At 32.7% G+C, this 72,089-nt stretch overlaps 3 protein-coding genes across 3 annotated transcripts; 1 reads left to right on the top strand and 2 right to left on the bottom strand.

Annotated features, from left to right (window-relative positions):
* Positions 1–12,008: 12,008 nt before the first annotated feature.
* On the top strand, positions 12,009–14,056 carry LOC127905446 (uncharacterized). Its single transcript, XM_052453749.1, has 2 exons — positions 12,009–12,066; positions 12,549–14,056. The coding sequence occupies exons 1-2, from the start codon at positions 12,009–12,011 to the stop codon at positions 14,054–14,056; spliced, it is 1,566 nt and encodes a 521-aa protein (XP_052309709.1).
* A 14,283-nt stretch (positions 14,057–28,339) lies between these two features.
* On the bottom strand, positions 28,340–32,226 carry LOC18100473 (putative glucose-6-phosphate 1-epimerase). Its single transcript, XM_006381715.3, has 8 exons — positions 31,972–32,226; positions 31,271–31,345; positions 30,514–30,570; positions 30,283–30,437; positions 30,002–30,142; positions 29,486–29,588; positions 29,303–29,402; positions 28,340–28,774 (listed from the first exon to the last, which is right to left on the bottom strand). The coding sequence occupies exons 1-8, from the start codon at positions 32,071–32,073 to the stop codon at positions 28,560–28,562; spliced, it is 948 nt and encodes a 315-aa protein (XP_006381777.1). The 5' UTR covers positions 32,074–32,226; the 3' UTR covers positions 28,340–28,559.
* Positions 32,227–41,966: 9,740 nt separating this feature from the next.
* Positions 41,967–54,852, bottom strand: LOC18100472 (villin-4). Its single transcript, XM_024603936.2, has 24 exons — positions 54,517–54,852; positions 52,104–52,225; positions 51,772–51,871; positions 50,942–51,010; positions 50,615–50,851; positions 50,343–50,520; positions 50,121–50,253; positions 49,390–49,552; positions 49,145–49,292; positions 48,898–48,998; positions 48,145–48,300; positions 47,085–47,153; positions 46,918–46,986; positions 46,669–46,806; positions 45,864–45,992; positions 45,411–45,558; positions 45,277–45,287; positions 44,895–45,035; positions 44,517–44,642; positions 44,366–44,431; positions 43,062–43,389; positions 42,763–42,965; positions 42,512–42,677; positions 41,967–42,396 (listed from the first exon to the last, which is right to left on the bottom strand). The coding sequence occupies exons 2-23, from the start codon at positions 52,157–52,159 to the stop codon at positions 42,564–42,566; spliced, it is 2,883 nt and encodes a 960-aa protein (XP_024459704.1). The 5' UTR covers positions 52,160–52,225; positions 54,517–54,852; the 3' UTR covers positions 41,967–42,396; positions 42,512–42,563.
* Between the last annotated feature and the right edge of the window lie 17,237 nt (positions 54,853–72,089).

Genomic DNA, 72,089 nt, shown 5'->3' with positions numbered 1-72,089 from the left:
TGTTGAACCATCAAATAATATTTTTCATGGTTTTGACATTTCAATGAAAAAGATATTATCATCAGATAGGATGATTTGTTAAACTAATGTCATACAAGAAATCTCGATATGGCAAGTGAATAACATAGATGAATATAGGGATTGTGTTGTTAAATAAATTAGCATAATTAACAATGATGAGATATAACTTAAAGATAATATTTTTTTTCCATTTATTTAATGTAAATTACATGTCTAGAGTTAATTGATATTTATAAATTATTTACAAGTACCTCATAGCCTCGAGCAGGATGTTAGATGTGTATAGGACATCTTTTGATAATTTTGTTCAAAACTTGTATTAAATACCCATTTTGCATTGTAATGGGTCATGTGATTAAGTGTTAATTATCATGAGGTTTATGCATTCAAAATTTAAGTTAATCATGTATACTTATGTTACTATATTAGTTCTTTTATCGTGTCTTAGATAATTACTATGTATTTGTATTTCTTAAATCTTATGAAGATTTGAGGGTTTATATTGGAAATTGTATGCATATTGTGAACCATAATGAAATGTGATGGATGTGATGTGTGAAGATGTGATTGGATGATTCCATGATGGTTGGATAATGAATGAAATAAGAATTGGTTGAATAATGAAGTATAACAGGCCTTAGTCGATAACGTGGGATCTCTTAGTACAAATAAAACTCTGCTGAAATTTTGGTAGATTTTTTTTAAAAAAATCCCTCTAAAAGTTGTAACATTCATGAGAAACTAAAAAAATGATTACATGCATTTACAGAGGGTGTTACACCGACATTTTTAAAATGGCATTGATCTTAGACTAATAAATCTCAATTCCTCAATATCAAACTATCAATCCTAGGTTTGCCCGAAAAGACACCAAATACGCATTTTAACAGGTTCATCTTTAATTGGAATCAGTGTAACCATTCAAATACCAAATAAAGATTTTGCAAATGATTTTCTTTTTCCTTTGACTTCACCATATGATCTTCAACGTAGCATTCAATGTGTTAGTGAAACATCAAAAATCTTTTGTGTTGCTTTTTTATAAGTGGCACATGTATTCTTCAAGCTAAAAGGCATCACCTTATAGTAATATATTCTTTTCGGAGTCTGGAAGGTTGTCTTCTCCTCATCTGCGGGTGCCATTGAATATGATTATTGTTAGATGAACCATCTATGAAGGTTAATCTCTTGTGACCTATGGTAGTGTCAACCATGATCTTGGTGATTGGAAGTGGGAAGTCATCTTCGGGACAAGTATTGTTAAGGTTTCGAACATCCACACAAACACAGATATGACCATTCTTGTTTTTTATCGGCATGTATTTGAAATCCATATAGGATACTTGACCTCATGGATGAAACTCGTTTGGATATGTTTGTTAATTTTGGCCTCAATTTGTGAGATAAGTTTAGGACGAAAGTGACTCTAAGCTTATTTTACATGTCTAACTCCATTTTTTTCTGTTAATTGATGGACAACAACCCTTGGGAAAAACCTGACATTTCATCATAGGACCAGGCGAAGATATCTTGATACTCCATTAAAAGTCTCAAGTAATCCTCTTTTTATTCACGTGATAAGTTTGCATTGATAAATTTTGGACGGGGGTTTTCAATGATACCTAAGTTAATCTCTTTAAGTTCATCCACCATAGACTTATTTTCTTATTCAAAGGCGGGCGAAAACTCCTCAACATCTTTTTTGATGAGAAACTCATTATTATTCTCCTCTTTAATAATTATGATTTGAAGTGAGATACATCATTTCCTCTTTTTTCTTCTTCAGAGAGGTTTGTGATTAGCATCGTGTGTTTTTTCCCTTTTAATAGTGCCTAGAACATACCACCCATTCACATTGTCTCTTCAGGTGTAAAGGTATTTTTAAATATAAAGATCGTTTAAACACTCAACCAATATTGGTTGGTGATCGAGTACATGTTTTAGATCCTTCAAGATTTGTAACCACCGACTCAGTTTGATGAACAAACCCTTTCAATAAAGGTTTTAAGACCTTGGTCAATGTAAGATTAATAGTTGGTAATGTCAAGTTTTTAAACCCCTTGGTGATCTTCTTCAACCATAGTAAATGAAGATTGATCCTCTTCTCTTGATGACAATGGGATATATCTTAGTACCATGGCTTTACATGATACTTATTATCAACAAAATTTTCTACTAGCTTTTCTTTTTCTTTGTTCTTTATTAGATAAGTCATTCCTTTATTTGCAGATGACTTATGCCCTTTCAATCTCTTAGAGTCACCTTTTTCCTCATATTGGTGGTCAAGTGGGATTGTAGTTCTTCCATCACAATTGACTTAAAATAGAACATTGCATCGGCAAAGTGGGCTTCAGTTATGGTAAAGGGGTCGGTCAGTATTTGCCACTATCTTTCTTACTTATCTATTTTGACGATACATAAAGCATTGGTGGAGCATTGAGGAAACAATATCATTTTCATGTATCCATGGTCATCCAAGTAGCATGTTATAAGTAGTTTTGACATCTATAACATGAAAAAGTGCATTGGATTCCATATATTCCATATATGTAGCAAGTCTTATCTTTCCCTCAGTGTTTTTACCTCTTTGATAAAAGCCTTGAATTATTAGATGACTTAGAAAGAGTTCATCCATATAAATCCCAAGCTCTTTCATGGTTTTAAAAGGTAGTATATTGACAGCTAAATCATCATCCACTATAATATAATTTGCTATCTTTTCATTAATGTATCATTTGACAAAAAAAAATAAAAAGGATAATTATGGAGTTTTGATCCATTTATGGTGTATACATTATGAGATAAGTTTAGAGAGTCATTATGGCTTTCTTTCATGGCTTCTTCAAATGAGTTTTCTCTTCATCAACTTGATAGCAAGCGGCGAATACATTTTCCATTCCTCTTAAATCCCTTAGCATGTACTCGTGTAACAAGCTTTCTTAAGCTTTGAGCTGGAAAAGCCTAATTTCTAATTGGTATGGACCTTCATTGCATCTTTCAATGCATTGGTTTATCAATTTCCTTCTTTACCATCAAGATTTTTATTATAGTTGGCTTTATCATATATACTACTATTTTTTAGTGACTAAAGTTCATCATTTATTGTCGTAATTATCAGATAAATTAAGCTTTAAGTTGCCAACTTAGTGAAGCTTAACTCAAGGACACGGTTAAGCTTATAGGCAAAAGGACATCAAGTTCTATAGATTCAAAGGATCTAAAACTTATTCTAGGGAGAGATTGATATGGACCTAAATTCACCATGTCGTGTGCTCAAGTAGCCAATTCTTCAAAAGACTTTGGTTTGATGCCTTAGAAAATGTAGCATAGTCTCTGATACATCCCTTGAATACACATATCTAGCGTAGAAGTTTTGATGAGTCGATCTCAATAATTGAGGCTAAGATTTCTCCACCAATAAATGCAGTTGATGACAAGCTCCTTTTTCTATTGACGTGAGTTGGTGAGTTTAATCATATTGAACACATAATGAGTGTTATAGAATCGGTTAAGAAACTCATGTTCCAATTGTTCCCAACTATTAATTGAGCAAGATTCCAAGTCAATGTACCAGTCAAATACATTACCTTTTAAGGAATAGATGAACTGTTTTACTATAAGATCACCACTGGTTTCAGCATTGGTGTATGTCTGTACAAATTGAGCCACATGTTGCCTTGGATTCCTTCTTGCCTTGGATTCCTTTTTCCATCAAACTATTGAAACTTTAGTGGTTGATAGCTTGAAGGCATCATTAGCAAATCGATCCTTTAGGCGGGGCTTCGTATAAGAATACGAAGGTTAAGCTATACTTTCTACTTAATCCATGATGACTTCCTTGATAAGTTCTTTTATTTGATTCATAGTTAAGATGTCATTTGTAATACCATGAATATTTCTTGTAGCTCTAATTGTAGAACCCTCAACGACATCAACTGATTTACTTGCACATCTTTGGTAACCGAAGTTTGGTCTCCCTTGTTCATGCTCTCAAGTTTGTTCATCAACTTTGTTATCTTGTGGTCTTTTGCCTTTAATGAAGTTGAAAGGCCTTCAATGAGTTTTGTTAAGTTAGTCACTTGATCCTCTAAAGATGTAGCTTTGGTTTTCATCACTAAAATAATCTTCTGACTCTTTTCTTGGATTTAATATGTGGTGACTTGATTTGTCTATGAAATCAAGCCAAGATCTTTGCTTTGTAAGGACATGAATTTGGGAGTGTATTGCTCAGTGAGATTTAGTGGTTTAATACTTTGAAGAGTTCCTTTGATTTGTTTTCAAAGTATTGTTGAAGAACTTTTATAGGGTGTTGAGGCTTGTTCCAACAGAACTTCGTTCTTTATAGACTTCAACCGTAGATGAAGGAGGCTTGATATCTTTTGAAAGAACTTCCTTGTTTGAAAAGCTTGTCTTGAAGAAAATTTTATATCTCAAAGAATTCTTTTTTTTTTTTTGTCTAGGGTGAGGCCCTCTATTTATAAAGGCTTGTAGGAGCTCTCAGGTCCTTTTCCAATGTCATATGACATTATTTTATTGATTGATCTTTATTTATGAGATCTTGTATTTATGATAAGATATTTTAAATATCTCATATCATGTGTCAATCTTTCATTGGTCAAGAAATATATGAAGCCCATTTATTTTCCATGTTATTTATTTCAGTTTTATTTTATTCTTTCATGTAAAAATAAAATAAAAATAATACATGGTGAAATTTGATTGGTAGAATTTTTTTTGTTTCTACAACACTTTATCAAAAAAATCGAAAGAGTGTAGTAGCCAAATCTGGATAAAACTTTACTTTAATGCCTCCTTTACAAATACAAAAATAGAGTTAAGACTAATTGATTTATTTTATTTGATTGATTGTTGAATTAAGATAATTAAGAGATGTTGTCATCATGAAATCAAAATAACTGCATTATTTTCCAATCATAGATGCATGAGATTATTGTTAACATACCGCGGACCTTGAATAATTATTTAATGGATTAATCACAAGAAAGTTTGTTATAAATCAATTTCCATCCTAGCATTTCATATATTTATCAATAAAATCTTTATATCAACCTTTATTAGCAAAACTAATGGAAAATACCTTTTTAGTGTAAAAAGTTCAATTTTTCACATGAATAATTTAAAGATATAAGCAAAAATATTTTATTTTGAAAGCAAGTTCACTTGAAAAAAAAATATAATAAATATAAATCTCAATAAATAAAAAGGTAAACAAAATTTAAGATTTTTTTTAAAATAGTTTGATCATTAAAAGCATTAATTAACTAGAAAGCTAAATTCACTTATAATTCAATATATAACTAGAAGTTCTCTTTCAACTTGTTTCATTCAGGTTTATGTGCTTACAAACTCAAGTATAATATCACATTTTATAATATGATCTCTTAGGAAGTGATGTCTCATTTCTATGTGTTTTGTACGTCTAGATTGGATTCTTAGATAAACTTATTATACTAATGTTATCACACTTAATAGGTATATAATCAAAATTAAGTCCAGAGTCTTTTAAGGTTTGTTTTATCTATAAGCTTTCTGCACAACAACTACCTGTCACTATATATTCTACCTCAATTGTACACACGGTTACTAAATTCTATTTCTTACTCGTCCAAGATACTAGTGATGATCCTAAGAAGTGACATGCCTCACTAGTACTTTTTCTATCAACCTTACACCTGGTAAAATCAGCATTTGAATAGCTAATTAAATTCGACTCTCTTTATTTTAGATACCACAATCTTAAATCAACTGTACCATACAAATATAAAAAAAAATCATTTTTACAGCACTAACATGGGATTCCATAGGACATGATCGAAAATGTGCACATAGACAAACACAAAATATAATATCGGGTCTACTTACAATTAAGTATAAAAGTGATCCGATCATACTTCAATATTTGATGATGTCTACATTTTTACCATTTCCATCCATATCAAGCTTAATTGATGTTTCCATGGGTTTGTCGACTTCTTTGACACCTTCTATCCAACATATTTTTAGTAGATCCTTAATGTACTTGCTTTGGTTAACGAAAATGTCATCTCTTGTTTGCTTGACTTGCAATCCAAGGAAGAAGTTCAATTCTCTCATCATGCTCATATCAAATTAATCTTGCATGCATTTTAAAAATTCCTTACAAAGAGATTCGTTAGTAGCATTGAATATAATATCATCAACATATATTTTCACAAGCAATATATCTTTACCTTTTCTCTTTGTAGAAAGGGTGGTGTCAATTTTTCTAATGTTGAAACAATTTTCAATTAAAAAAAAACATTTTAATCTATCATACCATGCTCTTGGTACTTGTTTTAAATGATATATGGCCTTTTTTAGTCTGAAAATATGATTGGAAAAATAAAAGTTTTCAAAACCTTGAGATTGCTCAACATACACCTCTTCCATGATAAAACCATTTAAAAATGCACTTTCAACATCCATTTGAAAAGTGTAAATTTATCATGGAATGCAAAAGCTAAAAGCATTCTTATTGATTCTATTATAGCTACTTGCGCAAAGGTTTCTTCATAGTCAATGCCTTCTTGATTATTATGTTTGGCAACTAGTTTAGCTTTATTTCTAACTATGGTCTCATGCTTCTAAACTTTATTCCTAAAAACCTATGTTGCTCCTATAATGGATTGATTGCTAGGTCAAGAGACTAATTCCCACAAATCATCCCTTTCAAATTGATTTAAATCAACTTGCATGGCTTAAATTCAATTTGCATCCTTTTCGGATTCTAGAAAGAATTTGGGTTCTATATAAGAAACAAATGCACAATACTCACTAATGTTCCTAAGAGATGCTCTAGACTTAGTACCTTCAAAAGGATTACCAATAATTAACTCAAGAGGGTGAGAGCTTACATACCTTAGCTCATTTAATGGTACAAAAGAGTTACTTACCATCTCTTGTTGATTGCTTGAACTTGGTTGGTATTTGTCCATTTCTTCATTATTAGCCTTCATAGGGGTCTTATCAGCATGACTCAAGTTGAACACTTTCATTGATGTCAACTAGAATCTCAATATTTTTTTTCATTTTGAGTTTCCTCAAAGGCAACACACATGGATTTCTCAAGACAAAAGTGTTCTGTTATTATATACTCTATAAGTCTTGCTAAAGAAGGAATAACCAAGAAAAATATCAATATTGAATTTTGAATCAGACTTATCCAAATTATTTTTGGTATTGGGAATAAGGCATTTTGAACCAAAAAACTTTGAAATACAAGATGTTGGGTTTCCTACCTCTCTAAAGCTTATAAGAAGTTTTTTTCAACTCAGGTATCAAGCTAACACAATTTAAAATATAGCAAGATATGTTTACGGCGTTTGCCTAAAAACATTTAAGATTATCAATTCATTTAACATAGTTCTTGTCATGTTTTGAAGAGACTGATTTTTCCTTTCCACAACTCCATTTTATTAGGGAGTTCTAGGTGTTGAAACGTTATGGTGATATTCTTTTTCTTCACAAAAAATTTCAAACAAATCACTTATAAATTCACCACCATGATTGCTTCTTAAGTTTATGATCGAAAAATCTTTTTCATTTTCAATCTTCTTTGAAAACCTTACAAATTCATAAATAGTTTTATCTATTGATTTAAAAAACAAAACCCATGTATATCTAGTAAAGTCATGAATAATCACAAACACATATCTATTATCATTTATGCTTCTATTTCTAATTGTCCAAATAGATATGTGTAGTAATTCTAAAGGTCTTTTGATTGAAATATGGTTCTTGCTCTTAAAAGATGTTATACTTATTTACCCATAGAGGAAGCATCACACAATCTTTCCTTTTCGAATGCAATATGAGGTAGGCCATTAACTAATTCATTTTTGACAAGTTTAGAAAGGATGTTCATGCTTATATGACCAAGTCTTCTATGCCAAAGAAAATTATCATTAATTCTAACAACGAGACAACTTTCTATACTCATTCATGCATCAATCTTAATCTTATAAACATTTCCGTTTTCTATTTCCAACAAATATAACTTTTTCATTTTTAAGGATTGAGCAACATGCATGGTCAAACATAATTGTATAGCCTTTATCACACAATTGACTAATATTTAGCAAATTATGTTTTAGACTATTAACCAGAAACATTTTTTTCCATTAAGGGAGAGGACTTACATCCAATATTACCAACTCTAATGATCTTTCCTTTCAAGTTGTCTACAAATATGACTTTCCCACGATTAATCTTGGTAATGCTTGAGAAAAATAAATCATCTTTGGTCATGTGTCTTAAGCAGACACTATCCAATAACCACTCCCTATATTCCCTTGATTCATACACATACAAAACAAAGATGAGGTTTTTGGTACCAAATTCTTAATCATCATTATCACTGTGAACATGGTGTATAATTTTGAATGCCAAATTCTTCTTTGGTTTCTCTTCTAGTTCTAGCTTTTCCATGGTGATTTCATGAGTTATTAGAGAATTGGTGAGCTCTTCCAATTGAAGTTTGGTATGGTTCTTAGCTTCTCAGATTATTGTTACCTTTGCTTTCCAAGTTTTTGGTAAGGACCTACGAATTTTGCTCATGATATCAACATTAGTATAAGTTTTACCAAAAGCATCCAAACTATTAGTTATAGTTGTCATTCTAGTAAACATACTAATTTGGAAGCATTTTAAACAACTCATAGTGATGTACAAGCATGTACATTTTGAATTCTTTAACTTGATTAGTACCTTCATGAGTTATTTCTAAAGCATGCCATATATCACTAACATTTTTACAAGATGATATTCTATTGAACTCACTCATACTCAATGCACAATACAAAATGTTCATTGTTTTAGCATCCATATAAAGTAGCTTTTTATAACAATCGTTATACTTATCCCCTAGCGGTAGGAATTGTTATACCATCTTTAATTTTAGTAAGCTTATGACATCCATTTTCAATGGATATATATTCATCCTAACTTTCCAATAGCCATAGTCATTACTATCAAAGAAAGATGGCCTAAAGGTGGATGATCCTTCATTTTGAACATTATAACTAGTGATTTTCATTCTACTCAAAGTCTAAGAAAACTTATATAAATGAGAACTAGGTTTCGATATCAATTATTGTTCTAGAATTAAGGCAATAATAACACCTAAGAAAGGGGTTGAATTAGGTGTTCTAGTAATAATAATAAATATTACAATTTGTCATAACCCAATTCTAGGTTATTCCCCAAAAATCACCTTCTTTCAAAATAAAAATAAAAAAATAAAATAAAGACTGGCAATGTGGAGAAAACAGATCAAGGAGGACAACAAAAATAGGAAAAAATCAAGCTGCAATTTTTGAAGGAAATTCAAGGCCTAATTGTACCCCATTATGCCCCAAAATAGAGAGAAAATGCAAATTCAAGGTCAAATTAAATGATTATTGGACGAATTTGCATAAACATTAAGTCAGATGACATAATTAAATTTTTAATAGGCCAATTTGATTTAATCATGGGCCAAATTAAATTTTAATTATGTTTAAGAATTAATTTGGGTCTAATTGAAGGATTTAACTAAGTGCAAGGACTTAATTATACTTTAAATGGGTCAAATTCATTTTATTTGGGGCTTAATTAGTGAAAAATTAAGTTTGGGAGCCTAATTTGGGCTTAGTTGAGGAAATTGAAATTTTAAGAGACCATATTTAATTTTTAACAAGTTAATTGATTGAAATTAGGGGCCAAGTTGCAAGAAACTTGAAGTTTTGGGGTCAATTAGGGGTTAAATTAAAGAAATTGACAACCAAGGACCTATTTACAAAAAGCGTCAGACTTTAGGGGCTTAATTGACAAAAAAACCGGGGTGAAATTGAAAAAATTGAAAGTTTAATGGTCAATTAGGGGTTAAATTGACAAAATCCGAGACCAAGGATCATATTGTAAAAGACGCGTAACTTCAGGGCTGCAATTGAAATTCATCAGCGGGCTTAATTGCAAACGTTTAGGGTCAATTAGGGGTTCTATTGATAGCAATTGAAAGATGGAGGACTCAAATGAACTTTGGCCAAAAATAGAACTCAGCACTGTTCATTATCTTCTTCATTTTTTTCTGAAAAGACTGGTCCGGTTACCTACTTCGCAGGTGCATTTAATACCTCTACACTCCACCAAATTTAACCTAACGTGCACGAAAATGATCCTCTGAAGTTCCTCTACATATCTGTGTGAATAGTTCAGTCTGAATGACAACCCATCGATGCTGGCACCGGCCTAAACATGCCAACTCAGGCAGCCTGCAGCTGCAGATTTGACAATTTGACAGTGCACCATGTCTACTTTGAGCCAACGGTTGGGATCTTTCCCATCTGAATCAAGAGCTGAAATTTTACCCCGGTGCAGACGAGATTACCCTCTTCCACCTCCTATAAATAGAGGATAAGTTTATGGCCTGAGGGAGGAGAAAATCAGATCCAAAATAAGCCAAAAAATCAGCTTCTCCCCTGTTTTTCTTCCAACCAACGTTCTCTCTTCTCTCTCTCTCCCCGCTGCTTCTTCAGCCCTTGAAGACCCCACATAAACATTCCTCCTCCACCAACAGACGGCGTCTCAGCCTCCCCACGAACCCAAATCCTCACCGGCGATAGGTGCAGCCACCACGAGGTCTTCCCTCTCCTCTCTGCAGATTCTCTTCTTTTGCATCTTTTTCTTTCTTCCTCCGCCACAAGCAGCCAACACTGCCACCATTTCTTTCACCATTCCTACTCTGACAACCAGCTCCACTGCAGGAAGCCAACACAACCACCAACCGACCACCAAGCTGCCACCGAGACTCTCTCTCTCTTCTCCTTCTAGCCCTTCTCTCTCCTCTGCAACCTTTTCTTCTCCCTCTCACAGCCGACTCAGGCCACCGTCACTTCAGCCGAAGCCTCCTGAGCCACCAGCCAGACATCCTCAGCACGTCCGAGACCCCTAAGCCAGGCAACTTTCTCTTCCCTGTGTTGCCTCCTTCTTCTTCGTTGAGACCGTTGCATGTAGAATTCATTTCTGCATGCAGCGGCAGAATAATTAAGTTGTCTTTAGGCCGGGCCAGTTATGGCCCAGCCCAAGTGGCTGGGTCTGGCCTGGCCCCCATTTAAAAAAAAAGTCCAAAAATTTTTCAAAAATCATTTTAAAAAAATTTGTGATTTTTCTCGCATATTTTTCTACCAATTATGCAAAATATCGGGTTGTATATTTACACTGTAAAACACAAATCCGGTATTAAATACCCGGTTTTCTCTGAAATATTTAAAAAAAATAAAAAAAATATTTCAAAACACTTTTAAAAAGAAAAAAAATATTTTGTTGCATACGGCCAAATACTAAAATTTTTCCAAGCATATTTTTCATAAAAAAAAACAAAAATTGCATCTTTTTCATGTTTAAAAAATCCAAAAATGGATATCGTAACCAGTTTATGATTATCCATTAGGATTTGGCCAACATGTCAAAAATCTTTTTCTAATCTTTTTTTAGGATCCAGATAGACTTTAAATATTTGTGTGGTGTAAAATCACATGATAAAGTATACCCTCAGGTATTAAAGATACAAGGTGTAAATAAATGCGATGCTAAAATTCAGACTTTAGAACGGTTAGGATTTAACCCGATAAGGTAAAGACTCTCTCATGAAAAGAGATTTGCCTTGAGCCTTAGAAAAGACCAACGAATAGAAACCCGACTTAGAAAAAACAATCAAACAACAATGCAGCTTACCTTAGGTAGGGTGCACTGGGGGTGATGCGTCTTCCCCTTGCACAACCAGTCCCTTATCCAGACTCTCGCAAACCATAGGTTCCTAGTGACCATAATACTAGGTGGCGACTCCTAAAAATTAATCATAATTTTATGATTAAATCCAAAAAACCTTCCCAACACCCAACACCCCTCATCAGGAGGCACGACATGAGCCACTGTCGTCGCCAGATGACGTCGCGTCGCCCCGTGACAGGATGGCGACTCCGCTGGGGACCACCTTGTCTGGTCGGACTAAGCTTTGCTTGTTTGATTGTTTGCCTTTTGTCGGTCTTTAATTTTAGCTCGTATTTTAACTGCTTTAACATTTTTATTTTGTGAATAAACCCAATTCTAGGTTAGGTAGGGAGTAGCGGTCTGCCTCATGACTTTCAGTCGGGGTTCAGATTCGTGAAACATCTAACTATGAGTTGAGTGTTTACTCGGTAATGACGGTCACACTGTGCCCCAACCATTCCTTGTAAACCCCTATACTGCCTTCACGTGAGGTGGTCACTAGGCAGTTCATAGACCCTTTTAAGACCAGGTAGAAAGCCTACCCATCATGTAATGACCTAGAACCTTCCTTTAGAGCATGAACTCCCTATATATTCATTATGCATAGGTTTTTTCCCATTCATACCCAATGTGCATACATTTGCATCCACACACATACATCCATCCATTGTAAATAACATACATACTTGCATGAGGTTGAAATATAGGTCCCCAAAGAGCCTACAACACCTGACTCCGAGCAAGAAACATAGAAGATGAAGAGCGTGCTCACCGTGATGCCCATTTCCAAGAAGAGTTAGAGTCTCTGAAAGCAAGCGTGGCTCGCCTTACTAGCTTACTCGAGCAAACACTTAGAAATGCTTCTGGTGAAGGTCCTTCCAACCAGCCTGCTATTTTTGTTCAGCCTTCAGCAACAGCTCAACCCAAAGAAACAATTAATAAACATGGTCAAGAACCTCCATACAATCCAGCATTTGTACACTCAACGCCACCGGCACCCGCCCTTGCAGTCATAGACCCATTTGCCAATGAGTCCCACAAGATCAAGTCATCTAATGGCATTGATCAAGATAAGATTTCGGCGTTGGAAGCCCGGATTAAAGCCATTGAAGGGGTAGACTTGTACGATCCAGTACGGGCAGCAAAAATGTGTTTGGTCCTAAATGTGGTTGTCCCGAAGAAGTTTCGTGTTCCTAAATTCATCAAATACACTAGAACACAATGCCCCATAACTCATTTAAAATCCTACTGCAACAAAATGGTAGAAGTAGTACACGATGAAAAACTACTGATACACTTTTACCAGGATAGCTTAAATGGGACGGCATTAAGTTGGTACATGAGATTGGACAACACCAAAATCCGTAAATGGAAAGACTTGGTGGATGCTTTTGTGAAGCAATACAAGTACAATATGGACATCACTCCTAACAGAACTAGCTTGTCCAATCTTGAAAAAAAGGATAAAGAAAGCATAAGGGAATATGCTCAAAGATTGAGAGATCTAGCTTCTCAAGTGCATCCCCCGCTTTTGGACAAAGAGATGGTCACTCTATTTGCTAACACGCTCAAGGACCCATACTACGAACATGTGATGGGTAGTTCGGCCCAGCAATTTACTGACGCTGTGGTAGTAGCTGAGCGCATAGAGCAAGGAGTAAATAGTGGTAGAATCTCTGCACCTGTGGAAAAAAAGGGCTTTGAAGGTAAAAGGAAAGAGGTTGACCATGTTGAGGGTAGCTATATGGATAGGAAGAACCCATTCCAAAAATACCACACTCCATCCATTTCACCCCAAATCGCCAATATCAATCTCAACTCTTCTTTTCCTGCCAGAAAACCTGAGCCTCAAACCAAACACCAAAGAGCTCAAGAACAACTACTTTCATTACCGCTGCCCTTAAATGAGATGTACCAAAAGCTACTGAGCATTGGGCAAATAGCTCCAGAACCCCTGACACCTCTGCAACCACCTTACCCTAATTGGTACAGGCTAGATCTCACTTATGAGTACCATGCTGGCGCCGTGGGACACAACATTCATACTTGTAGTGCCTTCAAGAAGAGGCTCATGCATTTGATTAAAGCTGGATGGATAACCTTCGAAGGAACTCCAAACGTGAGTTTGAACCCTTTACCCAATCATGCTTTAGGTACTGGATCAGTGAATGCACTGGAGGTGGAATGCTCTGGAAACCTCAAAGCACGAGTAGGGTGTGAAGAAGGTAGTGTGAATTCTCGAGGATAGAGACGAAGTTCTGCCACAAGATGGGAGGATGGCGTCTGCCCCTAATAATCGCCTCTATTTGATCATGTCTGCAAAGTTGTTTTGATTTTGTCATATTTTAACATGTTTTAGTCTTGTTGGCAATTCGGCTCATAATGCCACAAGACTCTCTGTCAAATGAGCCTTTCTTGCTAATAAGATCATATATTTATAATGAGCCTTCATTTTTGTTGTTTCATGCAAATAACATACTGAACACACCTTTTATTCACAAAATCACTACACCAAGAATTCTTTGGTGTTTTTCTCTTTTTTCCCAAAAAACAAGCATGACCCCATGTTTTCACAAGGATTTTTGGGAAATCAAAGTTTTAATACAAAAACAAAAATCAAATTGGTGCTTGTTTCGACAAACAAGTTCTAAAAATTCAAGTGATATCCTAACACCTATAAAAAACCTGAAAGACAACCCGAACACCATGGGATAACTTCAAAGTTGAGTTTTGACTGCATGAATAATGAGAAACCATTTTGCATATTCGTATATGAGAAAGCAAAGCTTGTTGATTCTAACTGCTTGCATTTGAAATGAAGAAAAGCCATCTTTGATCATCCTTTCACAATTCTAAAAAAATCCTTTGTAGTCCCCTTTTGAGCCTAATAAATTTTTCTTGAAAAATAACCTTGGCTAGGATCACACTCTACACTGGGGGGGGGAAGTGCAAAAAAATCCTTAATGATTAAAAGTGCCCAAACAACTCTTGGGGGCATGAAAAAGTCCTCAACGATAAAAGTGCCCAAACAACACTAGGGGGCATAAAACAAAACCCTCAATGATCAAAAGTGCCCAAACAAAGCTGGGGGCATGAAAGAGTTCCAAAAATATTTGAGCATGCCACAAAAATCACTAATATAATGATGCTCAAAACCAAAAGAAGAAAAAGCCCAACATTGAGGGGGCATTATGGACCATTTTTCAAATCTATTCCAAGGTCCAGAAATTCATAAAAAAAGAGTTTGGGATATAAGCACTAGTGATCCTTAGTCTTAAAGTCCCTTAAACACCTTTTGAGCCTAAATATCCTTTTTCTTCATAGCCAAGAGCCAAAGCCTATGTTACATGCCCAATTAAGCCCTTTCTAATCAAAGGCAAGCAATCTGGATCGGCAGACTTTGCTTTCCCATATGAAACAAATCATTATTCATGCAAGCAAAATGAATGCTTTGAAAACTGGTTCTTTGAAACCCTCAAATTAAAGCTTGAACCCTTTTGACCAATCAGACATCACTTCACTTCACCAAAAGCGAAACAAAATTTTTCAATACTCATGCAAACCTATCCATGAGAATCGCTTGAATTTTTCAGAATAAGTTTGTTTTGAACAAATATCAAAATGATTTTTTGGAATAGCTTTGAAATTCCAAAAATTCTTCATGAAAACAACTCTTTGTAAATAACCAAATCTTCCTCCACATAGCCTCATCCCCAAGGAAAACCCAAATTGAACACTTTGAGACATGATCAAACTGGGGAGTAATCCACCAAAACACATAGGGCTGCCTCTATGATTCCATGAAAAAAAGGCAAGGCAAAGCTGGTAACCTAGAGATAAAGGCTTGTTGATATTATACCCTCCTAGAGGTCAAGATCACAAGATATGACTTGAGTAAGCAAGAGCGGAAAGAGCCATCAAAGCTTACTATTAGAGACTCAAACTTTTGAGAAAAGGAAAACTCCATGAAGAAAAGGGGACCTATATTTCTCAGGTAAGTATATATGCATATTATTCATAATGCATTACTTTCATCCCTGACAGATCGGTGTCTCACCATTACCTCTTTTTGAGCGGGCTGTTGAGCCCTCATCATTCAGATAGTGTGCTTTCTAGCCCTATCTCCCTTTTGAATGCGCCTTTGAGCCATTATCTCTCGGGTATTATGTTTTTTAACCCTGCCTCCTTTCGAGTGCGCCTTAGAGCCCTCGACCACCTTGGGTATTGCGTTTTTTAACCATGCCTATTTTTTAGTGTGCCTTTGAGCCCTCACCTCTTGGGTAGTGTGTTTTCTAACCCTGTCTCCTTTTAAGTGTGCCTTATAGCCCTCGACCACCTTCGGTAGTGCGTTTTCTAACCATGCCTCCTTTTGAGTGCGCCTTCAAGCCCTCACGTCATGGGTAATGCGTTTTCTAACCCTGTCTCCTTTCGAGTGCGCCTTTGAGCCTTCATCCCTTGGGTAGTGTGTTTTCTAACCCTGCCTCCTTTCGAGTACGCCTTAGAGCCCTCGACCACCTTGGGTAGTCTTTTTTCTAACCCTACCTCCTTTCGAGTGCGCTTCAGAGCCCTCAACCACCTTGGGTAGTGTGTTTTCTAACCCTGCCTCCTTTTGAGTGTGCCTTAGAGCCCTTGACCATCTTAGGTAGTGTGTTTCCTAACCTTACCTCTTTTTGGGTGCGCCTTCGAGCCCTCACCACATGGGAAGTGTGTTTTCTAACTCTGCCTCCTTTCGAGTGCGCCTTTAAGCCGTCACCTCTCAGGCAGCGCGTTTTCTAACCCTATCTCCTTCCGAATGCGCTTTTCAGCCCTCACTCCCTTTCAAGTCCTATCTCTTTTCAAACGCTCATATGAGCTCCCGTCTCTTGAATAATGTGCCTTTGAGTCCTATCATGTCGTTCCTTCAAGACATTTCATTTTTTTCACATGGGTAGCTCACCCACCACAATCAGACCTCTTTGAAAACTCTTTTCATCTTCCATTTGGGCCGGTTGCCCATTACAATGAAACCATTTTGAGAAATCTTCTTATTTTTCACCTCTTTGAAAAATCTTTGTGTTTTTCACCTGAGCAGGTCGCCCATTACAACAAGACCACTTTGAAAAACCTCTGTATTTTTCACCATTTTGAAAAAATCTCTGAAAAATCTTTGCATTTTTCACCCGGGTAGGTCGCCCATTACAATAAGACCATCTCAAAAAAAAAAATTTAATTTTCTCTGGGTAGGTCATCCATGACAATTCGACCACTTCAAAATCTCTGAATTTGCAAAAGAAAAATCTTCCAGTTTTTACTCTGAGTGCGCTTTCTTGCCCTCAAAAGGATTCATCATTTCTCAATATGATGAGTCCTTCATCTCTCATTCTTTTTTTTCTTCTTTACAACGCTTACTATCTAAAGTCTCTTACGAGACTTTCTATCGTAAGTATTGTAAAGAGTGGGGCAACCATTTTGGGATTTTAAATGAGTTATGGGGCATTGTGTTCCAGTGTATTTGATGAATTCAGGAACACAAAACTTCTTCGGGACAACCACATTTGGGACCAAACACATTTCTGCTACCCGTACTGGATCGTACAAGTCTACCCCTTCAATGGCTTTAATCCGGGCTTCCAACGCCGAAATCTTATCTTGATCAATGCCATTAGATGACTTGGTCTTGTAGGATTCATTGGCTAATGGATCTATGACTGCAGGGGCGAGTGCCGGTGGCGTTGAGTGTACAAATACTGGATTGTATGGAGGTTCTTGACCATGTTCACTCATTGTTTCTTCGGGTTGAGCTGTTGCTGGAGGCTGAACAAAAATAGCAGGCTGGTTGGAAGGACCTTCACCAGAGGCATTTCTAAGTGTTTGCTCGAGTAGGCTAGTGAGGCGAGCCACGCTTGCTTTCAGAGACTCTAACTCTTTTTGGAAATGGGCATCACGGTGAGCACGCTCTTCATCTTCCATGTGTCTTGCTCAGAGTCAGGTGTTGTAGGCTCTTTGGGGACCTATATTTCAACATGTTGCATGTATGTATGTTATTTACAATGGATGGATGTATGTGTGTGGATGCAAATGCATGTGCATGCAGATTGGGTATGAATGGAAAAAACCCATGCAGAATGAATATGTAGGGAGTTCATGCTCTAAAGGAAGGTTATAGGTCATTATATGATAGGTAGGCTTTCTACCTAGTCTTAAAATGGTCTATGAACTGCCTAGTGACCACCTCACATGAAGGCAGTATAGGGGTTTACAAGAAATGGTTGTGGCACAGTGTGACCGCCATTACCGAATAAACACTCAGCTCATAGCTGGATGTTTCACGAATCTGAACCCTGACTGAAAGTCATAAGGCAGACCGCTACTCCCCACCTAACCTAGAATTGGGCTTATTCGCAAAATTAAAATGCATGCTAAAGCAGTAAAAATGCGAACTAAAATTAAAGACCAGCAAAAAGGCAAACAATTAAACAAGCAAAGCTTAGTCCGACCAAACATGATTGTCCCCAGTGGAGTCGCCATCCTGTCGCGGGGGCGCGATGTCGTCTGGCGACGGCGGAGGCTCTTTGTCGTGCCTCTTGATGTGAGGTGTTGTGTGTTGGGAAGGGTTTTTGGATTTAATCATAAAATTATGATTAATGTTTAGGAGTCGTCATCTAGTACTATGGTCACTAGAAACCTATGGTCTGCGAGAGTCTGAGTAAGGGACTGGTTGTACAAGGGGAAGACGCATCACCCCCAGTGCACCCTACCTAAGGTAAGCTGCATTGTTGTTTGATTGTTTTTTTTCTAAGTCGGGTTTCTATTCGTTGGTCTTTTCTAAGGCTCAATGCAGTTCTCTCTTCATGAAAGAGTCTCTACCTTATCGGATTAAATCCTAACCGTTCTAAAGTCTGAATTTTAGCATGGCATATTTTACACCTTGTATCTTTAATACCTGAAGGTGTACTTTATCATGTAATTTTACACTCCACAAATATTAAAGTCTACATCTGGATCCCTAAAAAAAAAGGGTTAGAAAAAGATTTTTGACATGTTGGCCAAATCCTAAAGGATAATCATAAACTGGTTACGATATTCATTTTTGATTTTTTTTTTAACATGAAAAAGATGCATTTTTTTAACGAAAAATATGCTTGGAAAAATTTTAAGATTTGGCCGTACGCAACAAAATATATTTTTTTATTTTTGAAAATGCTTTGAATTTTATTTTTTTTGAAATATTTCGGAGAAAACTGGGTATTTTAAATATACAACCCGATATTATGCAAAATTGGTAGAAAAATATTTGAGAAAACCACAATTTTTTTGAAAGGATTTTTAAATTTTTTTTTGAAAATTTTTGAAAATTTTTTTAAATAGATATAGTCCACTGCATGAACAGTAGACATGAATTATAATTCACGTCTATTGTTCACTCAGTGAACAGAGACGGTGAAGAAGAAGAAGAAGGGGAAGGGGAGAGAGGGCAGACAACCTGGCGTGGCAGTGGTCCAGACAAGGATGACGGTGTGCTACCAGTGGTTGCAGCGGTGGAGCTGGTGGCGGGTGGCAGAGCAGGATGAAAGAAAAAGAAGAAAATCAGCAGGGGGAGAGGGCCAGCGGTCGCGGTGGCTATTCTTCCACTAGTGTGGATTTGGGTCCCAGGGAGGCTGCACCGCCGTATGTTGGTGGAGGAGAAGTCTTCAGGGGATGAAGACACGGTGGAGAGAGAAGGAAGAAGGAACGTCTTGCAGAGGAGAGAAAGACGTTCACGGTGGCTTATTACGGATGCAGTGGTGGTTGGCCGGTGTTCTTGGCAAAGCTTGCTGGTGCTGGTTGCTCAAGGCGGAGCTGGAGGAAGAAATGGTGACGGTGCTGGTTTCCTGTAGCGGAGGAAGAAAGAAGAAGAAACAGAAGAAGAAAATCTGCAGCGGGGAGAGGGAGGAAGGCTGGTTTTTTGGCTTACTTTGGACCCGATTTTCTCCTCCCTCAGGCTATCAAATCCACCTCTATTTATAGACGGTGGAAGAGGGAAATATTTTCTACAATGGAGAAAACTTTCAGCCCTTGATTCAGATGGGAAGGACCCCAACCGTTGGCTCAAAGTAGGCATGGTGTACTGTTAAATTATCAAATCTGCAGCTGTAGGCTGCCTGAGTTGGCCTTTTTGGGGTGGTGCCACATCCGTTTATTTGCCAGTGAGCCAGTGACGACCATACCCAGACATAAAGGGATGTCTGGTGATCAGTTTCGTGCACGGTTTGGCAAATTTGGTGGACGTTAAGTGCATTAAATGCACTTGAAAAGGAGATGACTTTAGCAGTTATTTCAGAGATTTAAAGAAGAAGATGAATAGTACCAAAGTCCTATTTTGGCCAAAGTTCATTTCCGTCCTCCTTCTTTCAATTGCTTTCAATTGAACCCCTAATTGACCCTAAACGTTTGCAATTAAGCCCCTGATGAACTTCAATTGGAGCCCCGAAGTTACGCGCCTATTGCGATATGGTCCTTGGTCTCGGATTTCTTCAATTTAGCCTCTAATTTACCCCAAAACTTTAATTTTCTTCTCAATTAAGCCCAAATTAGACTCCCAAACTTAATTTTTCACCAATTAAGCCCCAAATAAAATTAAGTTGACCCATTTAAAGTATAATTAAGTCCTTGCACTTAATTAAATCCTTCAATTGGACCCAAATTAGTTCTTAAACATAATTAAAATTTAATTTGGCCCATGATTAAATCAAATTGGCCTATTAAAAATTTAATTATGTCATTGGACTTAATTTTTATGCAAATTCATCCAATAATCATTTAATTTGACCTTGAATTTGCATTTTTTCTCCATTCTTGGGCATAATGGGGTACAATTAGGCCTTGAATTTCCTCCAAAATTGCAGCTTGATTTTTCCCTATTTTTGTTGTTCTCCTTGATCTGTTTTCTCCACATTGCCAGCCTTTATTTTATTTTTTTTATTTTTATTTTGAAAGAAAGTGATTTTTTGGGAATAACCTAGAATTGGGTTATGACACAATTAACTGAATTAAACATAATTAACCAATAATTTAAATAAAGTGCTTAAAATAAAGAGTATATATGGATACAAATTGCAAACTCGATTTTTAACGCGGTTCGGTAAGCCTGCATCCACACCTCAAATACTAAACTAGTCTTCAGTATTATATTCCTTACTAATCCAAGGCAAAGATTACAATGTCCTTGATGAATCCTTACTAAGCCCTTTTTTCACCACTTGAAGAAATAACCTCTTCAAGATTTTTTACCTTGGTGATGTAACTTACCAATGACCAAAAGTTTTTCAATTAAACTCTTAAAGGATTACAATTGTTTGAAATGTAACAACACTTTCTCAAAGAGTAGATAATACAATTGAAAGTTCTAACTTCTCTATATCTCACAAGATAGCACTTAATAGATTGGAAAATGTTTAAGTGTTGTAAGAATGAGAATATATACTTTTGTGCAATATTATGAAGGTTTTAATGCACAAATATGATTATAATTAGAGATTAATGATTTTGAAGTATTGTTTTCATAAGGTAGCTTGTATATGATATATGTTTTTATTCTCTATGTAATTCTACAATTAGACAAACTATATATATGTTTCTAGCAAAAACTAACCATTTTATAGTCATTATTGTTTCTCTGATAGATCAAATGGTCGATCGGTCCATAATGGTTAGGACAATTAGTTGATCAGTTCCTGCAGATTCTCATGTGTTCATATGTGATGAACAAACTAGGGGTGAGCAAAAAAACTAAAAAACAGATTAAACCGAGAAAACCGGAAAAAAATTATTCGAAAAAACCGAACCGTGAAAAAAAACCGATTAAAATTTTGAAAAAACCGACCGGATCGATTCGGTTTCGGTTTTATAAGCCTGAAACCAAAAAAATCAAACCGAACTGAAACAAACCAAGCCAAACCGAAAAAAACCGAGCCAAACAGAGCCAAAACCAATCCAAACAGAAAAAACCGAGCTAAAACCGAGCCAAACCAAAAAAAAACAAGCCAAACTGGAAAAAACCGAGCCAAACCGGTTTGAACCGGTTTTTGTCCTAAAAAACCGAACTGAACCGAAACTAGTTGGTTTGAACCGGTTTCGGTCTGGTTCGGTTTTTTTTATTGGGTTTGGTTACTTTTTTTATAAAAACCGAACCGAACCGAACCGAAAATGATCACCTCTAGAACAAACAGTCAACCAATTCATGCAAAATATCATTTTTGATAGTTTTAAACCTGGTGAAACTTGAACTGGTTAATCTAGATTATATCAAATCATGTATCAATCTTGCAAAACATGCAATGTGAAGTGTGTGATTCATTTTAATTGTGCTATCAAGTAAGATATAGAAGTTTATATATTTAGCACTAAAATAAATACTTAAAAACAAAGTTTCACTTGCTTTGCATCTTAGACGTGTTGATTGATTTCTTCATTCAATTCTCCATGCTTATTGATGTAATCTTCATATAAACATGTTTAAACTTATTCTCAACCAAGCATATCATTAGTCCACTTTCCATTTAATTGTTATCATCAAAATATATAAAAATATTAATATGTGAGCCAAAAGTCAACAACCTTCCCATACATGATCAAATACAAGCAAGTTAAGAAAAGCATTGTGGATGATGCACTATTGTGAAGATATTTTCTTTTACCTATTTTGAATGCTATGATGTTGGGATTTGAGTATGTGAAGGAATTGTATATGAATGATAGCGATTTCGCAAATGTATATCATACATGTAAGAATTTGGCTTTTGGTAAATTCTATAGAATTGATGGATATTTCTTTTAAAAGAATAGATTGTGTGTGCCTATGAGTTCTATGCATGAATTTCTTATTCGTGAAACACATGAGGGTGGTTTAATGAGGCATTTTGGCGTAGCTAAGACTTTGGATGTGTTGCATGAGACTTTTTTATTGGCCTAGGATATAAAAAAAATATACATCATATATATGATAAATGCATTACATCTAGAAACACCAAGTCTAAGGTCCAACCACATAGTTTGTATACTCTTTTGCCTGTACCTAAGGAACTTCTGGTAGATATTTCAATGATCTTTGTTTTGGGTTTATCTATGTCAAAAAATGGTAGAGATTCTATATTTGTAGTTGTTGATAGTGTTGTTCTAAGATTAAGGCAACAATAACACCTAAAGAGGGTTAATTAGGTGTGTTCCACTAATAATAACAACTACTACAATTAACTCAATTAAACAACAATATAATTAAAAGAGAGCTATATATATATTCAAAAAAACTAGTCATTTACAGCTGTTAAAATGCCTTTGTCACCTAAAGCGGTCGACCGGTTCAAATGACCATATCATTCAGTCGAATGGTTCCTGCAAAATTCTCAGGTGTTCATCATGGATGAATAATGGTCGACCGGTTAACTTGGTAGCCCAAGTGGTCAACCGGTTCAGTTTAAAAATCAGTTTTGACAGTTTCAAATCTGGTGAAACTTGAACCGATTAAATGTATATCAATCCTATTTATGCATGCAATATGAAGTGTGTGAGTTCATTTTAGTTAGCTATTGGTAAGATATAAATATTTAACAAATAGCTCTAAAACGAATCCTTAATAGTTAAGTCTTCACTTGCTTTGCATCTTGAACTTGTTGATGGATTTCTCCATTCAATTCCATATACTTGTTGATGTGATCTTCATATAAACCTGTTTAAACTTAATCTCATCCAAGCATATCATTAATCCATTTATATTTAATTGTTATCATCAAAATACATAAAATATTAATATGTGACCCAAAGGTCAATAGATAGGTTTTCAAAGATAACGTATTTCATAGCATATCATAAAATCGATGATACAACTAATATAGTCGACTTATTCTTTAGAGGGATAGTACAACTTTATGGGGTTCTTATGAGTATAGTTTTGGATTGTGACATTAAGTTTCTTAGCTACTTTTGAAATTTTTATGGGGAAAATTAGAAACTAAGCTTTTGTTTTCAATTATATGTTATCCACAAACAGATGGTAAAACAAAAGTAGTAAATAGGAATTTAACTACACTTTTTATGTATTGTCATTTAAAAGAACCTTAAAAGTTAGGAAGATTGTTTGTCATTCATTAAGTTTGCTTATAATCATAATGTGTATTCTACTACTAATGTTTTTACCATTTAAGATTGTTTGTTGCTTTAATCTAATGACTTTATTAGATTTAACTTCTTTACTTGTTGATGAAAGGATTAGACTTGATGGTAATAGAAAAGCACAGATGGTGAAAGCACTCTATGAGAGTGTAAGGCAACATCGAAAAGAATAATGACCAATATGCATCCAAAGCAAATAAGAGGTGCAAATGGGTTATCTTTCAACCAAGTGATTGGATTTTGGTGCATATGTATAAGAAGAGGTTTTTGGCCCATTGAAAACCAAAATTGCATCCATGATGAGATATGCCATTCTAAATCCTTGAGAGGAACGACAATACTTGCAAAGTGGATCTACTAGGTGAGTATACTATTAGTGTGACTTTCAATGTTTATGATCTCTCTTTGTTTGATGTAAGTGATGATTCGAGGTTGAATCTTTCTTAAAAGAGAGAGGATGATTCGGACCAGCCCACCAACACAAAGGATACATTAGATGTGTCAATTAGGTCAATCACATGGTTAATGTCCAAGAAATTAAAAGAGGCAATGAATGGACTTATTCGACATATTTGGGCTAAGGCTAACTTGAAGGAGGCTACAATACATATGGGTCAACCCATAATCAACCTAATCCAAGTGCAAGAATGGCTCAATTCTTCCACAACATAGATTTAGGGTTAGCATCAAGATGGCATCCTTGTTTGAATAATTAATCCTAATATTATAAGGATGTTTTGGAAGAATGTTTTGGTAGTTTCCAAATTATACAAGGAAACTAAGGGGCATGAGCTATTACAAATATTTTCATGCTTATTTAGAAGAGTTAAAGTCGGTTTTGGGTTGATTTCTTCTAATGCATAGTTTACACTAACAAGCATAATTATAATCTGATAGTTAGAAAATTTCACTATAAGTTTTCAAAGATCTTTTTTATATACGATTAAAATTTTAGATCAATCAGATATCGCAAATGTTTTAAAATAAGATCTAGAAGCTACTGTTCGTGTTATTGTTCTAGGATTAAAGCAGCAACAACACTTAAAGGGGATTGAATTAAGTGTTCCACTAATTATGTCAAACAATGCAAATAATCACACTGAGCACATATAACATAATTTAAGTGCTTAAAGTAAATAGATAAGGAAAGAGAGATTGCAAACTTAGTTTTTAACATGGTTCGACAAGCCTACATCCACACCTTAAGTACTAACCATACTTGAGTATTATACACTTTTACCAATCCAAGTGAAAGATCCAATGCCCTTAATGAATCCACACCAAGAAATTACACTACTTGAAGATGTCCCCTCTTCAAGATTTTTCTCTTGGTGACAATACATCACCAATGCCAAGAGTTTAAACTCTCAAGTGTTTATAATTATGATTTGTTTACAACAAAATTCACTCTCTCAAATAGTAGATTATACAATTAAAAATTATAATCTCTATAGCTCACTCAATAGCAGTTAGGATGATTGAAGGTGTGTAAGTGTAATGAGTAATGAGTGTAAAATTTTATACTCTTATGCTAGAATATAAAGATTTCATTTAGCACAACATAGAGTACATCACGATTGATGATTTCTAATTGGTTTTTTCTTTTGGAATAACTTCTATATTATCTATGTTCAGAATCTTTCATTAATTTTGCATAAAAGAGAGCTATATATATTTCCAAAAGAAACTAGTCGTTTATAGCTGTTAGAATGTCTTTGTTACCTAAAGCGGTCGACCGGTTCAAATGACCATATCATTCAGTCGAATGGTTCCTGCAAAATTCTCAGGTGTTCATCATGGATGAATAGTGGTCAACCTGTTAACTTAGTATGCCCAAGTAGTCAACCAATTTAACTTAAAAACCAGTTTTGGCAGTTTCAAACCTAGTGAAACTTGAACCGATTAAATATATATCAATCTTATTTATGCATGCAATGTGAAGTGTGTGAGTTCATTTTAGTTTGCTATTGAGTAAGATATAAATATTTAACAAATAGCTCTAAAACAAATCCTTTATAGTTAAGTCTTTACTTGCTTTGCATCTTGAACTTGTTAATGGATTTCTTCATTAAATTTCATATGCTTGTTGATGTGATCTTCATATAAAACCTGTTTAAACTTAATGTCATTCAAGCATATCATTAGTCCATTTTCCATTTAATTGTTATCATCATATTAATATGAGAACCATAGGTCAACAGTTAAGAATTTGTATTAGTTTCCTAGTTGATTTTGAATTTTTTTTCTATTTTGTTTAGAACTCTTTTATTATTTTTCCATAATTGTTTAGGATATTATTTATTTATTATAAATAGGGTTATATAGCTTATATTTAGGTTTTTTTTTTTTTACAAACTTTGATTTTAGAATAATATTGTATATGTGTGTGAGGTATTCTCGTATTTTTTTGTTCTCTAAAAGAATTAAATTTAGCTTATTGAAGAACAACTTTCTGCATGGCATCTTCCTTAAACTTCTTATTCGTGATTCACTAATTGTTGGGTGGAGGTTTGTTCAAAAGGTGTTGGTGCTTAGGTTCAGGTAATCTTTTTGTTACGCTTGTATCAAACTTGATTTTTGGCTTTGCGGGATTGTGACAATCTTGATTATTACTAGATCTTTATATCTGTGGGGTTTGTATCACTTTCTTTAAAAAAAAAACATGATTTCCGATCTTAGCAGGAAAATGAGGGAAAATGATACTCAATTTAAAGTGAGTAAACAAAATTCCAATCAAAAAATCTAAAATAAAAAATTGGGTTGATTAATGATAAATTTTATTTGACAAAATTAGGAATTTTTATTGAATTGAAGAATATTATGTCTACCAAATTCAAATGAACCGGCATTCTTTATGCTAATAAAAAATATTATAGATTTATTTAATTACAAAATTTAAAAGATTATAAGAAAAAAAATTGACATTTATATATATTTTGTAACATAACAAAACAAACACACATATATATCTAAGAGTCTTTTTTATTGTTGCATTGTTAGAGAATCTGGCCATTCTCTTGTTACTTCTATGCAAATCAATGCAGATTTTTTAGCTAAATTATATGAAAGATTTATTATTCTCTTGTGATTTGGTACTAATATTTGAGAGATCTTATTATAATGTCGAAGTGTATCGACATATAGAGAATAGGATTTGGTTTATCCATAGAAAATATTATGTCAATCACCTTCACTATATTCAATAAGAAAGCTAGTATTCACTATACATAATTATGAAAGATTTATTATTCTCTTGTGATTTGGTACTAATATTTGAGAGATCTTATTAGAATATCGAAGTGTATCAACTTATAGAGAATAGAATTTGGTTTATCCATAGGAAATATTATGTCAATCACCTTCACTATATTCAATAAGAAGACTGGTATTCATTATACTTGATTATGAAAGATTTATTATTCTCTTGCGATTTGATACTAATATTTGAAAGATCTCATTAGAATATCGAAGTGTATCGACTTATAGAGAATACAATTTGGTTTATCCACAGAGAATATTATGTCAATCACCTTCACTATATTCAATAAGCAGGCTAGTATTCACTATACATGATTGAAAATAATGGAAAAGGTACTATGTGAAGTAATATTTCAAAACCAATGTCCATGGAGTTCTATTATGTTTAATTTTTTATAATACTTTATAATATATAAATTGTAAAATACAAAATTATAGTATTATTATATTATAAAGGATTATGAATTAAATAAAACTTATGTTAAAACCATTCATTACTAGTAATACATTTATTATATTATTAAGGGTAAATAATTAATAACCATCTAGGTGGTGATCCAGTGGTAAGAGTTTGGGACCAAGAGGTTTGCTCCCTCTGTGGTCTCAGGTTCAAACCCTGTGGTTGTTCATATGATGGCCACGGAGGCTTACATGGTCGTTAACTTCAGGGCCCGTGGGATTAGTCAAGGTGCGTGCAAGCTGGCCCGGACACCCACGTTAAACTAAAAAAAGAATAAATAATTAATATTTTTTCAGCTCACATATTTCTTGATTATTGCCCATCGCATGTGCACATTGTCGTAGGTTGCGCCAAGATCAACTTCAAGAAATTCTTTTTTTTCAATATGAACTCAGAGATTATTGTCCAGAGGCACCCTATAATTTGAGAAGAAAAGGTTAAAAGCTTTTGATGTGATATTATCATTATTGGATCTCATTATGAATTTGATGTCACAAATCATCTACATGCAGAAAACAGCACAATGGAGGCAAATATATCATCCTTCTTTATTAATTTATTTATTGAAGAGAAAAGCAATGAGTTTATTACAATATTCTTTGGAGTAATACCATTTAATGATAAAAAAATATATATATATTTATTGATGCAAGCATGCTTGCAAATCATTTCAATGCAAATACGAAGTAAAAAGGGACGGACCATCTCATTTCAATGATGTATGGAAATTTCTACACAACGTCTTCTCAAGCACAGCACAGCACAGCACAGCATACTTGATCCATCAACATAAAAGTGAGTGAATTCCAGTCCTCAAAGGCACCAACTACACATTCAGAGTACTGTGTTTAAACTTTCAACCAAAGAAGCTGTACAAAATATGTATATCAAAACCATGGATCCTTTTTTAGCTGCTCTGAAGAACTTTCTGTGGATCAAGTTGCCCGCTACAATAGCTGGAAGGAACAGCAGAAAGTTCCAGTCTTCCTTTCCACTCCTCACCAGGTTTTAGCGTGATGGGTTTTTCAACCACAGCAGCCTCCACACAGAGCATATGCTTGTACTCATCATCTCCAAAATCAGCCATAGTCTTTGCCTTCTTGTCCCATGGATTCCATACCACTAAATGCAAGCAAAAGAAATTAAGCTAACATGCCAGAGTAGAAACAACTCTTAACTGCTACGTTGGAGTAAGGAGAGGGCCCCTCATAAGACGAAGCATGAGTCTAGAGAGAATACCACCCTCTTTAGAGGTACACTTAAGATCTGTAACTTAACTTCTAAACTTGGACATTGGAATTTAGGATATAAAATTATGAATAGACATGGATTAGAACTATGCATGGTCAATTATTTTCCCATTTGTAAGGTAAATAGGTTCTGAATGAATTTGGATACACACAGCAATGGTCAAAAAACTGACAGTAGGAAGAAGCTAGCCAGGGAATAAATTGAAAAGGACATTGTAACATCATTATGGAAAACTAAAAACATGTTAAGAAGGATAAATAAACATGAGAGGATTTTGTATCTATGTTTTTAAAAACTCCATTGGCTATGCTATTTTATTCACACCCAGGGGAAAAAAGGATCCTTGCTCTTTCGAAGATCCCTCAAATTTAACAAGGTTAACAAGAATGTCAAGTTTACCAGCATCTGGAAGTCCATCTTTGCGTAATACAAAGGTTCTCTTCTTTTCGTGATCCAGAATAGCAATCTTAGTAGGAGTGCTAAGGTATATTTTGTCAACCTATATAATTGTAAATGCACAAGTTAAAAAACATTGCAATCAGAAGAACACAAGCATAAGGGAAACGTGTATCCTTAACCTACTTCTGATTCAAACGTTAGGGCATCCCCTTGTTCAGTAAATCGTTCCTTGTTCTGCAAGTTGTCAAGATAATCTAGTGTCTCTAAACATTCAACCCGCACTTCACTGAAAACAAGCAAATAAGAATTAGAAGGGGTTCTAACTAACAGAATACTAAAAAAATATGCACAAAAATATCCTTCTAGAGCATGCTAGAAGACAGACTCCTGAAAAATATACCACAACAAAAATTTTCTTATGGCTACAAAAACACATTGCAAGCAACAGAATGTTATAGCAGATTCCATGACATATTATTGTCAAAGACAAGATCAAACTTTCAGATCAAGAATCTAAATGGTAAATAAGGGAATAAATTTAAAATATGCAAGCAACAACTACATCATAGAAGACAGATACTGTCATAATGCAGAAAATTGCAACTTCTACTTTGAGAGATTAAAGCTATCTGCAAATGTAAATAGAAATACAATGCAATTTTAGTAATATCAGGAAGGATACAGCAAGTTAATTAATACCTGATGTCTGAGACAGAGAAATAAGTGTGATACGCAAATGTGAAAGTGAATGGCTTTCCATCAGCATTGGTATTCCTAATGCGAGATGTCAGCATCAGATCTCCCCCGGTTCCCAAAGCTACCCTCAAACGGAACTCATAACTAACAGCAAAGAGAAAGATGATCTAATAAGTAACTTCGTCTATCCCATTGGGAATGAGGAGTGGGGAAAGGATAATAAAGATTCTAGAACCTATATTGCTAAATAAAGATCCAAGGGGTAAAAGTTTAAATGACTTCACCTGTTAGGCCACTTCTGCATATCCTCTTCAGAAGGCTTAAGGATCAAATCAATAAAGGACTTAGAATTTGTGGGAAATGGAGGTGGGTCGGTGTCAATGCTCCAAAACCTATTCCTGGCAAATCCATGCTGCTCAAGGGAACCTTGACTTCCAAACTGCAAATTCAGAGCAAGCTTTCTCAGCAAAGAAATTGAAAAAATGAAAAAGAAAAGTTGCAGAGTAAGTAAATACTTGAGGAAAGCATATCGGAATGCCTCCACGAATTGCCTTTGGAGGTTTGAATATTGCCTGCACAAGACATTAATTATTGTCAGTTTGATTTTTTCATATGGTATTTGGGAGGGGAGGACCGAGATCAAAGTATCACAGGAAATATCTCACAGGTCAATTAACCTTTCTCATATCATCCAAGCACAGCGGTGACTAAGAACATGAAAATATTGTGATAACAGCATAAGAAATACAAAAATCCAAAGCAGCAAAATATGGCAAGACATCCAATGTATGAAAAGTAGATTTAACTCACTCTAAACAATATCATTCACTACAGTAAAAAGGAGAACCAACGCCTGTGACTGAATTTCTAATGCAATCAGAGGTTTATTTTCTAGCAAAACAATAAAGCTCAACACAGCCTGGTGAATGTGAAAGATGTAATTAAATACTCTATCATTTTGTGAAACGATTTAAATGTCCCTGTTCTACGTTTTCTTTGAGCATATTTTTGGAAGTGATAGTTTGAGTAGAGGACACCCCCATAGTGCAAGAGTGTCCACCACTATTCTAGTTTAAGGATGGAAACAATGTACTTTTTTATTTCTCAACCACTCTTTACATCTAATTAATGGTTTGTAACAAATATTACAGAAAAGAAATATTAAAAACTTTTGCTTCAGGATTAATAATGGGAAACAATTTCATGAAATCCCAGAATGAAACATGCAGAACAATGAAGGGAGGGAGAAAGTAATTATAATATTGCATGCACCTTACTGCTGACAAAAAGCAACTCCTCCCCGTGGTCATTCTTCCAGGATGTCACGTGAGCCCCATACAAATACACCTGGAGAAACAAGAAACATATCATCATTGATTTAAACAGAAAACAAAACTTGAATGCTTGTCTTTCTTGACCAAAACTGAACGATAAAACAATGATTATGCATGGCTCAACAACATTAAAATTTTCTCCATGATCAAGATATTGTTTTAGATGGAAAGCACCCGATCCAATCTACGGTTTTCTCGAATTAAAGAGCATATGCCAAAGATGTCCTAAACACCACAGATCTTAGTTTCATCAAAATTCAAATGGAAACTATCACTTCATAATTTGTACGAAAAATCCAAGTAGGAAATCTTTCAGTCGCTTTACTTGATAAATCATCAAAAACAACTAAACAAAGTAAAAATTAAACAAAGAAACAGTTGCATTATAAATCCAAGGAGGAAAGTTGATGTGCAAACACAGTTTTAAAAAGTAAGCAAAAACAAGCAACCTAAACTTAATACTTTCTGTTTTAATTTAAGAATTATCCTAAAACCTAATGCATTTCTTATTATAATACAAAAGATTAATAGAATCCAATCTTGAATTAAATCTTTCAGCATAAATTTTTTTTTCAACAATTTCAGATCAGATCAAAAAAAAAAATCATCAAAGGTGGGGGTTTTTATTGTGAATAATACCTCAGCAGTAGAACCACGTGGATCGCGGAGCACAACCTTATCAAGGCCGTTGATGCCTTTACACAACTCCACCGCTACTCTCTCGCTACCACTAGCCGCCATTTTCACCCTCCCTCTCCTTCTCTCTCGCACTTCTTGTCTTTATTTTTCTTTTTCTTATTATTTTCTCTTCCTTCTTTCTTGAATTTTTTTTATATATATATACACAAACCCCTCTCTGTGTCTCTGTGTATTTTCCTTTTTTTTTTCTTTTTTTCTTTTTTTTGTTTGCTGAGTGGTTTGCTGATAATAAACGATACTGCCAGTGCTGCATTTCTCCTCTCTTTTTTGGCTGAAGTGTGTCCCTGGAGTTTCAATATACTTATATATTAGTACCTAGTCCTTTGACTCTTTTTGTTCATTCTCTTTTTTCCGTTACTCTTTTTGGTTCTTTTATTTACTTTATTTTTTAAATGTGATTCTTTCAAAATTAATTTATATAGAATTAGGTCTGACAATTTATTTTGACTAACTTCCCAAGATTTCCTGCAGTGTTGAAAAAGTTTTTTTATTTTTTCATTTTTAGTCCTTATTTTCTAATGTTTTAACATTTTGGTCTTAAAATCAATTTTGTTTACTTTTCAAGGTAGAGAAAGGAGAGAGGGAGTTGTTGAAAAACAAGGAAATAGAGAATATAATTGGTTAGCCATGTTCCAATGATCAAAAAAGTTGTTCTTATGGGTTCTATTTCCTGACCCATCCAGACACACGCACAACTTATTTTTATTTTTATTCTTCTTCTTGGAATTTTAATTTAGATTCATGACAATATATTGATTAAAAATTTATTTGAAATTTTTTTTATTTAATACCATTTAGTTTTTATTTTTTATTAAAATTATAGCTTTTTTATTATTTTGTAAGTGCTATGTTTTTTTCGTAATTATTCAATCGTTTTCTTGCACATGTCTATTTCTATTATCATGATTTAATAAAACAATATCTCAAAAAATAAAATTATTAGACATAATCAAGTCATGTATTTGTTATGTTAATCTAGTTCGGCCCGAGACGATATGATCTCATATTTAAAAAATTATGTTAAAACATTGTCGTTCTTAAATTTTTGTAAGTCAAATCGGATTTTTCTAAATTACTTGGGTTGTGCTTTGACCCACTAGTTGATCGGATTATATAAGGGTCAACTCTAACCTGATTTAGTTTAAAACTTGGATCAAAAAAACCCTAACCTAACATGTATATAATTTTAATTGAAGTTTATTAAAACATTAACAATGTTTACAAATATTTTTTCATTGAAATTAACTTTTGACCCGACCCATGGCGAAGCTTATATAAGTTAGTTGTGGATTGCAATGGTAATTCTCTTTTTTTATTCTTTAATTTTTTTCGTACCTTAATCATATTATTTTTTTCTGATTTCATTACAAAAAAAAAATTAACTATTAGAAAACATGTTAATGTTGTTTGTTTATTTTTTTTATATTAAAAAAAGCTTGGTCCAACTAACAGTAGAGTGAGAACCATTAACAAGTTTTTAAATCTAAAATGTATCATTTGACCATTTAGATACTTCGTAAAACATTAACTTAGTAAGGATTTAACAAAACCCAATAAAAGTATTAATGTAGATCTCAGGTATAAATAGATCTTCTTTTTTTTGTTAAACTCATAGTTAGCAAGAAATAAAGGATTAAGTTTTAAGTTTTAAGTTTATAAACATAAAGTATTAAATTATAATCCCTTTCAAACATTAGGGAAAAAAATAATTTACTCAAGCTTACACATGACTATTTGTCATTTTATCATATTTATGAAATTTCAATGGATTACCAATTAGATCAAATCACGCATAAACCCTACTCAATGTCTAATCTGCACTATTTTAAAAACCAATTTGTTTTGTTTGTTTTGAGTCTATCTTTTTTTCTTTCTTATTAAAAAACACAATGTTGGTCTAAAAATAATTTGATGATTGATTATCGATAATCTTCTTCTACCTGATTTCGCGACAACCTGTCCTTTTTCTTAGAAAGGAAAAGCCTTTTCCGTGTAGTGAGAGGGAAAAGGTCTAAACTTTATAAAAAGTAATTGTCACCTAGTATTATAGTTAATAGAAAACCTTGATTGATCTACAAAGTTTTATAATAAAGGACTTGTTATGCAAAAGAAAAGATATTATTACCTTAAAGCATCCCACATTGCTAACCTTGTCTTCTATTCCTAACAGTCTGTTGTGTCTAATCTACTAATTGTCTTTCTATATAGATGATAGTGAGTTTACTGTAATGAGTTAAATCTAACTATTATAAGGCCTGGTCCATCTTTGTCACTCTCAGTTATTATGTTTTAATAATACTTGGTGACTTGACATGTTTACAGCTGGTGACTCCCGATCATGACTTGTGACTAATAGTTTATCAATCTATGTCAATGAATAGCCAAAAAGTTTATGTTAAGCTCATTAAACCTAGCACAAATCGTAGAAAGGTTCCATGAATAATACCTTTTTAAGGTTCATCTATCATACCCATGATTCACTTGCAATATTTGCTTGATGAAGATTGTATACCCCAATCCTATCCAAGCAATAGTCTCTAATGGTTCATCTACTTTGAAGTGAGATCTAATGACATGAATGTTTATTTTGGACTTAATTTTGATCATGACCTTTGTGATATGCTATTTAACAATTGTAACACCCCAAACCTTTTAATTGAATTTGCATGTTTTCAATAATTATATTCATGAAAATTGAGGATTTTTTTTAATATCATAAGGACATCATCAAGATCACCTCTCTAAAAAAATTTATCCACAAGTATATTGATACACAATTTATACTTGCATATTATTGTGGTTACAACACCTTATAAATTACAAGCATAAACTTGTCTAAAATAGTAATCATCAATCAATAACAAGACCTATCCAATAGGAAAAGCCATATAGCTCGATAAGGCCTTAAAAAAAATACTTGTAAAACACATAAGATCATGAAAATCACCATAAGTAATTATACTATCATGATTACTATGTTTTACAACTATATGAATAAAATAATATCATCAGCCCTTTTCTATAAGCACATCAATCTATATCTTATTTAATTTAATATCTCCTTATCAACCATTAATGAACTCTTCTTTTCCATTAAATACATTTAATTATTGTCATCACATATGTAAACTACTCCTTCATTTACCATTTATTACATAACTCATCTCAATACACTTTTTTACTCACTTCTTTTATGTTCATTGAATTAATAGTAATGTTTCCATATCATATTCCCTTTCCACATCGTATTTATAAGTATATTTAATTCATGTTTTTATTTCATAATACCCTTAATTCATACAACATTTTATGTTTTTGTAATTACCATCATATGCCTTTTATGTCCATTAAATCTCATTCGTATAAATGTTTTAACTCAATGTACTTTCAATCTATTTTTAGCTTGTACATACATTTCTTCAATTCTTATATACTTTATGCCCTTCCGACTTCTTCAATTATTTTTTATTTTAAGTATTTTTTAAAATCATTTATGGAACATTTCATTGTTTCTTTTAAACTTAAATATTTCTTATATCCATTGGCGACAAGTTCCAATATTTTTCCAACTCAAATATTTCACCTACCCATTTATGGCACACTATAATACTTTTCTCACTCAATTATTTTTCATGTCCATTTATGGCACATTTCAATATTGTTTTCCAACTCAATTATTTTTCATGCCCATTTATAGCATATTACAATTTTTTTTCCCCACTCAATTATTTTTCATGCCTATTTGGCTCATTTACATAATAATTATGTCTTATCCATGCATTTCAAGATTTATCCATTCGTCTATAAGTTTTGTTAATGATTTAATCAACTCATTGGATTCGTTTGATCCATTTTTATATTCAAACTCATACTCTTCATTGTTTATAATCGCTAATTCTTTTAAGAATTTGTATCTCATACTTCAAGCCTAATAACTCTCACTGTTGTGGTTGGATTAATATTTAAAATATTAGGCCCACCATTGAGGTTGATTTAAACTTTTAAACATTAAATTTCACAATTGCTGTTAATTTTCTTTTTATCCAGATTTCGACCATCACTGTCCATTTAATTTTCACATATTATTTTTCTACTCTATATGCATATCTCACCTACCATTTATTTTCTTGCCCCATAGCAATATTTACACCAAGTTTGATTTTAAAACTAGTTACCCTATTCTTGCGGCTGGCTTAAATACTTTTCAAAATATAGCCCTCTCTCATATGGTCAATTTAATATACACTTGATTAGTAGCCTCCATTTATTTGACCGACTCAATATACAACTGATCAATAGCGCTCACTTATGTGGTCGGCTCATAAACATCTAATCAGCAGCCTCCACTCATGTGGTCGTCTCAAAAATATTGTGTTACGAGTTCTACCTTTATGAACAATTACAATTTATGCACAATTATTTCCTCTATTGTGGTCTATTTCTATTTATATAGTGGTTACTGTCGTTGCGGTCACTTTCAATTTATATACTGAATACCGTTGTTGCAGTTTATTTTAATTATCTGCAAGTTGCTGCCATTGTGATTTATTATAATTTTCTACTGGTTAACGCCATTGCGGTTAGTTACAAAACACATATAAATTTCAGATCATATGCAACACAATTAATTATTCATTGGAATTCTAATAACTACTAAAGCATTTAAAATAATTAAAAAGAGTAAAGAAGGGCAATCTCTTACCTTGAGCTTCTTCTATACAAGCTCCTAAGAAGTCAAATCTCACTTTGAATATTTCTCCTACAACTTCTAAACATAAACCATAAATATTCATTTAACATATACCTCCACCTATTTGTCTAACAATAAATTCAATCCAATACATAAATTCATACATTTTAATCTTCCCAAAATCCCCAATTAATGTTCTATATATCAAAACCAATATACAATAATAATAATCACATTTAAGTATTCTTAATACCATTAAAACATCAAAACTAACACAACCTCATCCATTTTGACCAATTTCCAAAATTCCAATATTTCAATACATATATAAAACAACTAAATACTTAATAATCCTCATTATAACATTCAACACTATTTTCAAGTATTCCTAAACATCATTAGACTATTTATTTTTATTTTTGTTCCATCTATACTTTTAACATCAAAGATTCCAACTTATTTCCTACACTTTTCAACATATTTCATAGCATGACAACATGCATTTAATTTAAGAGTTTATTTTCTTTGTAAATTTCTAAGGCTTTTTCCATCATCCATAATCACTTACCATTATAAAAAAAAAAAATCACACACCATCTAACACTCCCCACTTTACCTAAGTACACATTTAATCATGAAATTCACCCATACTAATAAAATCTTCTCCAAACATAATTTATCATGTCTACACTTTTAAATAAACATATAACATTAAAATTTTTAACCTAATTTCCATACATGCCTACCACACCAATTTAGACAATTGAACCAACATTTACAATTTATCATAACTACTAACTTTCAAGAACTTTTATTTAAAAAAACATAAATGCAACACCCAAGTCTAATTAGCCAATTCATATAAAACTTAAATATTTTTCCTCTATCTCATTATTTTCATATAGTTTAACCCATAATTCTGCATGGTTCAATTAATCATTTATACACCTTAATTTTAAAAAAATATATATACTTATTCTTTCTAACATATAACACAACATACAAAAATTCATTTAAATCTAAATTCTACTTTAATTTTCATTTTTTCTTGCTTTCACATTAATCCTCCAATAGATTAATCAATTTCAAACTTTTCAACATTCACAACTAACCATTTAATCAAAATAAATAACAATAATAAATTTTTAAACTTTCTTAGCATATGACCAAATATTATATCATAACAAATATCCTTACACATACATGCACACACGCACAATCCAATTTAATATTCACATAAAACTATGACATCCTTTTTTTTTTTCTATATTGGCCATAAATGTACCAATTATAAAGCCAATTGTTCTTGTCTTGCTTTTATGTTCCAATTTATATATTTTCTTATTTCATATACCTTTTAAAAAATTTTATTTTCTTATTATAGCTCTGAGCCTCATTCAACTCCTTTCATATATCCATCATACCACACACACATCAAGTTACAATTTCATTTTCATCCATTAATCTTAAGACATTTCAATAATCTATGCATATTTACATTACAACACACATACAATTCCTTTATATTCACTCTCATATTTCTCTAATTATTTTACATTATACTAACAAGTATCCAAATTAATAAGGCCACTAAATTTATTAATTCAAAGCTTTCCATTATCTTAACAATATTTTTCCATTACCAAAGTATTCAAACCTCTAGTCCACATCCTTTCCAAACACACATCTTTAACATAAAAATCATATTCCTAAACAACTTCTTTTCCAAAAATATCTCTCACATCATTTTTCTATTCCTAACATAACTCAATTTTTTCCCATCTTTTCCTCTAATAACATTCATCACATACCAATTTAACAAGATGATAAACAATTAAACACCCCCCTCCCCAAGTATCCATCATGACCCTAGTCTTATAGCCATCTCTATTTATTTTTTCTTCAATTTTAGTCAACTTCTACTCTATATAGCATTCATTCTATGTCAAATTAACAATTTTACAACTAAACACACTTTTTCTCAATTTTTCTTTCAAGAACCCTTGAAAGAAAATTTAGGTATTTCTTTCATTTTTATGACTAAAAATTAAAACAATGTAAAAGCTTATGAAAAAGTATCTTACCAATCCATTTGAACTTCATTTCCAAGGTTTCTTTGCAAGCTCTCCCTCTAATTCTTCTTCCTTCTTTAAATTTCTTGTTTCTCTCTCTCTATGTTTTTTACACTCCTAATTCATTCTCTCTAAGTTTTATATCTTAAATTGGTCTTTCTTAACAAAAATCACCCTTACACATTCTTTAGCCTAAATTTTTTAAAGAACAAGCACTAGATTTGAAGAAGAATAATGAAGAAAAATCAAGTCTCCTCTTCTCTTTAGTGATTGTCGGTTAGAAAAATGACAGTGAGGAGAACTTTGCTAAAATTATGACAATGTCATTAATGAGTCAATGCGTTAATTTATGTATTTTTTTGGTCAGACCATCGACACTCTTGCAAGGCCTTTCCAAACTATGATTGACCTGAAATTTTAATCTAAGATTAAAAAAATTATATCAAGAGACCCCTCGTGAAATTTCAGCCGAATTCAACGGTCAGATTGAAATAGACAATAAACACAATTACGCTAGAATCTAAATTTTCTTATTCAACCTTTTCTTGGATTTTATAAGAAGTATTTGATCGACCAGAGGAAATTATCAAGAAGAAATTTGACTTAATATAATATAACAATTACAAGAACTAACAAACCAGTTTGATAGTTTTACTGGTAAGTAGGAAACAAAGGATTGATGTAGTTGATAAGTTGTTAACACATATGGAACAAGATATTATGCAGATTGATGACAAACTTGTTCAACTCAGTTTGGACATCGAACAGGTGCATCAGTCTATGGCTGGTGATGATGAGGAATAGAATTGGTGTCAAACCAAGGGAGAGACAAAGATGCATGCAAGAGAAGGGAGAGGAAGCAAGCAAGCCAACAACTAGCTAGACCCTACTAGGAAAAAAAAATTGTTGATATGAAATTTTATTTATTTTTTAATTAGTAATGAATATTGGATTTTTAATATTTTGGTCTATAATAACTATGATATTCTTTTCAGTATATGAACCTTTATATTGGATACTTAATGCATTTTAAACTTGAGCATGTAGTTGCATAACAATATCTAATACATAATAGTTCTTGAACATATTATGAATTGTTAGGAAGCAACATATGCATTTTTATGTTATGAACTATTTGTATGAAACATGTTAGGAACTAATAGGATGTTGTAACATAAATATTATTAACCATTCACATGCTACATGATATTGTTCATTTGAACTTACAAGAATATTTTAATGAAGTATTTGTTTATGATCAAATTATATGAACTACTTGAATACTAATTCATCCTTATTATATTTTGTCACAAATTAGCCAAAGAGAAAGATTGTAAATATCATGATATATGGCATGGATTAGTGAAGGACTATTTGCATTGTTAAAGATAAATTTGTTTAGATCGTTAGTTTATCCAAATAAAATAAAGAATTAGTCAAATTTATTTTATCAGTTATAGCAAGACTATTTTGTAATTTCCTAGTTTGTTTGGACAAATTATTTAGGAACTTCAAATAGGTTTTATCAAAAGAAAATAATTACAAATTTATCCAAAGATAATTGTCAAAGAAGTGTTTTTATAAAACATGAATATCATTCTGTTAAGAAGATAACAAACTAGAAAGGTTGAAGATAATTTTATTATCTTTATCACATGGATATACATATAAGGAAGGACAATCCAAAACATAATTAAGGTAAGAACAACAATAGGTAGAGCAGCACTTGCAGTCGAGCAAAAGTGTCTAACCATCTAATGAGTTATATAGAGTTTCGCAGCATATACTCTTGATACACGAGTGGAGTGTGAAGAAAATTATCAAGGAGAATTGTTCGCTGAAGAGTTGGAGAACCTGCAGATTCATAAGGGGAGTTCTTATGTTAACTGTTAATGACTGGATGTTTTAGTTAGGATGACAATAATTTAAAGATCATTAGGTGTTTTGGCAAGCTATCGTGGTAGAAGACAAAATGGAGTGTTTGTCTTGACAAGTAAGGTAGTATAGTTACAAAGTATTTGTAATCATAAATACTCTTGTAATATTTTAAACTAGTAAAAGTTATCTATCCTGGGTTTGACTGTCCTAGATGGTTATTTTTTTTATCTTTTGAAAAGTCCTTCAAAAGGTTTTCCCTTCGTAACCAAATAACTCGTTCATTTAAGATTGGATTTTTTTTGTTTCATAATTCAACATTGGGTTAGTTTGAAAACTGAGATTCATAATTTTTCCCATTTTGAAGTCTATTAGGTTATGACATTCACATGATCTGACTCACGAGATTTGGTTGTCTTACCTGGGTTTGCTAAGTATTTTTCTACTTTTTTTTTAGTTGTTTTTGTTTTTTATTTCATTGTTTTATTTTTGGATTGTGCGAAATTGGGCATTATATTTTATTTGCTTGGGGTTATCTCATCCTCACGACTTAGGTCTCGGGTTCGGCATGTTAACTCAAGTTGACTTAAATTGTTTTTTTTTTTCAATTTTGTCATTCATCATTAGGTTGTCTCGGAATTGAGATTCATAATTTTTTTTTTCTTTTGACAAGCATTCTTTTTTGTGCAAGTCATCATGATTGATTTTTATTTTTTGATTCGATCCATTTATTATCGTTGTTTTTTATCCATTCTTATCCAGTCAGGTCTATGATTGAAATAACAATTTTTTTTAATCTTTTTTTGCATTAAAAACATTTCAACCCAACCAATGACATAGCACAAGCCACCTATTTAGTTATGTCTATATTCAAGATTAAATTTAGTGAAAAAATTTAGTATCATGGCAATACCAAAATAATACAGGAAAAAGCTAACTAGTATTGGTATATATTATTTAAAGAATTCATAATACTGATGAAATAATGTTTGGAACAACACATGAATTAATAATATCCAATGAAATAATATTTGAAATAAAGCCATCTTTCACAAAAAAAAAAAATTATCAGGATGATTGATAGTATATTATATTGTTTTTAGTATTACAATTAGGTGGTGCCCTTAAGTTTCCATCTCCCGTATAAAGCCAAGTCCAAACCCATACCTTGCGTCTATTCACAGAGGTAACAGATAATGCATTAGTTGCACTCAAGGAGAAAACATGAGATATTGAAGAGAACATCCAGACATGGTGAAAAAATAGCTCATAAGGAACTCAGCAAAAAAAAAAAAGACTAAAAAGAACACACTTTTATTGAAAATAGATGATGCTTTGACTGGTTTTACACTGCTGTACACACTCACATCCTCAGTTGTACAATGCACCTAATTTTTCTTCATTCTCAAGCCCCTACTCTCCACTGAAAACAATTTGATTTAATCCGAAAATGAAAAACAAAAATTCAAGCTCTCAATCAACCTGTGGCCATAAAAGAATACCATAGAGCTAACTCAACCCAAAAAATAAAGGAAAAAAGTAAATATAAACTAGACATTCAAACCACCATATAGGGGGGGGGGGGGGGGGGGGTGGGGAAGAAGGGGAAACGGGAAAAAATCTCTGATTTTGTTTAATCGATCGAGAAAACAAGCTTCCTGGGGGCAGAAGCAGCTAAAAATGCACTGATGCCGTCCCTTTTAAATTCTGAGAAACCAAGTTCGTCCACTGCAGCAAGAAACAAAAAGTGTGGCATTTAGAATATTAATGGAACTAATTGACGATGCCATATAACTTTTGCACAGGAAGAAATTTCACAGATTCACAAGCAAGCCTTTTCCACCTGCAATCTCAACAGCAGGGAGCTGAAGGAAAAGCTGAGGTACGAGGGAGACTCAAAACAGTTGAAGGGCCATTTTAAGCTTATTCTGCTTCCATTTAGGCAACTTATAGAAGGCATATTTTGCCATCCCAAATTTCTCCCTAAACTCAACTGCTGACAGGTAAGTCTGCATGCAATTGAACAGAACTATCTCAGAACAAAGTCAATAACGAAAGCTTAAGAAAAAGTATCATCAACTGTTCATATTTTACCTCTCGCTTGGTCACATCAATTTCAGTTGCAGGATCTGACGAGTTAACTTTAAGGCTTTCATATGGATAAATTGGGAGACCTTCCTCATCTTCAGCTTCATCTTCTTTCACATCCTCCTGTATGGTTAGGGATTCTATTCTGCTGCTCATAGAGTTCTCTTTGGAGTTTGACTCAGGTGTCAATTTTGGTGCCTCAGGGCTCGCTTCAGACATTGCAAGTAGCAATATCAAAATTATGTACCAATTACAGATTTGAGATTCAGCAGAAAATAGCTTACAAGAAGCTCAAAGATACATACCTTTGACAGACCGAGGCATAATAACTTGTCGTGCTGGTGGTGGTTGTTCAAAACTTGCAGTAAGTGCTGCAATAGCTGAAGAATTGGAAGCCAGTTTTGCTGAATCAGGGCTCACAGACTTTGGATATACCTTTCTAACAACTGGTGGTGGAGTTGAAAGGTTTCTGGCACTAGGGCTCTCAAAGTTAGCAGCTAGAGCGCTAAAAGCTGGAGACCTTCCCCTCACACGAACTCTGTCAGGGCTGAAAGACATGCTTCTGGAACGCTGTGATTTGTCAGGTACACTGGACCTGCCTCCATGTGATACAGGTGTTCTGCGTTTGGGTTTCTAAGAACACATAGTACATGTAATCAGAAATCAAATCTAAATTGAATGGTGGTAACAACAATATATGGGAACTAAAATCAGAAAGCATGTCAACGGATTGTTGGATTCAACGAAGAATCACAAGATATTGCAAACTTGATAGGCTCAGAAGGTAGAATTTATGAGCTCTTCAGAAATTTCACAGCTATCCTTTTCTTTTCTCATTCATTGGTTGTCTATTTATTGTTGGGGTGGAAAAACAATGCTAGCTCAGATCAGTAACCAATGGAGCTAACATGTGAACTTACATCAATCTAAACCTAACATAAATCAAGATAGAACAATTGCACCAGCCTTCATCTGTGTATTTTGTTCCACACCTTTTACTGTATGGTTCTGAGCAGGAAAGGGCATATTCTTGCCACTAGTTTTGTTTTCATATATATATATATATATTTTTCGTTGAATCCAACAATTGCACCAGCCTTCATCCTTTTCTTTTCTCATTCATTAGTTGTCTATTTATTGTTGGGGTGGAAAAAAATGCTAGCTCAGATCAGTAACCAATGGAGCTAATATGTGAACTTACATCAATCTAAACCTAACATAAATCAAGATAGAACAATTGCACCAGCCTTCATCTGTGTATTTTGTTCCACACCTTTTACTGTATGGTTCTGAGCAGGAAAGGGCATATTCTTACCAATAGTTTTGTTTTCATATATATATATTTTTCAATTAAAATCAAAATAGTAAGTTTCCAAATCAACAGCAGTAAGAATTTAAGATTACCTACATACTACTGCTTTAAACAACAAGAGATCCATGTTTGAGATCAAAGAAATGAGATTCTTGAAAAGATCAAAGATGTGAAGAAAGATGAACATCCTACCAATATAGATTAAAGATGCATGAAGCAAATATGCAACTAGGAAAACTAACTACATGATATTCTGAGATATTTGTTCACAGTATAACAGAACTGTAAGTATCTTACATCTAAAAGTGTAGTACCCCCATTTTTCACAATCGCAAGTTTCCTCTGGAATGAGTTTCCATGCATCTGCATCCAAATGAAAGCTCTAAGATCTCACACAGAAACCTAAAATATATGTTGATTGCTTAACAAGAATTGTAATTTAACTCACTAAAGATTTTGCAGAATCCCATGTGAAGAAACGTGTGAAGAATGGTGGCTCACTCCCTTCCATAACAATATATATTGGAGTTTCACTAGATAACTTCTCTAACAGAAAATCATGCTCAAGAAATTTCTGTAGAAAGTGGAACAAAAACGAAATTAAAACATAGCTGATATGAGCAGTAAATTATTGTAAACTGGTTGCATGACAGCCTAACCAAGGCTCAAGCCAAGTCACACTTAATTTAGTTTTAGAGCTATAAATGATTTAACTGGTTGAGTGGCAGTCAAGAATGGCCATCAGACCAAAAACTTGCAAAAAGTGCAAGCTTCAACTGTCAAAGTAATGCATAATTACTGCATCTAACTATCTAATCGATGATACCTCTCCAATAGTTAAGGCTTGCAGTTTGCTCTTGGAGTCAACCTGTTGTCCCACCCAGACAAAGATCTCAGAGTGAGAATCCAAGATGAAAATATCTTCAGTCATTAAATCATCCTGGGTGAAGTTGTATATCTCAGACACCTGCAATAACAAGAACTTGTTATAATAGCCACCGCACAGAACTAAAGTACATAAGTGTCTTGTGACAAAGTACTCATTAGAAAAAATCTGAAAACTGACTACCCTTCCAGATCCATAGCACGAATACATAAAGTAAAATGAGAATTTTAAAGATGATCACAGCTTTAAAATAAGCAGGAGTTTGGATAACACCTAGAGAGTTGTATGGCCCTGGAATAGATTGACTAGAAAGTAAATATACCTTCAGGTTTCCTGCAGATGAGCGTGAATTTTTGCAGTAACAAAACCATGGGAGAAAAGGGAAAGAATTAGACTTTTAAAATACGTGAAAAGCAGCATAACAAATCTCAAAACCAGAAAGGTCATTTTCCCTACCTTTTGAGAATATGCATGAGAATAGGTGTGGATCGCTTTCACCTTCCCTTGCAAGTTTTTGACTGGGATATTCAGATTTTCCTCCTAACAAATCCCAAAAATGTTCAGCTTCTGAACCTTCCTTTTGTGGTTTTGACTGCATATTTGGCTGCAGAAATTTCACAGGCAAACAAGAGATGACTATTAAAAGAGGCCAGATTACACCAAAATAATCTGAGAACTAAAAATGAGCTTTATGCATACAACATACAATTTTTAAAAATGAAGTAATACAAGAATCTAATTTGATATAAAATAATTCTTAGATGAGTTGAGGAGCACATTCACCCAGAAAAATGATGTATCTCCATGTAATTGTATTATCCATTCCGGATAATTAGTTAAGCAAACAAGAAGAAATCTGATACGCTATATTAATTTACTTAAAGAACTTATTTGGAAGAAATATCAAACCTTTATCAAATCCAGCTGCCTTTCGATAAGTTCCTGGTCCTCTGAACTAGTAAGGTTTCCAGACCATGTAAAAACAGAGGAGTCATTATGTAATATGTAACAGTAGGAGGAATTCAGTGATGATGCAACCTGATTGGATTCAATGTACAGATGAAGAAAAATAAATATCTTATATACACAACAATACAAAACTTGAAAATCTAAATACTAGACAAAAATTAGATCCATAACCAACATGTAGCTCATGACCAAACTCCAAATTGTACCTGACACGGCTAGAATAATGTCAAGAAGTATTAAAAAAAAAGAATAAGACCAAGAGGCATTTAGGGGAAATATTTTTGGTAATACTATATTACTAGGACCTGTTTAAAAAATTTATACACTAGTTATTTAAACTGCTCACTTTGAAATGTACAAAATAGATTCTAATATAACCGAGTCTTATTAAAATTTGAGTAAATTTAGCAAAGAATTTTACACTAATTTTGGTAAGTCAAATTAATTTTGAATCCTTTTCCTTATTTCTCCATTTCCCTTTTCCTAATGAGAAGACTTGTGCAACTCAGCCTGGTCATGCAATTCAATTCAGGAAATGTGTTGATACATTCATGGCCTCTTCCACAACTCAAAAGCAATGAACAAAAGATTATGGATATCTGTATCCTGTAAGTATAAATTGGCCAGGGATGAAAAAAGGCAATCAAGAGTCAGGATAAAAATAGAGTAAAGATTAAGAATATTAAGACATTCAATATTACACTGAACAACAAGCTGTAGCAACAATGATAAAGGCATGACATACTGGTTCAACTTGTAGAGCTTGCATATTATCAGGTCCGGAACCCTGAACCCTGAATAATGCAATGCCTTCCTCCTTGTATGTCTCATCTGGGAGTTCATTCTCTTCAATGTAATTCTTGTATCCAGAGCTATGACCTCCCTGATAAAGTTTACAATTAGCTGATTTGGTTGAAAGTTGGAAAAAAAGTTAAAAACTAAACTATTGTCACTATAAATTCTTGATTGAAGTTTCATCGGGTGTATCACAAACCTTGAAGACAAGGAAGCTCTGGAAGATTGAAAAGAACTGAATTGGTTCATTTCCTTCATAGATTCGAGCCTAAGAATTAATTACAAAATAGAATCAGAAAGGTACCAAATGTGAACAGAAATCTCCTTGTTACAAGACAGCAATAATTAAAGGAAAAGGAATACCACCTGGGCAGGTAGAAACTTTAATGATTCAACCATCTTGCTCACCAGTGAAATAGCAGAAGCTCTTTCCTCCTATTTTTCAATGTGAGATATATTGTATGAGGGTAAACTAATAGGTACTATATATCAGTGCATAGAAGATGTAGCATTACAAAACTTCTAGAAAGGGCAAAGAAGGCAAGACAAGGCCTCTAATTCATGTTTACCAAAGTATATAAAAATCTGGGTTTTGCACATAAATAATGAATTCTAGCCTGCACAGAGCACCAATCCTGCTTTCAGCAGAATACTATACGCAGGAAAAAAGTGTGCATACGTAATCATCCATTATTCAAATTTAAGAGTCAATTTTCCAACGTATGACAATGCACCATTTTCCATTCAACAGAAACAACTGATGAGATAAAAAAATAGAAATCATTTATTTTTCTGAACCAAAATTGATAGTTATTTCCACAACCGATTTAGCTTAGCAGATGCATGACCAATGAATTGGCAAATATACGATGATAAACAGATTTTAACAGTGTCTATACCACTCAAAATGAGAGTTATTGAGAAAAAAAACAGTTTAAAAGTAGCAAAGGAGCCAAAAAAAAAAACTCTTAAGCTGGTGGAAGTTAAAAAGACAAGAAAGCAAAGCCTTATGCAAGGATGCACATATGGATGTTACGAATTACCAAATGTTTGTCTCAACAATGCCAATACCACAATTAATTATGCACATTAATGCAAAAATTTATTTGTATTAAAAGTCCAGGAAGATTCTGGCTTAAACAGAATCATTGGTGAGCAGTATGAACAAGCTGTATTTGTGCTAAGAAAATTTCATATAAACAAGCTATATTTTATGCTCAAACACTTTCACTTTCCCCAATAAGCATGAGATCTCAAAGCTTAATGTGTGAAATGGAAACAAAACAAATGAAGCCATAATAGCATTCCACAGTGGACCCTAGAATGCCCCACTCCTATTGTGACATGTTCCTAAGGTATTAGTGACAGCACCACATACTCAAAATGAAATGGGGGGACAAGTTAGTATAGGATGCCTGAAATTTACCTTAACACTCTTCTTCCCAAACCATGTTCCAATAAGATATTCCTCCCTGTCTTCTCCTGGATATGAATACTGAAAAATGTAGCAACCTCCACTGTAAAATTTGGACTGGTCTGCAGCAGGAATGAGAACCTTCTCCTGGCCATTTACACTCCAAACCTGTGCAATCACAAAGGAGCTATAATTAGAACTTAATCAAAAAGCATTTTCTGTGGATATGACTTGTGTATTATGAAGCATGGTTAGTTGAGAGGAATAAGAGAGAACATAAATTTGATTTTTGAGAGGAACTGCATTCCAACATACATATCTAAAATGCTTAAAAAGCATTTCAGAAATACTTGCAACCCTTGTTTTTCTGACAAAACAATATACGAAAGACTTGAGCTCTAATCATTCTGAAATTCAAACAAAATGCATCTCTTAAAATTATATTTTTCATGCATTTTTTGTTTGAGATAAGTTGCATATTCTGAAAATATATCCTCTAGTTTCGCTACTTCATTACACATTCCAAAATTAATTTTGGAGAACTACTCTTTCATGTATCCCATATATCTTTTACCCTACTGCTTCTGAAGGCATGCAGGTAAGGGATCCCAGAGAAGCAGTATGTGAGCTCCAACTCATGTTCAACTAAGGATGGGATTTTCTTTCTTTTAAATAATAAAATTATAAACAATGGGTCTCATGCCAGTCCTAGAATCCAAATTCCACACCTAATAGATTGACAAACTAGGACAACACATACAGCACCTGCAAATTTCCAGTAACATCAATGTACGGTTGAGGTTCTTCTTTAGCAGGAGCAGTTTTTAACAGACCCTTGACATTAACCCCCTGGCGTCTTAAAAGAGCTGCAGATTCATTGAAAAGAAGATCCATGAGCATTGGAAAATGGTGACAAGAATGAATGGTAGTTAAAACTAATGATGATCAAGATTACTTCAGGAATGAAAACAAGATACAAGAATAAGATCTATGAGATAATTCAACTGCTGACCTGCAACTTTGCCTCTACCATCCTCAGACACAGTCACATTAGTTGTTTGGGGCCATGATTCAAATTTTGATCTAAACATCACAGTCTCAAACCCCTCAATTACACGAACAACGCGGGATTTTGGTCGTTCAACAGCTCGGACTAACTCCTGATCAGCAAGATCAACAAGCAAAGAAAATTGAGAAGTTATATCATTGCAGACATTTTATAATCTCTGCATTGAAGAAGATGGGATGAAGTATTACTTCTGCTGCTACACTGGCACTTTTCCTTTCATCAAGAGGAGTGTTTCTCCCCATCCATACAAACACTTCCGCTCCACAATCTAGAATATAACACTTATTGGTGTCTAGAAACTCCCTTGTCAAAGAATCAGTTTCAACAGGTTCTGCCTGCCCCTTCTCAACACTTTCATTGAAAACATTTTTTTTTGTCAGAACTACATCATTATTGTACATGATAGTTCATCCACCACATCTTTAAAGATCTATCTTAATGGAGAAAATCAAATCATAGGTATTGATTGCCATGTAATTTTCGTTCATTAGCTCCGAATAATCAACCCCATCAGGTTCTTCTCCCTTCCAAAACTTGGAAGGCAACACATATGTTAATTAGAATAAAGTAATTCTGTTAAAACTATAGATATTACTATTGGGTTCAATAATCAGTAATTCACTAAATCTTATTTTTAACGCAAGAGACCAAAAGAAAGGTTTCAGTATCTAATTATACAGTTTTGGTAATTTTTTTGCAGGAAAGAAATGTGATTCACGCTAGCTGTTATGTTATTTTTCATAGAAAATCCTCAATCACTTCAGAGAAGATGAAAAGGAGGAAGCTACCATTCAAGGAAATGATGCACAAGGATATATCTATTTCCACTAAATGATAACAATTTGTAGAGTAGAGAAGAATTATGGCATGCAAAGACATGTCATTGGGGAAAGAAATTTGAGACGAAACAAGAAATTACCAAAACAGCTTGGTAGAAAGAGAAACATCAGTCTTATCCTCATCACTAGCTGTTTTTCTTGGAAGTGGAGCAAAGCCACCAAAGAAACCCCAGAACTCTCCAGTTTCAGCATCAGCCATCAATTTTCCATCCTCTATGTGAAAAGGACAAATAATTAAGACTCAACAAGCAATAGCCGTTAAACTATCAAATATAGAGTCTCCAGTCTAATTCTCCACTCACCAACAGCAGCCACCTCACATTTTCCATCATGATAAGTATCTTTGATGTACTGGACCACTTCTAAAGCTTTAGCTCTCTCTTGAATGGATGAGTTGGAACCATTAAATTGAAAAATTTTTGACTTCGTATCAAGAATAAAAATATCATCATGGTTGAGTGAGGATCGAGCAAAAGGAACCTGCCAAAGTTTGAAGCTTAATATAGAGACATAATGATTGATAATAATAATAATAATTATTCCTCATAAATACAAAATCAAATTTCAGACTTGCCTCGTTCACATGGACAACATGTTTTCCTGTGCAAACAAACAAGCACGTCTGGTGTTCCTCAGCCTCGGGATGTTTGAAGCCAGACGCAACTCCACCTTTTTGTGGTATAATACATGGTTTAAAATAAGATAAGAACTTCTCTGTTTCATGGCCCTGTACTTCACGATACTGTACAGCACGGCCTCCAAGAGCGGCATCTAGTTCAACTGTTTTAATGGCAGCAGCACCTGCTTCATCCTATTTAAAAAGAGTGTGGTCACAAGACCAAAATCATGGACACAAATCTGTTGGTGCAAAGCATCTAGAATATGAAAAACAGTGACTGACCTGAGAGGTATCTTTACCTAGCCAATAATGAATATCATGACGTAAGGAACCGCTTTTTAGTGCAGTCGTCTGCAGAGAGAAAACAAACATTGCATCATACAATACAAATTCATGAAAAGCTTCACTCTGATATATCACAGAAAATTGAAGATCCAAAAAATAAAAACAGAGAGAGAGGGAGAGGGAGAGGGAGAGAGTAAGAAACAACTATATCACTCACTCAAAAGAACAGTCTACGCCATCGATAGGAATAATAAGTGAATCCTCTAAAACAGAATGGATGATTGATATCAAACAGCGAAGACTCAAAAGAAAAGCAAAACACCTGCCAGTCTCTTTTGCTTTTCTCTTTTCAGATTCAAATGTTGGAGAAACAGTCTTTCATATAAGCCTTCTTCCCATTCATACTCAGCAAGACCTTAATCAGCCAATTCTTGTTTCCCCCATTTCTCTGTCTATCAAAGGCTATATTCTATTTTCTGCTCACTCAAAATTACTTCTTAGTGTATCATTTGTTCACTACTTTCTTCCATATTCACTAAGTCAACTTACTAATTAGTACAGACACATTAAAAAGGACATCAATGCACATGGATAAACCCTCTTAGAGACCCCCCCCCCCCCCAACTTCTACCTGATTGATCCTCTTTCTCACTATTAAAGCTAGTGGAGAGAGCTCCAAACAAAATCAGATAAACAAACAATTTACCCAATCATATGATCATATGAACCCTTCTCCTTTTGCAACCATTTATAGAACAAACACATGCAGATGCAGATGCATGCACACACACACAAGAAGCACAATGAATAGGAAACAAAACACCAACCTGCAAAATTACATAGGAGTCCCCCATAAAAAATTTTCCATGAGAGGACTTTGGCACAGGAACAGGACGAAAGTTTTCAATCCGCCATATTTCAAGTCCACTATATTTGTCAAGGAAATGGTCTTGCAGAGATAGAACAATTGAAAACTATATCTATCTAAGATTAACACAGGTGGTTGTAATAGTTCACACCCCTTGAGTTACTATGCAACTAAAATACAAGCCACATTAAAGGAAATCAGATCTTTCAGAAAGTGCAACTCGCAAAAAGAATTTCATAAGTGAACAAAGATAACTCAAATATGCTTCATATTTTGTCAAACAAAGGATACGCCTTTTGTCCAGCTCCCTGAAAGGCTGAGTCTAAATCTCTCATGGAAACAGCCATACTGTTTCTGCTCTTCAATTATTTGGATGGCCACAACTTCAGGCTGAATATAGAGAAAGGATTACCCTGAAATGAATTGGCATCATTTATATTAGTTAATGGAATGGAAAAGAAAGGATACAAACTACTTGAAAAGGCACAAGTAATGAAACAATTTCAGGCAACGACTCTATACTCTATAGAATGGAGAGGAGGTGGGACTCAGAAATTTCTTGGTGTGAGGCAAACAAAATAACTTCGCAATTAAAATAGAACAAAGTCAAAAACAATTCAGACTCCATGCCTATACTCTATAGAATGGAGAGGAGGTGGGACTCAGAAACTTCTTGGTGTGAGGCAAACAAAATAACTTCGCAATTAAAATAGAACAAAGTCAAAAACAATTCAGACTCCATGCCTATTAGTACAATTTAAAGCAAGAACATGCAAAATAGGTAAAGGATCATAATAAATCTGAACATGCTTGTGTGACTTAATTTTAATAAGTATGACAGATCTGAATCATTTCCAGATTGATTAGCTGCTCAACATGAATCCTTCAATACTGACAATGCATGCTTAAACATATCTCATCTCCAACACTCAGCATCGATACAAAAAACTTGTCTCTGGAAAAGGAGGACACTAACAGGAAACTGTTTAATAACACTTTGCAGGAACCTCTTAAACAGTGGAAACACATGCCTTCAAGGATGTGTGTCAATGGCAGAAGCTCAGGAAGTATAAAATTTCCCAAGGTAAGTCATCTAAAATAATTCTGGAATTGAGAATAGCCCCATTTACACTGTAATGCTTCATAGCCAAATTCAAAGTTTACCATAAGAACGTTCTACAGATGTATGCATCTGTTTAAAATCTGTTTCTGACTCTGATGTTTCAACAGAAGTTTGCAGTCTCAAATTTGTTTTCACATTGCATGTTGTTGTATCCTATTCCTGAATCCCAGACAGAACTTTGGAGGATGATATTGTGATTCAATTTTTTGAAACTAAAAACTATGAAATTCCAGATACATATGTACTTACTCATACCTTTTGCAGATTGAGTATCAGTTTCAGCAATTCAACATGTTTTCCCATTTCTAAGATATAATCAGTAACTAAGTTCCTATCATCACATCTCTAGAGGAAACTGCATAATCACATTCTAGCATCCTTAGTCACCTCATAATACTACGATCATTTGCTTTTTGCTCAAGTTCTTAGCTTCCAAAACGTATCAAAGAACTTCATTCTCAGCAGGATAAATGGTGCAAGCAACTGGAAGATCAATGCTATAAATTCTAGACTTGTTTTTAGATTAATAAAACACAACATGCCAATGCCATTCAGCATATCAACTAATCCAACCAAAAGCATGGCTATCTGAAATGTGAAATTAGCCTCAAACTCAAAGGTATGTCTGTCAATTGGTTCTATCTCCCATTTACTCAAGCCAATCACATTAGTGCGTGTTTGGTATTGTGATATAAAATACTTTTTAAAAATGTTTTTCAATTGAAAATGCATTAAAAAAATATTTTTTTATTTTTTTTATTTTTGATATTAAAACATCAAAATCATTCAAAAATACCAAAAAGCATTAATTTAGTGTTTTTTTAGGTGAAAAATAATTTGAAAAGCAGGTTATAACACAAAAACAAAAACCAACCCTTTTCTGCCCATCTAAGTAGAACCGTACATCAAACAGTTCAATGTTTTGGCATATACTCGCATGGTGGTATTAAGTAGGCAACTAACCAATAAATGGCAAAATCCCAGACAAAATAATATTATAAAAATGACACAAAAACCAAGACAATGCCATAATATGAAATCAATAAACCCGGATAATATGTGAGTCAAAACATGGAATCACAACTAGAAAACATTTGGCACACCAACCAATGATCAAAGCAAAACTACTCATAGAAGAGAAGAATTTGACGAGAAACTCTATAACAAAACATTAGAAAACGAAATACTAACCAAACCTACATTGAAAATCCAACAAAATAAACCTTCCAAAATATCGAAATTCGAAAACAAACAATATTTTACTAAACCACACATCAAAAGATGCAATTTTGGCTGGATCAAGTAGCCTACCATTGCCAACATAAGCTAACGTAACCAAGATCAATAAAAGGACCAATCTAAAAACACCAGATCAAACCCAGAGCACCCAAAACAAAACAAAAAAACTGTAAACAACAAAATCTTGCTACTTTCAATACGAACAAGAAAACCCCACATGTCAAACATCCACAGAGGAACCAAAATTGTGGTCTACTTTAATGGATTCAGCAAAAGGGATGATAATTAAGAAACACAGATGCTAAAAAAAATGGGAAATTCACAATCGTGACATGAAAATACCTGGTGTATGAAGCTGATAATCCAATAAAGAACCAACCCCAGATCCAATCTAATCACAAAAATTAAGAGAAGATTAGAATTTGTTTTTAATTTTTCTTGTTTTAGCTGCCAAGACAGAGAGAAGAGGAGAGAAAAGCTGGACAGGCTTAAAAAAAAAGGGGAGAGAGAGAGAGAGAGAGGGAGAGGTGGGGGCCTAAAGAGAAGAAGAGGAGGAAGAATAGGGAACGGGAGAGAGAGAAGAGAGTTGGAGGGAATGATGAGTTGCCAGGCGTGCTTATCACTAACGGCAACAAAAGCCACCCCACGAGAACACATGAACTCTTTCTTTCTACTTATTTTTGCATTTTCCTATTTTAATTAATTAAAATATCTAGTCAAGATTCTAACACCGAATACTATTGAGAAATTTGGAGAAGAAAAAGATTTTATTATAAATATTTGAAATCTGGGTTTCATTGTCCATTGCTGTTTTTGTGATATAAACATGCATTGGTTGCTGTATTTTTAAGGGTTCAATTGAAAGTAAATTAAATCGATAAAAATGAAATATAAAAAAGAAAAGGTTAATGTGCCTTTATGACTTCATCAAAGCTAGTAAATAAAGAAAGAACAGTTACAGCATGTTAACAAGAACAACATGACCTCAATCTAAGTTAAGTTAGGGTCGGCCATACATGATGTTTTTTGTTAATCTGCATGCCAGAGGTAGAATTTACTGTGTTTGTTGTCGATGTCAGAATCTATTATGTTCTTGTGATATACAAATGTTCAAGTAAAGAACAGGGCATCGCAAATTTAATGGATAGAAGGGAAAGTACCTTTGTGAGTTCATCCATCTTTTTTACAGGTAGATTTCTTTCTGTAAACAGAATTAAAAAAAAAATGCTACTTATAATAGAAAAATGAGGAAAAGAAAAGAGATGGCCCGAGAGTGACTAGTTGGCCATGGAGAGGGCTGACTTCTGCTTTGTGAGGAAAGGGCGAGAGGGGTCGGTCGCCGCCCATCATATAACTACTTTTCAATTAGGTCATGGAACTATATTTTTAGTCAATTGGATCCTTGTTTCAACAAATTTGTCTAACACTGTTCTAGGTTGAGGAGCTAATTGAGAGAAAGGTTGGGCATATTTGTTCATGGAAGGATCTAATTCATGGTTTCTGAATTTATTGGATACTCAACTAGATAAAAATATAGATTAGGAAACTAATTAAGAAAATAGTTAGATGATGGGGACCAATCTAAGGTATATCTCTTTTATTTGCTATAAAGGTAAAAGGTGGGGTTTGATTCCAGGGAAGGACTAACCCACATCTCTTCTTCCTTTCTTCGTTTTATGCTCTCCCTGTCTTAGGTATCGTTACGTGACACTTTAATTCAAAAATTGACTAGAGTATTCATTTGTGTTACATTGCAGACCGGGTTAAACTTTTTTAACATAAAAAAATATTTAGATGTTGCTAATATTTTTTTTCTAGTGATGAGTCGAAGTAGACATGGGTCTGGCAAGCTGTCATACTTTGGGCTTGTCATCGTGCTAAACCCATGTGGATATGCAGTTGGTAAGCTGTCGGACCTAGCATTCTTGGGCCTATCTGCATGCCAAGCTCAATGGGGCGTGGATCTTGCGATCTGCCAAACTCACTGCCCTTGAGTTGGGTACTGTGTTGAGCCCAAGTGGATAGAGGTCTGGCTCGTTGTCATACCCATTAACCATGGGCTTTATAGTGTGTCAAGCAAAAATAACTAAAGGTCTTAAGATCATTATAGGCCCAATATTAGGCCATAAGGCTCCATTTGCTTATTCTTATAACTTTTAATATATAATGTTAATGTTATGGATATTCGTCTCTTATCCCCTATTAAAATTAATATCAAGGATATTTCATCACATATTAATGTTAATGTCAGGGATATTCATCTCTAATGAATACTATAAAGGTAGAAAGACCTCGTAAACCCCTAAGAGGTATCTTTTCTACAGGGTTCTAAGAGTATAAATACCCCTAAAATCACATAGGTTAAAGGGTTCACATTCTTTGTTCTCAACAAAAATACCTTTTTAATTTCTTAGCATTTATCGTATCAAAATTAAAAACATACACTTTTTTTCTTAAAAATAAATGTTCATTCTCTTATTTATTGTAACTATTTACTTAAAGGTCATGACTTTGTCATCTAAGGGTCCTCAAATCCCACCAAATGAGACTGCTTTGCAGTAGGCTTTCTACAACAAGCTACAAGTTTCATAAATAATGGAGAATAGATTATCTTGCTAGAACTTATGATTTAACCTATAATCTAATCGCTAAAAATATTATTCCTGAGCACTTTAGATTTTGAAACATTATCAATTGGTATCGTTTATAAGAATATGATTAAAAAGTCATCAATTGTTCTACCAGTACTAGTTTTTTATTATCTCTAATCACCATCAATGACAGATAATCAAGACACTCTTAGAATAAGATGTATGACAGACCTCCTTGCCATAGCGGACACTTCTGTCCAACCAAACTTTCACCAGCTTATCAACCAAGCGCAACTCTTCACATAGGTTGTGTTGGCAGCTTATAGGCAAAATCAGGTTTTGCCACCTCAACAAGTTTTAGCACCTGCAACAACACCCTTTTTATAGCTCTACAATTATAGACTGCACCAAGAACCTGCAAACAATTGCACTATCAAGAAGATTTTTAGCAGAATAACACCGGTATAAAGCTTTCATCCTTAATGGTCACTAAGCCCTATTAAAGGGCATTCACGTTGTCATAATGCTCATGCACATAACAAGTATTATCGACACTCATCTAGCCATTACGGGATGAAGGTTAGCCATTGATCTCGTTATTCCACGCCAGAAACCTCAAACTCCCTAAAACCTTATAGACATAGGAGTGAGAAAGCAGTTGTAGGGGGAGCATACACATGAAGATGTCTACATTCTTTATTAGATATGAGATTCTCTCTTGTCAAGATAAGTGTTGTGTACTTGTACTCCCAATGACTATATTTCCACCAAGATGACTTTGTACAACTATGGTCAGTCTTCCTAACCCAAAAAAACAAAAAAACATACACAAAATATATAGAAAATCCTGGAATTTGTCATCCATGATAACAATGTCATGTGCAAGATCCTCCTTACAACCTTCAAAGGGTTAGTATATGTATAGTATTATATGCATGGTATAATAATTTGAAGTCAGGCTCCATTATAAGCTTTGGTGACCTTTGCACCAATTGGTAGCATGGTTTAGCACAAGCATCCCAGCTAAAAAAAGTTTTACAAAACTCTTTGGGGTTACTCAAGCAAATGATGAGTCCACACGAGTATATCTGAAGAGGTTTAATAAGGAAATGATCAAGGTTGAGGAATTAATCAAGCTAATGGCTTTTGAAGCCTTGATAAATAGGGTAAGAGGAGAGCTTTGTGGAAAAAGTTGTATGCTTTACCAAATAGAAGTTTGTTGAAATTAAAGCAGACCATGAAGAACCATATACAGATGAAGAGGCAAATGTGCTACAATATAGGCCTTCCTATTTCTATAAGAAAGTCAATCAAAGAGATCTTTCAAGCGGGATCGCTCTTATAGGAGGGATAATAACCCTAAGAAATGTCAAAAGAGACCAACCAGGAAACGCCTAACCTACCCTAAAATATAAACCACTATATTGGATGCCACCTTTACAAAAGTCTTTACTGTCATCGAGGGTAAATCATTTGTTCAATATCTTCCGCCAATGAGATCACCACCTAACACTCGCACTTCTAAGAAGTATTGTGTATTCCATAGGGATAAAGGACATGACACATAAGAGTGTTTCATTTTGAAGAAAGAAATCAAAAAGAAGATAGCTAAAAGCTATCTCTGTCAATTTGTGAAGAAGGATTTCCATAATAGGAAAAGTAGGGAAGAGCCCTGCCAGTCTATTCAGGCACTATCTGAAATTAATGTGATCTTGGATAGCACTTCAACAGGGGGTAATTCCAACACGGAGAAGAGAAAGTGTGGAAACAAGTCTTTACAACTACTTGTTTTCAGAACTTGTGACACGAGCCCATCATCTTCACTTTAAAAGATGGAAAGGGGGTAACCTTCCTCCATAAAGATGCCCTAGTCATCTCTATAATCCTTTCTAACCATCAAGTTCATTGATTGTTAGTGGATGATGGCAGTGCGATTAATATCCTTTCTAAAGAAGTGATAGATAGGAATAGACCCTTTTAAGATTAACTCATGTGAAAACTCCTCTAATTTGGATAGAAGGCTCGAGCATACTAGTAAAGGACACATTGAAGATCTCATATACTATTGACACTCACCTTGAGTGTGTCTTTCTCAAACAAACCTTCATGGTCATTGACATGGCCTTGGCTTACAACGTTATTCTAGTTAGGCTTCTCCTACATCAAATCAATGTTGTTATTAGGTACTTGTCATTAAAGTTCACTACCAAAAAGAGAGTGGCTATAGTGAGAGGAAATGCCTCAAGGCAATGTGTATTTATTTGCTTGAGGGTCAAAAAGACCCTAGCATTGGACCAATAAGGGTTCTTGAAAGAAAAGGTAAAGGTGAGAATCGAAGCTGTTGGAATGTGACAAACCAATAAATTTCTCTATTTTTGTTGTTTTTCAGTGAGTTTCTCTCTCCTTTCTCAAACCTAAAAACATATTAAAAAAACAAAACAAAATGATTATTTTGATCAAAAGAAAAAAATTCCAAAAAACAAAAGGGATTGAAATGTAGTTTCCTCTTGTTTAACAATTTGGTCTTCTCAGTTTTAGTTCCTTTTCTTTCTCAATCTCAAACTATATCTCATAAAATTAGGTCACAAAAAGATTTAATTAAAAAAAACATGAAGTACAATAATTAATTGAAAGAACTGGGGAGTAGTTTTACTTTTTATATAAACAATTATAGCCACCCTATTTTTTTTAGTATATTTGTTAATGTTCAATCTTCTTTTTTCACCAAATAATAAGAAACAAAAAAATATATTTATATTAATAAATCTTATTTATCATAACATTAAAATCCAACTTTTTTTTCCTTATGTATGTGATACATCCCACAGTAGATTGAAAATTAGATCTTGATAGATTTTAAAATATAAAATTGTGTAGAATCCAACACATTTAGAGTAATTCACATGCAATACTTTTTTTAATCTATTGCTACTAAATTAATTTAGTTGGTAAATAGCTTTGCGAGACTGCAAGAAAATAATTTATTATGAATTGTCAATCTAAATGTGGATAGTTTACTTAAATCTAATAAAAGAGGTACTTGATTTTAATACATGAAAACAGACTTAAAATTATTAGAACATAAATTGCAAATAATATAGAAAGAAAAAAAACAGAAATTAGATTTAGGGTTTCTATAGGATTATTGATGACAAACCTCCTAGAGAAGAAATTGCTAATAATTTGGAAAAGAAAAAGGGAAATTAGATTTAGAGTTTCCTAAGATAGATCTTATGTAAAGTCCACATTTAGTTACCAATTACCAAAAACGTTTAGAATAGTTTTTCATGATAAAAAGTGAAAAATTTATCAACACTGAGATGAAATATACACCAAATAAATATATTCTCAAATTATTTTAAATGCATAAATAAATTAATTTGAAATAGACATATACAAACTATGTTGTTTTAAATGCATCAATTCAAAAGTATGGATAATTTATTTGAAATTTGATTAAAAAAGTATTAAATTTTGAAGTGTAAAAAGGGCTTATAAAGGAAAAACCACCCTAGTTGTATCATTATTTTTTATTCAAACAAATAAAAATTAATGTAAGAGCTTCTATATTATTCAAGACTAAAATCCTATTTGAAAACACTGATTAAATAATATTTTATAATATTTTTATATAAAATTAATATTTTTATGTTTTTTAATCGTTTTAATATACTGATGTTAAAAATAATATTTTTAAAAATAACTATTATCATATTTCAAAATATCCCTAAATCATATTTTTTAAAAACACGTCTTTCAAATCATTCTAATGCACTTAATATATATATATATATATATATATAATACTTGTTTATTTGAATCGATAAATCAAATAATCATTACTAGTTGGTATTGTAATTTAGGTGTGCACATGATGAGGATAAGAAGCTCAATCCTAGAACAAAATAGTAGACTTCCTCCCTTGGATTTAAAATATTAAATTAAAAGAAACTAAAAAGTCTTAAGCTAATAACTCGTGATTATGACTTGACGCGGTTTTGGGGTCTCAAAAAATAAAACTTTGAGAGAAAAAAATTTGAGTCAACCCGGATTAACTCGATTAACTCGCGACCCATAATATGAGATTGTGATAACCTCACAAAAAGAAAAGCAAAAAAAATAATGAAACTCAGGACTCAATAATCTAATGTCGAATAATGAAATTAAAAAGAAAATTAATTTAAAAAATAGAACTAAAAAAAACTTCATAGTTAAATTAGATTAATTTTCAAAACCAAGTGACCTAGACCATGAGACTAGGATTACACCATACAAAGCAAATACAAAAAAAAAATCATAAAGAAAAATTCTTAATCATAAAAAATTAAAAAATAAAGTAAATATCAATAAAAACAATGAGGACAAAATCTAGTATAAAAAGTAAATGAAAGAAACAATGAAGCTCTAAATTGAAAAATAAAATAAATCAAGTAAAATAGTAATAAAAAGAATGAGGACCAAATTAGATATAAAAATTAAATGAAATAAAATTTTGAAAGATGAAATTGAACAAACAAATCAAGAAAATATAAAAAAATAAAAAATAGTAATAAAAAAATTGAGGACCAAACTGGATAAAAAAAACTAATTATTGAATTTTTGTGCTTTTAAGGGTAATGTAGTCATTTCACTGTGCTAGCAAAAAAAACAGAGACCGAAACACCCTTGAATCCCATTTTTAATAATTTTGCTTTTAATGGTAATAAAATCATTTCACTTTATTAAAAAATATGTATAGACAAATTTGTCCCTAATCAATTTAGTAATATCCAATGGATCCCATAAAATTTTTTTACCCCTAATAGCAAGTTTTATTAGTTTTTTTAGAATGAAAAAATTATTATTACATTGTTCCCATTAATGATACAATAAATCTAGTATTACAGTAAAATTTTATTAATACCTTTTAGTATTTGTTTTTAATTGTAACTGTAACAATTTTTTTTTAAGTTGATTTGATGTTTATGTTGCAAAAACTATCTTATTTTGAGAAATAAATTTAAAAGTTTAAGGAAATTTAAAACTATCTTATTTGGGAAAAAAAACTACGGTTGAAAATCATCATGTGCGGATAATAACGTGACCAAATTGTCTGTGCAACTTTTAATAAGATTTGGTCTTAAAATCAATACCAATCCCTTTTTTTTTTTAATAATATAATTCCATTAAATATTTGAATAATCCCATTAAATATTTGAACTAACTCCCATAAGACTTGTAGTGGAATTAACTAGTTATTTAATTTGCACTTTATCGCAGTTATAGACTTTTCTATCTAAACAAAATGATTATATAGGTTTTTTTGATGTTTTTTTACATAAAAAAAACTCTAAGTGTAAACAATAAAAATAAAACTTATGCAAACATATAATCAAATAAATCGATAACTATATGTGTAAATAAATAAATAAATTCAACAACTATAACTAAAAAAAAATGAAAAAAAAACTCAAGAGATAGATGTAGATTAAAATATTTGATCCCGCTACATGTGATATTAACCAGGTTATATTTACTAAATTTGTCAAATAAAATTATTTTTTGTTAAATCAAACAAAAATAAAATAAACACACAAAAAACTGATTGAATAAAATAAAAGAAAAAACTATCATGCAAAGTTGCATGTGATAGAAATATTATCTAGAAATAAATATTTTTTTATTTTTAAAAATAAAGTTAATTTGTATAAAACATAAAAAAATATAGATGAATCAGAATAATAACTTGAAAAACTAAATACATACAAAATAATTTAAAGAAAACCTTTCTTTAAAAAATGGCTAAATAAGAAAAATAAAAAATCATATAGGAGGGATATTAATTGAAACATAAATTAAGAAATTATTAAAAAAAATGCATCAATTAAAATAAAAACCAAAATTACAAAAAAAAATTATGTCGAATGATGAAATTGAAAAAGAAAATGAGCAAAAAAAGCATGTCGACCCACATTAACATTTCAAACTCATAACCCGAGTTATTAGATCAGAAACATCATAAAAGGAAAATTTAAGAAGCTCAATTTTCAGCAAATCAAACGCTGAAGGATAGAATTAGAAAATGAAATTACACAAAAGAATCTAAAGTAAAAACAATGTAATTAAAATAATGAGGGTGAAAATAAAATATAAATGAGATGACAACCAAATTTTTTTTTATTGGAGAGTTGAATTGAAAAGAAAAAAAAAACTTTAACATAAGAAAACAAAATCAAAAGAATGAGGATCAGATTGAACAAAAAGTACACCATAAACTTTGATTAAATGATGAAATTAAAAACTAATAAAACTTAAAAAAAATCCAGGAAAAAAATAAAAATTAAAAGAATAATGACCGAATTGGAAAAAAAAATAATACATGATAAATTGTAATTGAACAACTAAATTGAAAACAAAAGAAAAACTTTTATAAAAAAGCCAAGAATGAATATAAGCAATAAAAAAAACTAAGACTAAAATTAAAAAAAAGAAAATGGTATAGATGTTTACTTTCTCTGAAAAAAAAAGAAAAGAAATAAAAAAAAAACCACCAGCTACAAATCATCCATCTCAACCGCCACATGCCACATCAGCAAGAAAAGGATATTGTGTCGGTTCCAAAGACACGGTGGAAAGACAGGTTTGGCTATCACATGGCGTCGCACGAGCCGCCCAAAAAGAAGTGAATGCCACTCACGTGCTGACTCGTAATGAGCATGCACCGTCAATTTTTTTGAATTAAAAAATAATAATTTTATTGTTTTTATAGTAAAAACTCCACGCCCTATGTATTTTATGTTAATAATTTCCATCCTTCGAATTTCTTAATCAGGTACTATTTTTGAATGAAAGGATCCGGAATTACTTTTGCTTGCAATGATGGTTTTCTCGGGGTGGTGAAAGAAAGAGAGATATGTCGAGGATATAACTAATTGTATAACTTGGATGGACTCTACTTCTCGATATTTAATTTCTCTTTCTATGATTTAATAATGTGATGTAAATGCAATACTGCTGCTAATTATATTTTTTAAATTATTTTCTTTAATTTTTTAAAAATATATACATCTTATAAATATATTTATATATGAATATGTTTGGTATTGTGATAGTTTTTATGAATATGATTTGAAATAAATTAAAAAACAATAACAATAATTGAATGATTATCCTTATTACTTGTAAAGCTTCCATTCTGATTATTTTGTATATATTTCTTGTCTCACTGTTTAACAGGAATATTCTGCTCTTCACTATTCAAAGTTAAATCATGGATGGGACAGTGCTGGTCAGAGAGAAAGAAAGGAAAAGAATAATTCTTGGGCATAATGATAATTTCCATACTAGAATTCAGTTCGTACATACGGTGCATTTATTATATTTCGAGGCGCCAGCCTGCCCGCAATGCCATGATATATGATAATATTTTTTTTAATTTAATTTTAGTACTAGCATATTAAATCCATATAAAAACATATTTGGTATTATATTTATTCATTTAAAATGTTTTTTATTTAAAAATATATAATAATATATTTTTTTAAATTTAATTTTAATACTAGCATATTAAAACCATATAAAAACATAAAAAAAATCAATTTAAAATAAAAAAATAAAAAGTACTTTTAGTTGAGGTTGATTTGGTATTTATATATGTTTGATTAAAACTGTGGTTGAAATTAAGGTTGAATAAAAAAGTAGTTTAATGTGTTTGGTTAAAAATGCTTTTCAAATTGAGGTTGTAAAATAATTTCAAAAAATATATATTAATATTGATGGTTTTTAATTTAAATATTGTAGATTTAACTACTGCTATTACATCATGAAATAAATAATATTTTATATAAATATTTTTTATTATTCCATTAAACTATCTACAACAACACTAATAATTTCAAAAACACTCGCTTAAAGGTCAAGAAATATTGTAGATTTAACTACTTCTATTATATCATTAGTGTCATTGAATAATATTAAACACTAATTTTTTAAATAAAACACAATTAAAAATAAAAAAATTAAATTTTTTATTTTATTTTACTAGGCAGGATAGGTTGGTAGTTATGTTTTACAATATATTAAAATAATATTTTTTTATTTTATAAAATTTATTTTTGATATTAATATATAAAATAATAATTTTTATTTTAAATTTTTTATTTTATTTTACTAGGCAGGATAGGTTGGTAGTTATGTTTTACAATATATTAAAATAATATTTTTTTATTTTATAAAATTTATTTTTGATATTAATATATAAAAAATTAATTTAATTTTTATTTTAAAAAATAGCAAAATAACAATAATTTAACCGTAATCCAAACATGGCCATAATCATCATTTATAAGAAGAAAGCTAGTGATTGCTTGGCATTGGCATATAGAGAAAAGAATCTCTATGATAGTAGATTATAATAAATTACTTTATCTTGGCATAAATATCTGGCACCCCATGGATTTAATTTATTACGATGGATTGAGCCCGTAGAGAATGAGAGCTCAATTATTTACTGAAACAAGCAGGAAGCATGTGAAAGCAGCCTTTAGCTGCTTCTTGTAACCCTGCGTGGAGGGTCATTAACAGTAAATGCTGTTTTTTTCTTTATCAAACGTTTGACTCCTGCGTTTTGCTTTAACAGCAATCGCCATCTCGTAAACAAACGATGTTTTAAATAAATCTTAAAATTATTATATTAGCATTAAAGGAATGTACAAAAGGTATAAATCCTTTTTAATTAAGGAGTAAAAAATAACATAAAAAATTAATCAAGGGTAAATTATACAAAAAAAAGTACAGAAAAGAAAAGAAAAAAGGGTCTAAATTAATAATTTATTGAATTTGGATATAATTTTATTACTTTTGAATTTTAATTATATGTGATATGTATGAAAATGAAAAATATGAACTGTTTTCTTTAAAGGAGTGTTGTTTTAATATTAGTAGGAATATATTAATGGTAAAAAAACACAACATACAATTTATGAATTTCTTATTTAAAAGTGTAAAGAATTAAAGTTATTGGCTTCTTGTAATCATTTTTAAAGTTTTAATAATCAAAATAAAGTGTTCACCATAGAATTAAAGTTCTGTGTGTGTGCTTTTTCCATATGATAGTTTAAAAGAAATCTTTCATCATAAAACTCAAAGACGAGAGATACGAGAACAGAGGACGATAAATGATCTCTTGAATTATTAATCCATGTCTACATACATAGGTTCAGACATGACAAGAGACATTAACCAACTTCTAACAATAATAAGCGCAACTACAAGACAGGTAGGGAGGAACACTGATGCAAGAGCCATGACCCTCTTGAATTCCAGGATGTCTGTTATAACAAGCTACATTACAATCTTCATCCCTGCACCCGCTCAGATAAAAACCAAAAGTCTCTTTGCATGTTTTATTCGATTGTTGTGGTGATGCACATCCTTCCACGTTCTCCGAGCATCTCCCTTCCACTGTTGATACCATGACTGTGCCTGTGTGTGTGTATATATATGAATCAAAATCCAATTATATGTAATTATAAGAACATATTATAAAAACTAAAGAAAAAAGACGACAATGATTAAGAGAATATATGAGAAGATAATACCTACCAAATACTAATGCAAGCAGAAAAAGCTGGGGAAAGCAACAAGATGGGATAATTTTAACCATCTTCTCTGCTGTCACAAATTGTTAAGAGATATCTTGCTGGTTCTATATATTGACTATGGTGTGTGTGTGTGTGTGTCTCTCTCTCTCTCTCTCTATATATAGCGAAAGATGTATGAGGATGATAATGTACCACGGATCATCGTTTCAAATGAATTGGTTTTGTTAGATAATTACTTTATCTGATGTGATGAAAATAGATAGATTATAAATATTATTAAATGCGATTTGAAATTGATTCCAATCTAATTGATTAACTTTCAAAAAAATACAATCACAGAAAAATCACACTTTTTTTTTATATTAATTAACTTTCATTTTAGTTATTTGCCAAAACAAATAAAACTTCCATATTAGTAATTGATGTGATATTTGTCATACAAAATAAAATTTTTAATTCATGGTAACATGATATAATAATCTAGAATCTATCATAAATTGTCACATTAATGTTTGTAAAATAAATTACTAACAAAATTAATTTATTTTTAGAAATAATTATTTTTTATCATTATATTTTTGATGAATTATTCAAACACAAAAATAATTAGAATAAATAATAAATTTTATGTTTTAGAAATATTTTTATTTTATATATCTTATTTTTATTAGTATATTTATTATTGTTGTTGCTAGCATTCTCTTTTTTTTTATTGTAGTTATTGTTATTTAATAAGTTAAATAAGAAAAGCAAGATCTTGGTTATTTTTATGTAATTAAGAATCTCTATAATTTAATTGGAGGTATGCAATTAAATTTTAGAGATTCTTCATTACATAAATAACATTTAGACATGATCATGATTAAATTTGAGAGATTTTTCATCATTACATAAAAATAACTGCAATTAAATTTTAGAGATTCTTCATTGCATAAAAACATCTAGCAATATCTTTATAAAAACATAAAAATAACTAAATAAGATCTTAATTACCTTATTTAATTTATTAAATATGCAATTAGAAATGATAACAGATATACACGGGTTGAGTTTATACTATATCAATTCTCCATCAATTATCTTACAAGTAAAAAAAATTAAAAATTCATATTCTATTTATCAGGATTGGGGTATCATTATCTAAGTGTAATTTATTATTCACTATATAATAAAATAGTAATATATATTGGTATATTATATGATAAAATTCTAAATGTTATATGTGTGTGCCTGTGTGTGTGTGTTTGTGTTATACAAATGTATATATCTCAACTTAGGTTTGGATTGGGTTTGAAAATGTCTATGCTTTATTCACTTTCAATTGACTAAGGTAATTATTTGAAAAAACCCACTTATTTGGATTGATTTGTATTTGGAGTTCAGATGAAATTCTCATCGCTATTTTCAAATTCAATTTAATAGTTTTTCTATTAAAGTCATTTGTAATTTAGTATATACTACTGAAGTTGTTTGACGCTCCATACAAGACTGTACCATAGTTTTTCTAGCATACTATAACGAGACTCACAATCAATGAACTTCTAGCTAAAATAATATATGGCTTGGTGTTTCCTTCCACACTCATCATATAGGCCCAATACACATCCTATAGCTGATATAGTTATGGTCAAGTATAAAATAAAGAGTTGGTACAAGCTGTACCAAAAAGGGTGGGTTTTGCAAGCACTACTTAATCTTATCTAAAGCTTATTGACATTATTCATCCTATATCCCATGATTCTTCTCTTAGAGCAAGTGGAAGTTTGGTTTACAAGTAGATTTCAAGTGAGAGATGAAGTAGGCTATGTAGTTCAAACACCTAAGAAAATGATATGAACCAGATCAGGTCTGCCTTAAAATGTTTGTTGACCAGTTTTACAAGATTGCATGTATCTCTCAAACTGTACATCAGATCGAGCTGCAATTTTACAGGGAAATACTAGACATATGGAACTACATTATGGTAATTGTTCCGGTGAAATTGAATTCAGTAACATATTATTTCAGAGGTTTAAAGTTATTAGATAAATCTTGTCAAATCTATCAGGTAGACCTTCGTGTAATGTTTGGGACATATCTGACACTACAGGTGAGAGTTTGCTACGATTCTAGTTGGGATAAAAACTAGACATATCAATATTTTCAATCATATATGGTAGGCCCAGTAATACATCTAGATGAGAGAGAATGACATGTTTTTTGAAGTTCAGACTAAAATCTACCAAAAATGTGAAGTTGGAGATTCGGGCTACATGAAGAAATTTTAGCATGGACAATTTGTTTTTATTATGCTATTTTATTTATTTATTTATTTTAAAATAATTATTTTGAATTTGGATTTGTTTTGGATCATTAGATATTTTTTTAGAGGTTTATTTTATTACTGGACTTATTAAATATTAAATGGGACAAATACCATACATTTATTTATTGAATATTAACTGGCTTTATGACATCATTCGTATACTTAGGGTTCTTAAATACAAGGTTATCTTTGGGTCCAAATCTTTTTCCTATACCTTTGGTTCTTAGGTACAAGGTTATCTTTGAGTCAAGGTTCTATCATGTTCTATCAACCTGATTTTCAGCTTTCTAAATTTTTATATACTTCGTCGGGGGTTGCTTGACCATTTGATCAAGAGGTTTGCATAAAAAACTTCTCATTTTCTTTTTAGTCTCGTGAGTAGGCATCGTTTGTGTCACACCCGGACATCGCGGCGACCCGTTAAAAAATTATCTGGTTATGAAAAAAAAATAGATATTTGACATCTTGTTCTTTGGGGGAAACGGTCTTGTTCAAAGAGTCACCAACTAGTATTATGGTTACTAGGAACCCTAACTGGTCAACAGAGATTCTAAGGTACGAGACTAGTTACGCAAAAGGAAAGATGCTATCACCCCCTAAGCATCCTACCTGAGGCAGGCTGCATTGCTAGTTTTGTCTAAAATTGCTAAGAATTTGTTCTCCTTTTTCCCTTTTTTATTCTTCCTTTCATGTTCCTAACTCTGGCGTCAGTGAACAATTCCTAAGAATATTTCAAACTCTGGCGTTGTAAATATCGCACAAATCCAAAAAATACAATACTCCTGACTCTGGCGTTAGTGAATATTTTCGCAAAAAAAAGAATTTGAAGAAGAAATTTTCTATGTCATTTTTTCTTATTTATCCTTTATTATTATTTGCCCTTTTTAGATGGAAATAAAAAAACATTGCACGACAGATTTGCATTTAACAATAATAGGCCACTGATTGAGCACATAGCTTAAAAAAAATACAAAATGCAAAGAAAAAAATAAATCAAAGTGCGAGGGGCCCACAAATAAATCAACAAAGATCCCGAAATATTTTTGGAATTTTTTGATATCGAAAAGGGGCTCGTTTGGATAAATATCAAACTAAAATGGACATAAAAATTATGGTCAAGGCACAAGGGTGTGTTTTGCCAAACACACCCTTAATAAACATAATTTGGGGCCGGCTGGGCCTAAAGCCCAGATCCGGCCCACTAATTACCTTTGCACTGTTTTCTTGCAACAATTACACAGAAACAGAGAGAAGAAGAAGACTTTACCTGGTGAAGCTGAAGGCTGAAGCGAAGGTAACAGTGCAGGCACCGACTGGAGAATGCTCTGCTCCTTCTCTTTTCAGTCTCTCCTCCCTCTGTTCTTGGTTTTTGTTTTGTTCTCTCTTGTAATGGCCTCCTCTTGGGGGTTTTTTGTGTTTGTTTCCCTCTATGGTTTTTTGTTATCTTCTCTCCTCCTCTCTTTTGCATCACTGATGTCTGTATTTATAGTGTCAGCGTCCCTTCGCGTGTGAGAAACAAAGTTTCAATCAAACTCGTTCTCTTTTTTAAAGTTTGAATTTGATTAATAATCAAATTTGAAAGCGGATAACTATCATTATCTTGAAGATAAGGATTATCTTGAAGATAATGATAGAATTTCAAAAGTACATTGTAGTCCCTAGTTTTCACGCAAGTTGACAAATCACACTTTTCATCGAAATAAATCTCTGATCTTTTAATTTTACATTTTAAACCCTGTAAAATTCAATTAAAAAGCCAATGGGCTAAAATTGGGTTACAACAGTTGCCCCCTCTTTACAATGCTTACGGTGCAAAGGCATTAGAAAATTTATTTTCTTTTGACTTTGTATAGTAAGTTTTGTAAAGAAGAATAATTGTGAAAACCCTTTCTCTTTTCCTTTTTTTCTCTGTTTTTTTCATTGATTTTTTTGTTTGTTGCTTTTTTTTAAATGGTCTAATTGTTCTAGGCGACCTGCCCGATGAAGAATGAAACGCGAAAAGGGTTTCGCGAGTGGTCTAATTGTTCCAGACGACCTGCCCGATAGGAAGAATCAACGCGAAGGATTTCGCAAGTGGTCTCATTTTTCCAGGTGACCTGCCCGATGAAGAATAAAACACGAAAAGTACATTGTAGTCCCTAGTTTTCAAGCAAGTTGACAAATCACACTTTTCATCGAAATAAATCTCTGATATTTTAATTTTACATTTTAAACCCTGTAAAATTCAATTAAAAAGCCAATGGGCCAAAATTGGGTTACAACAGTTTGTATGGCCTTAACATTGTCAGGATCTACTTCAATGCCTCCATCACTCATAACAAATCCTAACAACTTTCTTGATTTTACTCCAAATGTACACTTGGATAGATTCAACTTTAACTGATACTTCATCAATCTTTCAAAGAGCTTTCAAAAAGTTTAAACATAGTGTTCTTCCTTCTTTAATTTGGAAATCATGTCATAGACATACACTTCGATCTCTTTCTAAATTACATCATGGAAGAGTGTTACCATTGTTTATTAGTAAGTTGTTCAAGCATTTTTCAAATTGAACAACATGATCTTATACCAAAAGGTACCTCAAGGAGCGATGAATGTGGTTTTCTCCTTATCCTCTTTAGCCATTTTGATCTAACTATATCTAAAGAAGATATTAGTAAAGGAATCGGTGGATATCTATATAAGGCAAGAGAAAGTCATCCTTTAAGGTAGCTTTGTTCAAATCCTTAAAGTCCACACATGCCAAGATCTTGTTATTCTTTTTAAGAACTACCATGATGTTTGATACCCATTAAGGATATTCAACCATTTCTAGAAAGCCAATGTCCCACTATTTTCACACTTTTTCCTTAACCTTAACCAGTATAGTGGGCCTTATTCTTCTCAACTCTGCTTGATTGGCTCATACCTTGGCATCAGGGGTAGCCTATGTAGTATAATATTTGTATCCAATCCTGATATATCTGTATAAGACCATGAAAACACATTTATGTGTTCCTCTTCTTCTCTCATTTATTGAGATTAACATCCTATCTTCAACTCTTTTTTATTCTTTTTGGTGCCCGCATTCACTAATTATAACTCTTTTTTAATGAGTTTCCAAGTACATTCTGAAGAATTAACTAGCTTATTAAATTACTTGATATCGACTTCTTCCCATTCTTTCTCATCTATGGTAATTATGTTTCCATTGAAGATAGGCTAATTATTCTCAGTGTAATAAGTTTGTGTATTTATTAAAGATCCACTTTCAGGATTCCTAGAAGTGAAAATTGTTTAATGTTAGTATGTAAACTGAATTGGAGAAACAAGTAAAATATAGAAAAGATATATATATAAAAAGGTAGAGTTTGATAGAAAATACACGATCTCATTAAAAGTTTTGAAAAGGCTCAACACATTTAACATCCTTTAACCAACATTTGAGTCATGATTACT

This window comes from Populus trichocarpa, chromosome 6 (assembly GCF_000002775.5).
Source record: "Populus trichocarpa isolate Nisqually-1 chromosome 6, P.trichocarpa_v4.1, whole genome shotgun sequence".
NCBI lineage: Eukaryota > Viridiplantae > Streptophyta > Magnoliopsida > Malpighiales > Salicaceae > Populus > Populus trichocarpa.
The sequence above is the reverse complement of the archived record's forward strand: the minus strand, read 5'-3'. Positions and strand labels throughout refer to the sequence as shown.

Bases quoted from the DNA above. Each gene is read 5' to 3' on its own strand.
- LOC127905446 (XM_052453749.1), top strand. From the start codon at position 12,009: ATGGCGACTCCGCTGGGGACCACCTTGTCTGGTCGGACTAAGCTTTGC. The intron at 12,067-12,548 runs GTTTGCCTTTTG...CCTGACTCCGAG, and splicing joins TAAGCTTTGCTTGTTTGATT to CAAGAAACATAGAAGATGAA.
- LOC18100473 (XM_006381715.3), bottom strand. From the start codon at position 32,073: ATGGCGGCTAGTGGTAGCGAGAGAGTAGCGGTGGAGTTGTGTAAAGGC. The intron at 30,571-31,270 runs GTGCATGCAATA...TGTCTTGTGCAG, and splicing joins TGCTTTTTGTCAGCAGTAAG to GCAATATTCAAACCTCCAAA. The intron at 30,438-30,513 runs GTATTTACTTAC...CTGAATTTGCAG, and splicing joins TTCCGATATGCTTTCCTCAA to TTTGGAAGTCAAGGTTCCCT.
- LOC18100472 (XM_024603936.2), bottom strand. From the start codon at position 52,159: ATGGCTGTTTCCATGAGAGATTTAGACTCAGCCTTTCAGGGAGCTGGA. The intron at 51,011-51,771 runs GTTGGTGTTTTG...TTCTCTCTGCAG, and splicing joins ACTCCTATGTAATTTTGCAG to ACGACTGCACTAAAAAGCGG. The intron at 44,643-44,894 runs GTATCATCGATT...CACTTTCTACAG, and splicing joins AAGCCTTAACTATTGGAGAG to AAATTTCTTGAGCATGATTT.